We start from the raw sequence: 51,576 nt of genomic DNA on the forward strand, positions 1-51,576 counted from the left end.
CCTGGATATTTTTCCTGTGGAAATAAGGCAGGTGCCTTATGTATCGAATAAAAGAATAAATGAATTTGCTTGAATATGCACATTTTTATATAATATATTTTTCTGCAAGTCCAAAAAGCAGCATCTGTTAGTGTTTAGAGCTTCTTTATGTTAAAACTTTATGCCAAAATTTCGGCTTAGTTGATCAATTGGTACAGTTAAACTGTGGACGTCTCATGAAAATGACAAGCTATATTGACCATTTTACAGTAATTGTGATACTGCTCTTTTGCAGGGCAAGATGATATAGTATGGTGAAATATGAGGTAAATGTAATTGTTCAAGATATGTCATTTAATTATCTATTAACTAACATTTTGCCAAATGTTATTATTTTGCCCTGCAGAAGAGTAGTACTGCAGTTATCGTGAAGGTATTTGAAGTGAAAGTTGCGGGTCCATCGGATGAGACCTTAAAAACAGAGTCCCTGTGTCACGGCAGGCGTTAACACGATAGAGATCCCATACTGATCAAAAGCCCCGAGCCCCAATCTTTTTCGTGCCAGTACCTACTGCGACATGGGACCTCAGTTGATACGGTATCATCCGAAGGACATGTCTCCACGTCCCACACTGGGATTCGAACCCGTGATGTAAGGATCCTAGCTTATTCCGCGACTCCATGACCAGATCAGACGCTCTAACCACTGCACGACGACGGCTGTATAAACACGATGAGCCAAGTGCTTATTCTAACAATGAATTTCATGGCCCATGGGTCAAAGGACCTAGTCTTAGGACGGTTCACGATTGTATACTGATAGTTAAAATACATAAAGTATTTGAAAAGATTCTTCTCTACTTCAAGGTGCATATAATCAGCAAATGAATTCGGTGTGAAAATGATCATTATTCAATAGATCCAAGGGCCATAATACTAACTTCAGTCAATAAACTCCTTCATTCGCAGATTTTCCCTTTATGCAATACTATGATCCCTCAGTTGTGATCCATTCCTTTTTCTTTTGTGATCACCAGGTTTGTAGCGTTCGTCTGTTCATCTGTTTGTCTGCCCCTCCCCATGTAAACTTAGGGCGTGCTCTGCATATGAGCAGTTTCTTAAACGATGTAAATTGTTGACAAGCAGGTTGATGGGACGAGAGTATTGGCGGTCTCGTTTGGGGTTATCGTTTCGTGGGTTCCATGGTCGATGCAGTGACCTTGTCGGCGGATGCAATTTATCGTTGGGTCGGGTGCTGACTGGCGTTTTTTGTACCGATTGTTAGTCCATTTTTTATACGCTGAATTGACAACGGATATTTTCCGTTATTTCCTGATCATGACAACGTGCACACGGCGGGTGTGACCGTTAGGCAGGGGATGCTCACTCCTCCATGGCACCTGATCCCACCTCTGATGTTTTGGAGGTTCGTGTTTGCTCTGCTCTGATTTTGTATATTGTTTGTTGGACGTTGAGATTGAATATTGTTCGTTATCTCCATATCCTTCTTCTCTTCAAGAACCATTGGACAAATTTTGGCCAATGGGCGTCTTTTTATAGATATAGAACAACCCTTTCCTTGTATTCATATTTGAATCCAACTTAAATCTGCATAACCTGTAGATACTTTTGTATCAACATGATTTAACATGACTTTGATGACTTTGCATTTCTTGAAGAATATTTTTACGATTTTTTTCCTGTACATAATTCTTTGAAAATGTCATTAATTTATAAATACAACAAATAGGAGAAGGAACCTACCATAAACTTACTGATATATCATTTGCAACTTTAGTTCCTACGAATAAGTATTATTAAAGGTGAATCAAATTATATGGTTCTTAAAAAATAAAAATTAAATTCCTAAATCAACAAAAACATATCAGTTTAAACCACTTGTACGTTGTTTTATGGTTACACTGCAAAGAACTGTAACAATTTATCCCATTTAAAAAAATGTTATTGGCATTGCAAGGATGTACATGTGCCAGTATTGGATTTTCATTTTTCCTCAAGTTGAAATATATTTGACTAGATAACGAGAAGTATTCAAGCTAAGAAAAGTCCACAAAACAATGCAAATTGAGGAGTAGAGCAAACACGGACCTACAATACATCAGAAGTACCTGTAGGTTTAGGTGCTTTGACAGACTAGGTATCCTCTGGCACACCCGCCGTATGCTCCTTATCATTATTGGGAAATAAAGGAAAATTCCTTGAACAAATAAGTGTGTAATTTCTTCACTTTTACGTTTGATGATCCCAAATTATCCTATAGCAGCAGCGACATTGGAAGAGCTGATCATTGGAAGATAACAATTGCTATGAAAAACGTCAGTCAGCATGTGACTTAATGATAGATTGTATTGACTAACAAGGTTATTGTATCAGTCGTGAAACTTAAAAGGAATGATGGCTTTAAACGAGACTGTTGAAATTCTTTTTTCATCGACTTGTTTGTCAATAACTTAACTCGTTTTAGAAAATGTTCATTTATAGAGCATGCTCTACCTTATCGAATCAACTTAGAGACATAAAATCCGTATGCAGAAGATGAAGGTACATTGATGCATAAATTAAAAGGGAAAGTGTCTTGACGATTGAAAATTTAAAGTCATCACGTTTCTTTTAAATCTTTGTACTTAGCTTACCATCAACGTCCTTCTCTAGTAAAATATCCAAATATGAAACAGATGTGCCAGACTCTGTGGTGTCTTTTACTTCAAGCTCACCGGGATATATCGTATCGACATTTAATGTTTAGAATTTTGAACAAATTTTGCTTCATATGAATACAAAACGGTCTGTAAATAGCGATGCGCATTATTGGTATTCATAGAAATTCCAATAGACTGTTGGAAGACTTAGTCTCCAAAAACAAGATATATATTGTCAACATGGTCAATCAGAAACTGTCTTTTTAATATCATCTTCAGAGTACTTGAATGTACAATCACATTTAAAAAAAATTGCAAATGACCAATGACAAGTTAAGGAGGCTAGGGGGTCAACAAATTAATCACAAATTAAGCACCAGATTTAACTTATTTTTTTAGATATGATATCTTAAGCTGTCAACTGTCATTTGGCAAAGAAATATTTAAAAAAAATATTTTTAAAATTTGATCATTTTTTATATCTTTATATGGAGCTCTTCTTTTAAAGGAGATAGAAATAATTTGAAAATGGCTGCCACCCCCCAGCCTCGTTAAGAAGATTTACGAATTCCGTTCTTATTGGAAAAATAACTGTCAATGATACAAAAAAAATCTGGACATTAATTTATTGTGGGAATTGTCATAAATACATAAAGTGGACAAGTCGTACACATTTTCATGTTGATTTTGGTAAATTTTGTGATTTCAAAATTTCCAAGCGTTCCTTAGAATTTTTAAGAATCCACATCTGATTAACTCGTTCTCAAATATATTTTTGCACAGTACTCCTGAAGTTTCTCCTTCACTACTGTTTTAGTGATTAGTATAGAAAAAGGCATAAAACAATTACTGGAAAAGCTATGTACGAGGGTTGTCTCGATCTGGTACCCATTTTTTGGTGCCAATAATATAATTTTTTTTATCATTGAAATCCACCTGCTCATTTGTATATAAAATAGGCATTGGTTGATGTAAATTTCACATATTTCAGTGAATATTTCTTTGGAATTTTTAACAAGTTTTACAGCAGCTTTAATGTAGCCTTTATTTTCACTCTAGTTTACTGATTCTTTTACATTCATTTATGATGCAGTGTCTCGAATAGCCCTTGTTTCCAAGCTTCTCACGATGAAACTATGTGATGAAAAGTGGTCACATAAACAGTTATAAATTCAGTAAAGATTCAATAATGAGAGAAATTCAAGTTTAATGTCATATGATATCTGTATTGTAAGTCTTACAGTTCAGGACATTATTTATTGAACAACCCTCGTAATTTTTAATGACAGGTTAATGCTACATATAAAAAATGTATAGAATTAAAACGGTGACTGTGTTGAAAAAAGTAACATGTATTAAGCTTTGACGTCAGATGACGTCGAGGACTTCCGTTTAAATGCTTTGGAAATGAGTGTGTGTCTTCTTCGTATCTGATAAAGGTATATTAATTTGTGCTTTGCTTATTAAAAAATAAAACATGAATTAAATAGAAATAATAGTTTCATAAAATTTATCAATTTTTGTTAGTGATTATCAATGTTGTTCAAAGTTTACGGACAACTCTCGTATCTCTGTAAGGGTTTTTATGAATTTTTTAAATCCAATATAGATATGGTACATGTATATGTAACGGAAATTCTTTTTGGTTGTTGGGAATAAACAAAATATTCAAAACTGACATATGATTTTGGAGAATTTTTCCCTTAGAAAGCCCAATCTCTGTAATGTAATTTGCCTTAGACAAATATTCTGACCGAAATTAAATTTACACTTTACTAATAGATTTCACCTACATTTAGTAATTTTAAAGCAGTTGATCTTAAAAAAAGATTTTTGAATAGATAAAGAAATGTAAAGTACATGTATATATGTAGTATGTTTAAAGTCATTGAAAATGGCCGAGTATGACATCTATAAACATGTGATACTTTCTCTGAAATTAAAGTTGATGATGTTAAACTAAAAGATTGGAAAAAATGTGATATAAAAATATGCACATTTCATATCTTCTTCAAAGGACAAGCTGGAAGGCTATTTATTCCCTGTGTACAACACAACGTCATGTCCCAGGAACCAATCAGAATGGAGAAGTAGGTCATATGACCTCAACTGTGCAGTGAGTAATGGATACATGTGTATACCTAACGAGAACATTACACAGCTGGTGGAGTTTTGCTACAGATATCCAAGGATTCCAATTGAAAAGGGTTAAAAAACATTACTGGCAATTTAATCTTAAGCTTATTTTAGAAGAATTTAACAAAAAACTTTGTAAGCCTTAAATTAAATCATTGATAATTATGTTCAGTATACTTATTGAATCCTTGTAATTTGATGTAAAGCCACCTTTGTATGTGAAAACATAAGTTTTTTATCTCTACTAGTCATAGGCCCAAAGAGATGATGTGTGGCCGTCGTCCGTCTCTCTGTTTGTGTGTTAAAATTTTTTCGAAATGCATCTCTTCTTGCAGTTTTGGTATGATTTCTAAATAACTTGGCACACACGTTTACTTTAAGAAGATTTTTAATTATATTAATCGGTTTTTATTTCAATTAACAGTGTTGCCATGGTTACTTACAATAGTAGTTTCTGTGAAATTCTTGCAAATTGCTACTAGAGAAACAGTATAATGTAATGTGGCATGCAAGTAGTCTACACTGTGATGTTCTGTGTGATTCACCGAGATGAGCTTATGCTATACCCCCAGCGTTGGCGTCGGTGTCGGCGTCCCGGTTAAAGTTTTTGGAGTAGGTTTATTCCTAAGTAACTATAAGCCCTACCCATACCAAACTTGCATGGATGATGCATCTAAGGATGAACACTTCCAGACTTGTTCACATGCAGAAGCTGACCTATATTTTCCAGATGAGTGACCAGGTTAAAGTTTTTGGAGCAGGTCCATTGATAAGTAACTATAAGCCATACCCGGACTTAACTTGCATGGATGATGTATCTAGGGATGGTCAATACCTGACTTGCTTTAGATGCTGGATCTGACCTACGTTTTCCAGATGATTGACCAGGTTAAAATTTTAGGAGCAGGTCCATTCCTAAGTAACTGTAAGTCCTACCCAGACCAAACTTACAAAGATGATGCATCTAGGGATGGATACTACCAAACTTGCTGCGAATGCTGGATCTGACCTACATTTTCCAGATAAGTGACCAGGTTAAAGGTTTTGGAGTAGGTATATTCCTAAGTAACTATAAGCCCTACCCGGACCAAACGTGCATGGATGATGTTTCTAGGGATGGACACTATATCAGACATGCTTCGGATGAAGGATCTGACTTGCATTTACACATTAGTGACTAGGTTATTCCTAAGTAATTATAAGTCCTACTTGGACCAAACTTGCATAGATGATGCATCTAAGGATGAACAATCGAAATTTACTTCGGATACCGGATCTGACCTACATTTTGCAAATGAGTTACCAAGTTTAAGTTTTTGGAACAGATCAATCCCAATGAACTTTAGGATCTATTTAAACAGAACTTGCAATAGAACTTACTTTAATATTGCTGTCAGAATAAATACTTACTGTCAAGAAAATATGATATGAGATTTGCATTACTTAAACTGATACATGTAACATTCGTCGAGGTGAGCTTTGTAATCTTTGAATACCTATGTTTTTATCTTGATGTAGATGCTGCCATGACAACTTAAATTGAAATTTTTAAAAATGTTATTATGAGCGACTCTTACAGTTGTAGTCTTTTTGCAATCTTGCCACAAAAAGTGATTTAAACAAGGATCATTATTCTATTTATTGCTGCTACTTTTCTCTTCCTTTGTTATAAGTTCAAATCAGTAGAGCTACAGTCTCGACAGAGAATTCTATTTTTTTAAAAAGTGTCTCGATCATGACATTTCTTCATTTATAATTTATTAATATAATACATCTAAAACGTCATAGATAAAATCATTTTCTATTAGATATCTGTCTGATCCTGAAGAAATCAACGTCTCTTGTTGAAGCCTACAGCTGTAAACAATTTAGTAATGGATGTCCAGATCAGATGTACTGGAGCGATGAAATCTTCAACTGTACGTATATCATGTAGATAAAAATTATGTTTTTCTCAAGTTAAAGTCAATCAAATTAAAAAGATTTAAACTATTTCCAGTAAATATTGACCATTAGTCTAGCTTTAAGGATACACCAAAGGTTTCCAAAGGGCAAAATTTAATTTGCTTGTAATTCTTTCATTAACAAAGATAACATATTAAAAGTATATATCATTTGAAAGCTTATTAAATTCACTATTTAATGATCTTAATTTAAATTTTCATTTTTATCTTATTAAAAAATTATTCATATTTTAATGTAAATATTAGTGCATTTATATTTCATAAATCAACTTTTTTGTATTCCACCTCTCAAAGTCAAAATTTTGCCTCAATGTAGATTAAAGATTGAACTTTAAAACTGTATCTCAGATTTTTGATAAATCTTCTCATTCAAAATTTACATCCATTTGTCTTTCAATGTTTCTAATTTATTAGCCTAATTCTACATTTCCCCCAATAGCTTGAGAACTGAGCAAGATATCAAAAATTTGAGATACGGTTTTGTGAACACACATTTGAGACGTATTCTGACCAGTTTTCAGAGAAATTGGTCAATAAATAAGGGAGCTGAATCCTTTCAAATAATACCACCAACTGTTTGAGCTTACTTTACAGTAGAGGGCAAAAACCCATTACACAACAATGTCTGCCAAAGCTGGAAATATATGACACCTTGGAGATTCAGCTTTGGATACCTGTCACGTATCCATATTTCCTATGCATATTCACAAGAATGGAAGGTTCTATTCTTTATTTAGGTGCTTTTAATGAAGTAAACTAGATTCAATTCTGAATCAGAAAGATTTCCCGGCAAAATGGCAAGAGCTAAGCCCCACCTCCTATTTCATGGTCATTAGTGACCTGTTAGATCTCCTTCCCTAAATCTAGAGTCCCTGCAGTTTAATTACTGATAACCTCTGTGTGGCTAGTGAAGAATTCCCCAAGTGGTCACAGTGATTTATTGCTCCTTTCAGAGGCAGGCAGTTACAGACCAAATCAGATGCTTCAATAACGGCACATTCACATGTGTTAGTGTTTATGTTTGATTATTGTTAAATAATTAGAAAACCATTTAATAATCAGCAATAATTTTTCATGCATTATAAAGCAGTGATTAGCATCCTTTTCTTAGCCAAAAATCTCAAAATTGACAAAATTCTTGAAAAAAGCCTTTGGTGTATCCTTAATATCATTGATTTTCATAAACAATAACACTATGAAAAGTTATTTTAAAAAACACACCGTAACATGTGTAATCGATTACAATAAATAATGTGTTATTAAACTTAAAATTTAAAAATATTTTAACAAACATGATCGACTTTGAATACGTTTACTTATGATCTAATGCCTATCATAATTATGATTTCAAGATCCAAGTTGCCTATCTATTGGAAGTAGATGTTTTCTTGCTGAGCCTCTCTGTAAAGATGAAAGGTATGTGATTAGCATTTTATTCTGCCAGGAAAAATAATATCAAAATAATAAATCAGAGTAAAAGAAATTATAATTTCATAATAACTCATAGTTAATTTAACTACACTTGATAAAATCAGTTCTAGTTCATGTTGAAAAGTGTCAAAGGTAAAGATACTCTCCCTATTTCTAACATTTATATGTAGAAAAAATTGTTCAGATGTAAGTGACAGATTCCTTACATACATTCTCTTTCTCTTTCTCTCTTTCTCTCTCTCTGAGTGTGAGGGTGTGAGGGAGAGGGTGTTTGTGTGTATCTGAGAGAGATAGAGAGAGAGGAGGTGTGTGTGTTCTTTTAAGCTAGAGTCCAGTACTGCAGGTATGTCCAAGGAAAAATTGTTTTTTAAAGCTCAAATATCACATATATAATCGTAAGAAAGTCCTGTCATCTAATGGTTCTTAGACATTTACAAAATATGCAGGATAGACTTATTTACAATTCATGCAGATTTAATTAGAAAACTGATTTTGCTATTGAATAGAATTGCTACCACTGGACCTTCAAAAACAAACGTCTACTTCGGTTCGACAATCATAAATACAAGTTTAGGAAGTACCCCAGTCCCAGATATCGATGGAAATAATGCATTCGTCTGGACCCTACTTATAGGAGTATTTTCTATCGTATTCACACTAGTATGTACGCTTATATTCATCTTCAGAAGAGGAAAACAGAAGACTTTGGACGGTAAAGAATTCTGTATGAACACATTTTAATTTATATATTTTTCTAAAATGATTAAATATTAAATAAACTAAATTTAAATGGTCATTAATAAGAATTATTAATACTTTATAATACCTCAGATATTTATTTTGTTCAAGACAAATAAAGAAATTTGAACACCATTAGCTGAAGTTGAAACAATTTCATTTGCACATGCTGAGTGTGTTTCAACATATCAGTAATATAGAATAATAGAGTAGCTAACTTTAAAACAAAGGCATGAAGACGTATTTGTTTCTTTTATTAACACATTCGTCTAATGAAACTGATTATTATTGATACGTCTTAAGTTCAAACTTATACTTGTATTGATAACATATTTAAGGAATCACTTTCTAGTTAGTATAGTATGCCAGTGCATCAACAGAAGTGGGAAACATGGGATAATTTGCATAACGGGCGAATTATCCCATGTTTCCCACTATTGTTGATGTCACTGGCATATTATACTAACTAGACAGCAAGTCCTTATATTTCCATTTCATTTATGAAATAAAATTGTAGATTTAGACTTTAAAAATTAGACTTTCTTTTATTAACACATTCGTCTAATGAAACTGATTATTATTGATACGTCTTAAGTTCAAACTTATACTTGTATTGATAACATATTTAAGGAATCACTTTCTAGTTAGTATAGTATGCCAGTGCATCAACAGAAGTGGGAAACATGGGATAATTTGCATAACGGGCGAATTATCCCATGTTTCCCACTATTGTTGATGTCACTGGCATATTATACTAACTAGACAGCAAGTCCTTATATTTCCATTTCATTTATGAAATAAAATTGTAGATTTAGACTTTAAAAATTAGACATAAATTTAAATTACCGGTACACGAGAACTACCATGCCAATTACAATAGTTAGGCCTTTCAACTGCCGCTAGGGGTCGGTCTTATGAACGATAACTCACTGCTGAAACTTGTTTAGAGCAGGCTCGGGGTATCTAACTGTTTACATGCAAGGTAGTTTTTAGCATTTCCCAAGTGTTTCTTTCCTCTCAGTAGAATCCAGTGGTTTTAAGATTTAGCATCAATGTTAAACTTATTTACTGTATAGTTGCGGACACCGGTTTACTGCATATAATTAAAATTTTAAATTAAAATAAAAAGTGAAATCTACCCTCATTCTCAGTTCTAACCTATTTAAATTTTATACTCGGTCGTTCCCCTTCTTGCTTAGTAACACAATTAAGATGATCAATTGTTGCATTTACTTGTAAAAATATATATATTTACACAGGAAGCGAAAAAGCGCGAACACAAAAAACATGACATTAAATTTTCTTCTTCATAATAATCGTCAAAGAGAGTTAAACTTTTGAATATAGTCTGTTCCCCATTCATTTGACCCTGTTATTTCAGGTAGAGTGACTGAAGACATTCTCTTTCAAAACTTTTTGTGTACAAAACAATGTAAGGAACCCTTTTGTGTATATAACAATACCAATGCTGAAGCAGCCTATATGTCATTCTTATAAACGATAACTCATAAATCGACACTACGTTAACTGTCCTAAAAACAACATCGGAAAAGTCAATTATAAATGATTAAACTTTTTAATGATGTAATTAAAAGTATGCATAAGTTATTATCTTTTTTGATAATTTCATGTACCTATAAATCTATCTCTACAATTTTTTTTACCATAAGTGCAACTTGAAAAATTAGTTGAAACGCCTACAATAGTCCTCACCCACTGACATCAAACAGAAATGCAGCCGCACGAGATTTACATACATAGCTGGCCTCCTTGGCGTCAGACACAGAGACAGATGCGCACGAGATTTGCATGCGTAACAGGCCTCCTTAGCTCCTGACCTATCGACCTGCCTAATTTACATTCATCAAAGAGTTATCATAGAGAAAAAAAAAGCAATGAAAATATTTGTCAATAAAGGAACAATCTAATTAAAATTAGATGTTAGATTCGCTCGCATACTCGCTACAGTAACATCTAACAACATCCCATTGAGGGTCACGTCAGAGTTCAAATTCGGAACGGCTCTAGACTTATTTGTTTCAACAATATAAGATGATTTTGCCAGCGACGTTTTGATTGGTTAATAGAATTTGACCTCTGACGTGACCCTCAATGGGATGTTGTTAGATGTTAGTGTAGCGAGTATGCGAGCGGATCTTATCATCTTATTTTAATCAGATTGATAAAGGAAATAACAAAAGGAATATAAATGAAAAAAAAGTTTAAATTAAGAATAAAATGATTCTGTACATTCATTCCATTATTTTTCTTTTGAAATGTAGTGGAACACAAGGAGGAGGAGACAATTCCCCGTATAAAACAAAACAACACTCAAATCAATTTCATTATTATACCTCCGCTCCGAAGGAGAGGGGGGTATACTGTTTTACCCTTGTCTGTCTGTGTGTCTGTGTGTCCGTGTGTCCGTGTGTCCGTCCGAAACAAATTTTTGTCACAGTTTTCTCAGCAACTACTCATCGTATATGCTTGAAATTTGAAAACAATCTTCTCTGAGGCATGCCATATGGTGGGATACATATTTGCTCAAATCCGAAGTCAACTTCCTGTTTGTCTTTGCGTCTGTCCGTATCATACATAACAATTTTTCGTCGCAGTTTTCTCAGCAACTACTTATCGTAGATGCTTGAAATTTTAACACAATCTTTTCTGAGGCATGCCATATGGTGGGATACATTTTTGTTAAAATCCGATGTCACCTTCCTGTTTGTCTGTGTGTCTGTCCGTTTCATATATAACAAATTTTCGTCGCAGTTTTCTCAGCAACTACTCAACGTAGATGATTGAAATTTTAACACAATCTTCTCTAGGGTATGCCATATGGTGGGATACATTTTTGTTCAAATCAGATACCAACTTCCTGTTTATCTGTGCGTCTGTCCGTTTCATACATAACAAACTTTTGTTTCAGTTTTCTCAGCAACTACTCATCGCAGGTGCTTTAAATTTTAACACAATCTACGTTTAGGCATGCCATCATTGGGATACATTTTAATTCAAATCCGATGTCAACTTCCTGTTTCTCTTTGTGTCTGTTCGTTTCATACATAAAAAATTTCGTCACAGTTTTCTCATTAGCTATTCATAGCAGATGCTTGAAATTTTATTACACTCTTTGTTGAGGCATGCCATATGGTGGGGTTAATTTTTATATGAATCTGATGTCAACTTCTAATTTTTCTGTGCATCTGCCTGTAATTGAACAAGTGTATATAAACATGATAGTGCTTATTTATATCAGAGCGGGGGTATTACTAGTTAGCATTGGCTCACAGATTTCTTGTTGGTTAAGTAGACAAACACAGCACATGTAAATGTTGATTTTTCAGAAACAATGTGCTTTAATTTCTACTGCACTTTGTCCTGTTTTATTTATGGTTAAAATTAATGTCAGAGAGGTTTCTCATTTCGCAGTGATCTCTTAATTACTCTATATGTTCTCAGATATAGGAATGCTCTGCCTTTCTGTGCCTTTTTGGAAAGACATCTAAATTAAACATAAACAAATACGTAAACTAAATAATTAATTTTATTTGTAGAAGAAATTCAACTCAGCGAGTATAAAGATGAAATAAAGGAAAGTGAAGAGAACCAAGATCTAGATGAAGAATCTTTACTTTTGCCGGCAAATACAAAAACCTTGGACAAAAATAATTTTTTTGGAGACAGATCTACAAGTTTGTTACTTTCTTATTCATGAAAAAATCTTAGATATATTATATTATGAGTGTAAGATTATTTAGAATGAGGAAAGTTTGAAGAAGAAAAAACATGTCTGACGGAATAAAATTTTTGGTTTGTGAATGTGTAATAGAAATATTTCTTACAACGTTTATCATTACGCAATTCTTTAATAAACAATCGATTATTTTACAAATGTTCACAAGACAAAGTTTAAAGAAAAATTGAGAGGAATCTATTTTCCCTTTTTAATTAAAAAAATCATATTTAGAAAATTATACTACTTTCTCGGCTTATGGCCAATAGAATTGAAAATGTATTTCTTTTTCTTAAAACTTATGAATACGGTTTATTCAGAATGAGTACCGTATAAATGGAAATTTTAGCAAGATGCAATCTTAAGCAATTTATCCTTAAAAGTTAGTATTTTATTAAAGCGAGATGTATTTTAACATTTTAAAGTTCACTGTAAAAACCATTATAATAAAGCGCAATTATTTTAAGCGATATTCAATTTTAGCGATCTTGGCACCCTCGCTTATAATGCCAAAATTAAATCCTCACTAAAAATTCTGCTTATACTGTATATAGAAAAAAATTAATATATATATATGTTTCATCCCAAATTTCATATCATTATAACTGGATACTTACATGTATATCATATATTCGGAAAGTTAATAGATGTGTGTATGTAAGTCAAATAACAAATGTAACATCTGAATCTGTGCGGGACTATGTTTCTTAAAAAAACTGAATCTATCAATATGTCAATAGCTTCTATTATATACATGTATATTATAATCCGATATAAAAAATGCATTAACTAAATAATTAATTTTATTTGTAGAAGAGATTCCACTCATAGAGGAAATACAGGAAAGTAATGGGAACCAAGATCTAGATGAGGAATCTTTACTTTTGCCGTCAAATACAAAAACATTGGAAAAAGACAGTATTTTTGGAGACAGATCTACAAGTTTGTTATTTTCTATAATTCATAAAAAAGTCCTACATATATTATGAGTGTAAGATTATATATAATAAGGAACGTTTGAGAAAAAATATGGCTGACGGAATAAAATTTTGGTTTGTGAAGGTGTAATAGAAATATTAGTTGCAACGTTTAACATTACAAGATTCATAAAAAACAATCGATTATTTTACAAATGTTCACAAGAACTCAAGTTTTTTTAAAAAAAAAATAAAATGAGATGAATTTATTTTTCCCTTTTTAATTAAAAAAATCATAATAGAATTGATAGCAATATTTACAAAATTATACTTCTTTCTCAGTTTATGGCCAATTAAATTGGAAATGTATTTCTTTTTTTATTTATGAATACGGTTTATTCAGAATGAGTATACATGTACAGGGTTCTCCATGAGCTGTTTTACTGTGTTGCTCCCAACACAGTAAAATTTTCTCCGACACAGTAACGATTCAAATTTTATGCATGCAACACAGTAAAAATTTTGCCGACACAGTAAGAGTTCTTATAATTAGAAAGTCTAAAAACACAAATTCTCTCTAACTGAGATTTTAATTAAACAATCATATCGTCTTTCAATTACAAAAGTTAGAGCACTACATGCTTAAACACTAGGGCTTCACCTTGCATAATCAATTATCTCCTAGACCCTCAGTCACCGGACTTTACGCATGACAGAACAAAGACAAATAATTTGTTTTCACACTTCCATGTAAGGGTTAATTGGTAGTTGCAATAAGATACATTGTATTATCTTTTTTTTTTTAAATATTTAAAAATGTCTTTTCTATAGAGCCACGGCTCTAGAATTATTTTAGCACTATAAGTCAGACATAACCAATAACATCGTATCGATCAAAGTCATTTAAATTGCTTAAAAATTTTGAAAATGAACTGTTCAAGGAACTCTGAAAATATTTTACTGTTCTGAAGTTTCTCTTTTTTTGTAATGTGATAACTCGATCAAGAAAACTGATAAATAATCACGGCAAATTACTTTCAAAAATGTTAAGTAGTACTACTGTATTGGTCAGAATTTCCTCTGCTTTTCTGAACGTGTTTTTACTTTTATCAATAGACCATACCATTTGTGTAACTAATAAGCGATTTTTAAATAAGTGTGTGCATGTATTCTTTTGTAATATTCATAAATAGTGATTTAGTTGCGAATTTGATCGCGAAAATACCGCAAAATTTTAGTTCTTCGCTTTAATTCTGCAACACAGTAACATTTCAAATGATGGAGAACCCTGATGTATAATGACTTTGAAAAAAAATCTGACACGCAAAAGAAACGCAGTACTCCAATTTTCTTGGGGAAAATTATACACGGGTTATACCCATGTACACAAAAATTTAGGGCATCTTTAACTTTGCCAAATCAGTTATTTAACGGTTTAATGATTTTCATTCCATTACCGGAAGTTGATTTTTAGCAGAACAGAAATCAAAAATTGCATTTAATAAAATATTTGACAATGTACACGTTTTCTATTAATTCATTTTGGTCTTTTGTTCACTTTTTGTTTCCAGACGTCTTCTTTAAACTATAAGTTGTGGAATTGAAATGCAAGATTGCAAATCAATTTTAAGATTATGAACTTAAAATGCTGTTTAAATGAGGTTTCATAGTAAGTGCCCCCATTTAGTCGCCTTTTACGACAAACAAGGGGGTACTGAGGACCTATTCTAACCCGGGTCCTTCGGATGAGACCGTATAAACCGAGGCCCCGTGTCACAGCAGGTCTGGCACGATAAAGATCCCTCCCAGCTCATAGGCCGTAAGTGCCGAGCATAGGCCTAAATTTGCAGCCCTTCACCGGGAATGGTGACGTCTCCATATCAATGAAATATTCTGGAGAGGGACGTTAAACAGTATACAATCAATCAATCAATCAATCATAGTAAGTGCCCTTAGTGCTGAGTGAAGATCTTATGGAATGTTGTCTCAATATAAATAAAAATTCTGGCAGCAAACTGAGAGGTAAAAATAAAAAAAATAAGAAAAACAAAATAAAAAACAAAACAAAATTAGATATACATGTATATTAAAAATAAAGAAATACAACAAAAAATGAAATAATACACAAATAAATAAATATAAAAACTAAAAAAATAATTAAATAATATTATGAAAAAAGTCAAACTGGACTAAATATACAGATTTTTGATTGATATTTCAAAGTGAGAAAATGTATTTGCATGTATTTTAAAGCTATGATTTTTTGACAACTGCTTACATGCAGCATAAAAAATAAATGTGAGCAGCCATTAAAAAAGTATATGCATTAGTGCTATTGTCTCCTTATAGTATAGCGTGCAATCATTTTGTTCAATGAATGATTCTGGAGTAAAAATACATACGGAATATTTTGCAGACGATAATTAAAAAAACCCTTAATATTATCACAAGTAAAACTATTTATACACATTTGCATGAAGTCAGTGAAACATGCAAACACATTTTGGGTATTTTCCCGAATTTCTATTAGATATATTTCGTCTTTACATACAATGAATTAGAATTTAAGCCCTGATATGGTGCTTTTGTATTGTTTGTATATTTGTTTTCTTAAACAAATTTCATACATTCTTTTCTCAGACATTGACTCATTGCTTCCAAAATCTAAGAAATGGTTTTTGTTCTCAATCACATAACATACATTTATGTCTTTTTAGCTCACCTGAGCCGAAGGCTCAAGTGAGCTTTTCTGATCACATTTTGTCCGTCGTCCGTCCGTCTGTCTGTCCGTCTGTAAACTTTTCACATTTTCGACTTCTTCTCAAGAACCACTGAGCCAATTTTGACCAAACTTGGTACAAAGCATCCTTTCGTGAAGGGGAATCTAAATTGTTAAAATGAAGGGACATATCCCCTCGCAAGGGGAGATAATAAAGAAAAGACAAAAATAGGGTTGGGTCATCAAAAAATCTTCTTCTCAAGAACCACTGGGCCAGTAAAGCTGAAACTTATGTGAAAGCATCCTGGGGTAGTGTAGATTATAAATTGTTCAAATCATGACCCCTGGGGGATGGGCGGGGCCACAATGGGGAATCAAAGTTTTATATAGAAATATAAAGGAAAAATCTTTGAAAATCTTCTTCTTAAGAACCACTGGGCCAGAAAAGCTGAAACTTATGTGGAAGCATCCTGGTATAGTGTAAATTCTAAATTGTTCAAATCATGAACCCCGGGGGAAGGGCGGGGCCACAATGGGGAATCAAAGTTTTACATAGAAATATAAAGGAAAAATCTTTGAAAATCTTCTTCTCAAGAACACTGGGCCAGAAAAGCTGAAACTTATTTGGAAGCATCCTGGTATAATGTAGATTCTATATTGTTCACATCATGACCCCCGGGGTAAGGGCGGGGCCACAATGGGGAATCAAAGTTTTACATAGAAATATTTAGGAAAAATCTTTGAAAATCTTCTTCTCAAGAACCACTGGGCCAGAAAAGCTGAAACTTATGTGGAAGCATCCTGGTATAATGTAGATTTTAAATTTTTTTAAAGCATGACTCCCGGGGGAAGGGCGGGGCCACAATGGGGAATCAAAGATTTATATAGAAATATAAAGGAAAAATCTTTGAAAATCTTCTTCTCAAGAACCACTGGGCCAGAAAAAGTGAAGCTTATGTGGAAGCATTCTGGGGTAGTGTAAATTCTAAATTGTAGGAATCATGACCCCCGGGGGAAGGGCGGGGCCATTATAGGGGAATCAAAGTTTTACATAGAAATATAAAGGAAAAATCTTTGAAAATCTTCTTCTCAGGAACCACTGGGCCAAAAAAGCTGAAACATATGTGCCCATGGAAGGATCATGGGGTAGTGTAGATTTCAAAATGTCTAAAGTATGATCAGTGGGGTAGGGTGGGGATGCATTATGTATAACAAGGGGGAAATCTGGTAAAGAACAGAATGGTCAAAGCTTCTCAGGTGAGCGATGTGGCCCATGGGCCTCTTGTTTAATAGATGGAATCTATCTCTTTTCAGCTGGTATATATCTTGATGGCTACGAAGTGTGGAAAACAGAGATGTCAGGTGAATACATGTAAATATATCGACAACTATTTTCTCGCTGAAAGACGATTTGATACGAACATATGAGAGTAAACACCATTAGACACAAGTGTTAATTAACGCTTTGTTGCGAATGATAACGCTATATTACGAGTACTTAAGCTCGCAAAAATAACGGGAAAATTGAACGTGTTTCTTTCCCTGATTGAAAAAAAAGTTGGAATTTTGGAAAAATATTTTAAAGATGACACCTAAAACAGGTACGAAAAAGGAAAGGGGGAGATCCTATCTTCTTCTTAACCTGAACCCATTCGATCAGATCTAGAGGCAACATCATTGAAAAAAAAATAAAAAGATAAGAACACAGTTATACTGCTGCTTTTGCTCTACTTTGACAGCAATAACATATGACCATTTTTAAACTACAAACACCACATTCATGACGTTGTCATCAATCTCCACTTAGGCCATTATTATTGAATCTATGTTTATTTTTTATTTACTTTTTAATAGATATAATATAATGGACCCAATATAGCCAGATTTTTATATATCAGTCGAGGAACAATCGTAGCTCAAAACGTGTTCTATTTTGATCCTGATCGTGAAAGACATTGCAATGAACGTGTTATTCTATCGCATTAGCGCAAGAGTGCGCGATGAACGTATTATATCGCAAAAGTACGTATTAAAACGTAGAAGATTTTTTCTAATCGAGAACTCGGATCGTGATATTCGTGACAGATCGATGTCCTTTTTCGACTAAATCTTGATAATCCTATTGGAATGTAATTCATCTTATCTGAACGGTAGTCAGATCGTCAGAGATCGCATCCCATGAAATTTATCCATCGTGGCCATAGCGCATAAAAGCGTAACGAAACGTATGAAAACGCACCTTTACGCATTTCGTCGTATCTTTGGCTTAAAAATCAATAAAAATTCTGTGATCAAGTACGATTGATCTATCGTGACGTGCGTAACTGACCGTGGGAACGTAGCATTACTGGGGATAAAACAATTTTTATTATTAAAGTAAGGTCTAGTATAGCTTTCATTTTGTTATTTTAGCTTTAAAGCTTTCATAAATGAACACTTTAATATCATAAGGCTTATTGATTTTACCTGTATGCATTCGCCTAACAAGAGTGTTCCTTCCAAAACGAATGTTTTTGCATCAAAAATGACAAGGGGACATTATTTTATGGGTTCATTTTTCTACAGTGCTCATGGAGAAAAACGACCCCAAGGCCATAATTTCTACAAATAGTGGGTAATTTTTCTACGTAGAATATTGACCAGGGGGTCAAATTTAATTTTATAAGTAGGTAAAATGAAGCCGGTCAATATTCTGCGGGGGTCACTTTTCGTCGTTACACCGGATATCTAGTGAAGGAACAGGTCAATCGCATAATCTCTGGTTTTCCTGTCAGAGGTAGGAAAAAACAAACTCAAATATATAAATATTGCCGATTATGAAAATTTATACATTTCCTGTTTATTTGAAAATAGGATTGAAGGGATTAAAAGTACCCTTTCTTGTATATTTTAGGTAATGTCATTACATTCAATAAAGTTAAACTCCATACTCCACAGATAAGAGGTCTTCCAACATTTATTTCAAAGTTTGTGAACAGAGGGTTGTCATGGCGTCTATATAGTAATTCGAAGTTGTTTTTCGCTAGTCGGAAAGGCCCGAGAAGTTGCGATTTGGAAGAGGTTTGACGGAAGCGATAATCAAAGCTTGTACCTCCGAATAACAAGGACAACACTGAGTGTAACTTAATTTGACCGGTCGCCGTAGTCTATTGGAAGTGCCTGTACGAAAATTTATGCCCTGACTCTAGGCGGAATTCAGAAGACGGAATCCGCCTATCATCTATAAGGAACTTATCCAACAGCAGATTTTAGTAGAACTAGAGGAAAACCTATGTAGTCTCCACATGGAAACACATTCAATAAAAGAATTTTTCTAAAATAGTGTGAACTCTTTGAGGAACGGTTGTCTTGATGTGAATTCGTTTGAATAGAGGATAATGCAGTATTTAACGTTGTGAATTTTTAAATCTAGGTTGCCTTACGTTTTTGCATATTGTGTTAAAGTGCTTTAATAAAATAAATTAAGTGAGAAAAATTATTTTGCTTCTTTTTTTATCCTGTATATTTATTAAATCATACCGTTTAAAGAATTCAATAAAAGAGCAGTGTAAAGCAAAAACTTGCCTGTGAATTTAGACTAGTATATATATATACGTATTTGATGAGTACACAAGGAACAGAATCTAGATCTTGTTTTTGTAAGTGTAAGTCAGAAGGCTTGGCAATATAATATATAATATATTTCTGCATAAATGAAATCATAAGGCATGAGTCATTTGTTCATTTTTGTAGAAAAATACAAGGAGCTTCCAAATGAGGAACGTACTGCTTTATTTCACTTACTCTGCAGCAATGAAAATACATTTATTCTGGAAAACACAGAAAGCACAGAAACATTATCAAAAAGAGTATCAGAAATGTTTGGGGCTCCTGAGGTTTCAAAGACCATAAGTGATAGTATTCAAGCACTGCAATCGAAAGGATTCGTATCCATTGAGAATGAAAAGGTGACATTTGCTTCAGATGACGTCCAAGACGAAACAATGTTTGATTACGTACACACATGTAGGGAGAGGAGCACAGTTTATGGTCCAAATGAACACGTGTTTAAATCCTTAATGACTAACATTCAATATAATTCCTTTATTAAAAGACAATTACTTAAAGTGTCGCTAGAGAGTTCTGTGAGATATTTTAGATCGCGTAATTTCGAGGGAAAAGGGAAATTTGTTCGCTGCTTTGTCAAAGACCATAGAAAAGAGACGTCTTATGAAGAGATATTTACAATGATTATTTCTAAGCTTGGAAAAGATATACTCATTCATGGCATCTTGGATGATAAAGCATTGCATCCTTCTATTTCAATCCAGTGTAAGTATCGTGTCTTTTCTTTACATGCTATCACTCTCTCTTTCTTGAAATATACCGGGATATATCTTTAAAGTTCATCTTATCAAGAATAACTGCATCAGCAAGAATAAAAGGAATAAAAATTATTTCCTATTCTAAAAAAAAAAGACTCTACATTGTCAGGGTTGGGGTCAATTACTTTCAAAAGTACTCGATTAAATTACAATTACTTTGGATTTTAAAAGTAATTAATTACAAGCTGATTACTGCTATTTTTAAAAGTAATCGATTACATTAGATTACTTTTCCCTCTTGTAATCATGATTACTTGTTATTACTTTCGATTACATTATATTTTTTGTATTATTATATTTTTATAGTTAATATGGTTAAGTAAGACACTAGAATGTATTTTTGGCAGCAATCTTTATTCTGATTCCAATTCATTGTACTTATTTACAAGCTTTTTCATTGCACTTTATCATCATCAGAGTTTGAAATGTTGAGTCATTAAGTCTGCATCTATCTGGTCTAAAGATTTCCCAGCAATACTAAAAAGCCGTTCGACTGGTGCAGAAGTTGCAAGTACATTGAGGTATTTTTTGGCAAGTTGTGCAAGAATAGGAAATCTGTCTGCATTTTCCTTCCAGTATTGAAGTGGATTTGTTTCTTCATACGGCCCAAGCAGGTACTGTGATACTTCCATTTTCACATTATCACCAGAAACATGTCGTTTCTTCCCCTGCTTTGTGGGTGTCATAAAGCTGAAAAGTCCGTTATCAATCTTACTAACTTTCCTTGGAGGAGATCCATCATCACTAGAGGTTTCAATAGCTAAATCATGCCTCCTTGCATATGACAGAATTTTTTCTTCTATGTCAACAAGGGATTTTGACCAACGAAGTTTAAATCATCTTGGATCCAGTGCCGCAGAAAGTTGATAAATATCATCTTTTTTGTATACTGCGAGTCTTTTTGTCATTGAAGATATCAACGTGGACACCATCTTATTGCTATGAGTAGTTGAGAGTTCTCCAAGCTTGTGCTCAAGGCCGAGAATAACTGGGATGGCTAAACTTCCAGAAACATTTTTTCCTGCTGCACCATCAATGTTGCATCTTCAAATGGTTTAAGAACCAAACAAAGTTCCTGCAATAATTTCGTTCATATCCAGTTAAGTGAATTGTGTCCAGTTTTTTTAAGTTTTGCCTCAGGCATCTCATGTATGGAACGGATAATTGTTAGTTGTGAATTCCACCGAGTTGCATTATCAGCTTGAAGTCTTTTTTCATCTTCCAAGATTTCAGTAGCTTTAAATTGATTTCCCTACATATTTCACAATGTTTGAATGACTGTTTTTAAATGCGGGCTAACTTTCTTCATCCCATCTTTGACAACTAGCTGTAAAGTGTGTGCAAAACATCTTCCATGCTTGGGGATATCATCAATAGCATAGTTGAATTCTACTGGCTCCAAACTAGAATCATCATTTTTATCTTCATCTTCTGACTCACATGTGTCTTCTTTCGAGGTTGTATCTTTCTCACATTCGAATCCGGGCAGAACAAACTGAAAGGCTTTAGCCATATTTGAAGCATTGTCTGTCACAATGTTGGTTATCTTTTCTGCTATATTATAGCAGGCCACTGCTTCCTCATATTCTTGACGTATGTTTTCTTCACAATGTTGGCCTTTTAGTTTAAATTGTTTAGATGACACCATGATTGATTCCATGCACCAATCCAGTATAAAGTGACCTGTTATACCGAGAAAGCCCTTCATTTGTCGATTCGACCAGAGGTCAATATTCACGCACACACTCTCCACAGATTGTAACTTGTTCTTTATTTTACTTTGAATATTGGCTGACCTATCCAGGAGAAGTTTTGTAGAAAATGTTTACGAGAAGGTAGCTGATATTTGGGATTCAATGATTCAATTAACAGCCGGATTTCCGGATTTTCAACAATTGAAAGTGGTGTCAAACTGCCTGCTATGAAGGAAATCAAAGCCTCAGTAATCTGCTTCTGGTTTGAATCATTTGAATTGTACTTGTTTTTTGAAGAAGCTTGGGTAAATATTTCCATAGACATTTGAGATTTTTGGTTGATCATCTTTTTTTCTCATGTAAATATCTCTATGTTTCCTCTGAAAAGAATAAACCTTAAATTAATCAACAAAATAAGGCATAATTATAGCTTGAAATATAGTTTAGAGACAGAAACTGTTTTACATGTAATTGGCAGTGTTGACATGAGGGAAGTAATTTAGACAACAATTGGAAGATGTTTTTACAAGGATTAGCACAATGGTTAACTCAGGTCAGGCTTGATATAACACTGTTAAATTATAATTACCCATGCCAAGCCAACCTTTATAGCACATCATTCATCATTTGGAATTTTTATAAGTAAATCTGCTGTTTTTTTTTTAAATGAAGGTTCACATGCAGAAAATTTTATAGTTTAATACATTTATGTACCAAAGCTGGTATAACTGCCATAGTTATAGTGAAAGTTATAATTCATTATAAGTCACTAAAATTTGAAACTCTATAGCTCATACATGTTATTCTGAGACATATACTAAGCAAATTATTTATTTAAAAAGACAAACTTACCTTTAGATGTGTAACAAAATTTGAAGTTTTTGCATTCCCTGATATCTGTGCAGAGCAGTATCTACACTTGGCTTTTACAATACACTCTGGTGGTTGGTTTTCAGGAAACTCAAAATGTTGGACAGCAGACATGTTGATACTAACAAAGTCAAACTCAAATTGCCCCTAAGATAATATTTCTTAGGTATAAAGCAAGTAGGTGAACTGTTTTCTAATATGCCCCAAAGCAATGACTGTTATATAGGTACATTTGTAGAATTAGCAGGATTCTCTCACTGTATTTGCCTTTGGGCAATAAAGGAATATAAGCTCTAGCAATTTTAAAGACCGTTCAACCTTAGTCATTGAATATCTTTAATGAATTATGATTCCAAGCACTTAATTTTACCATTTTAATCATAAAAGTAATAAAAAAGTAATCATGATTACAGGACTTTTTTTTCAGAGGAATCGATTAAATTACGATTACTTGTAATCATAAAAATGAACGATTACTGATTACTTATGATTACTCAGCAATCTGTAATCGATTACAGCTGATTACGATTACTGATTACGATTATCCCATCCTATATATTGTTCAACTCCCTTGTTAAGGTAGAGCTTCAGGGACCAAAGTTAAGATGGTGCTCTTTACCATTTTTTCAGCAATATACCGATCCTGGGTTACAGTTGGAATAGGTTAGATTAAGATTTATTTTAACATAACATACATATGCGTATATGAAAATAATTTCCTCTCCAAAACTGACTTCGAAAACCATGTAAGTCAGATTGAAAAATTCCCCCTTTGTGTAGATTGACACTAGTCAGTTGTTCCCCTGGGCAGTTGTGATCCTGTTGTAAGTGATAATTATCTTGAGAAGAAAGAAAACTTTTTCAGGTAAAATCATTTATAAATATGTGGTTATTTCTTTATTTACCAGAATTTAATTGAAATAACCATTGTTAAATAATTGACAATACGTCGTCGATGTAGTCCACTGCAAGTGTTTTTTTCACGCATAAGATTTTGCACAAATTCTGCTAAAAATACAAAAATAGGTCTGCTTATAACGGGGCGATATTGGTACCTAAGGGAATTCCAATATATTGTAAGAAGACCGGTCTCTAAAGTCAAATGACATAGAAATTGTCAATGAGAAACTCAAGCATCTTTTTGAGGTTGACTTTAAAGTACTTGTGTTTACAATCATAAATTCTTTAAAACAATTTAACAATTTAGCAAATGACAAGGTAAGTAGATTTAGGCTTTTCTTGTGTAATTTTTTGTGTGATGTCACAGTTGCAATTCTCGTACTTGGAAAAAATAAACATAAAGCATTTTTTCTCTGCTTATGTATTTTCAAATATGTCTGTTAGCTTCACCTTACGATATGGCTACAGTTGATTGTTACGAAATAGAACTTCGGTTTAATCGTAAATCTAACGATTTGGCCTCAGTTGATTGCTACGAAATAGAAAATCAGTTTAATAGTAAATTTTCAAAGAGGTATTGACAGAATTTTTTGAAAATTTCTTAAAAAGGGAATAAATTTTCCAATCCGTTTACATTTTTAAGTAGAATTTTGTTTAATGAATTTTAAAATTCTGTTTATATTTTGAATATTTCAAGAGATATGTCCTTAGAATATTTATAGTTCCATCAGAGACTCAGTAAAGGATCCCTATACGCAAAGAATCAAAACTTTATACATGTGCAGATACTGTGCGGAGCAATTTTTGTTTGGCAGTTTTTCTTAAATAAGTCTAGATATCTGATGAAAGAACTGCTTTGAAAAGTTAGACATACTAAATAAAATATTTACACAATATAAAAATAAATTATTGACTAGAATCTTTTTCCGCTCCAGACCGACCCCGTTCTTACTTTACGAATTTTCTTAATACTATTCAGAAAGATGTGCAACACGGAAAAATTAATGGCATTTGTAAAAATTGATTGACAGCCAGTAACTTGAAGTAAATTTCCTTAGACACTTTATTTCTTTTCAGTGAAAATCCCTGAAGAGGTGTTGCGATGGGATATAGAAACCCGACATCGATACTTAGAGTACTTGAAAAAAGGAAAAGCACCCATATATAGAGCGCGGGGAATGATATTAGGCTGTGCTGGTGCTGGAAAAACAACTTTATTAGAAAGACTACAGAAGAAATCACTGGAGGACATACAAAAAATCAAGTCTACTGTGGGACTAGATGTCCACAATGATATTTTTGAAGTACTGGAAAAGGAAGGAGAATTAGAAGGTAAAAGTATGTGCATGGCAAATTAGTTGTCTTTGTTGGTAGATCACCAGAGAGAGTAGGAGGGAGAGAGAGAGTCAATATAAAAAATCTTTTTATATATATTTAACTTTCCCCTTTATCCAAGTATCTACATTTACAATGTACATTTAAAAAAAATTATATCAACATGAATCACTGTATATTGCAACTGATATTCAAATAAACTGTTACATATTCCATTTTTAAGTTGCTGTACGTAAATGCGAGCCTGCAATCCACATTAAAGAAAATGTCCCAGTTGATGATGCAGAAAAAATAGAGGAAAAGAAGCTTCTAAGTATCTTGGATTTCGGAGGACAGTGCATGTATTACGCCTGTCATCAGATCTACCTCAGTAAACGAGCGTTCTACATCTTGGTAGTTGACATGTCTAAAAACTTGGAAGATGTCATAGATGAGGAGCTCTGCGATCAGAAGGATACAATGTTCTCAAACTGGAGCCACAGGGGTAAGGGGAATCTCCAAAAATATATCGCTTGATAACGACAGCCCTTATTGGCCAACCTGAGTGTGAATTCTTAGGTTTAATTTGCTTTGAATAAATACAAAATGACCATATTTATCCAATTTTTCACTCCTCATCATCATACTTTTCTTGCATTGTAGTTAAAATTCCTGAAGTGGCAGTAGAATATACAATTGTTAAGTTATATTTTTCCTTATTTTTTATTTCTGCTGTAGCGATTTCTATTTTTGTTTTCTTTTTTGGACACATACATGAAAGAATGGATGGGCTTTACTGGCCAGTAAAAATGCCTTTAATTGAAGTTTCACATTATCTTAATTAACCGTACATTCATGGTACAGATGTGAATTTAAAAAGCTCTTTTCGAAGTTAACTAAATACATAAATAAAACATGGTGCCTGAAGATTTCTTGAATATCAATAGAGAGCATTTTTGTTGGATGTTCTTGGGTCATTAAGAAATCTTCTTCTCAAGGACAACCCGACCAGGAAAGCTTAAACTTACGTGAAAGTATTCTTGGGTAGTGTAGATTTTATATTATAAAAATCATGACTCCCGGGACAAGGGCGGGGCCACAATAGGAAATCCAAATTTTTCATAGAAATACGAGGGTTGTCCCGTTAAATCGTGGACAAGTTGTCTAGTCTGAAAAATAATCATCACTGCGTTCTGAAAGTTTCACTACTTTTTAGTACGTATATTATAAATATACATAGCAAATTTCAAATAGATATATGCATAAATAAGCAAATTGTGATATATTATGTTATGTACTGTAGCGCCCTACGGCGCACGGATGATAACGTTGACGTGTCTGAAACAGCGTCACGCTTCATGTTTGCTAAAATAAAGTTGGATAAGCCCCACTTAAATTTAGAAATTTTATTGATTCACATACGTGAGTGTTTATTACCAGTTAAGGAACCAATGCGGCACACTCATGCAATTTTCTGAATATTTATGAGCAAGTTACGGACAGTATTCTCACCATCAGTCAACTAAATGAGAATCTCATATCGACGGTCGACAGTGACAGCGTCTTTTACTATTACAATGGCATTCTGCCCGGATGTTTTGTACTATCTGGGGACTCAATCAAGAAGACTTCGCTAAGAAAACGTCCATTTTATTTGTATACTAAAATCTGGTGATATTTTTCATATTTTCGTTCTTCCGTATTCATTTAAAGTCTTTTAAAGTGTCATTAAAACATCCTAATCTAACTGAACTGCTCTCCGGTGCGCCGTAACGTCATGAAACGTCGCCATTTTTCGTGTATTGTGTATACAACTTTTCCATTTCGAATGCTCGGGAAACAGCCAAAATTTAACCAAATGCCTTGAAATTTTCAAAAAGACGATAGAATTGATTAAGGAATCGAATTAGGATAGTTTTCATCCTAATCTTATGTATTGAAAACTTTTATTACGAATTAATACTTGTATATTCTCTAATACAACCTTGTTATTTTTACCGTGCGCCGTAGGACCGTACCTTGTGCACATTCAAGCATAATAAAATCTTTATTTTTGTATATATATTATCAAAAACATTATGATACACTTAAATATGATGAATAAACATTTACTGAAAATTTCAGCTTAGTGCACCCATTACTTTTCGAGAAAAACGCTTTGTCCACGATTTTACGGGACAACCCTCGTATATAGAAAAAATGTTTAAAATCTTCTTCTCAAGAACCACTTGGGCAGGAAAGCTGAAACTTATTTGGCCACATCCTTGGTTAGTGTAAAATCTAAATTTATAAATTTATGACCGCCGCGGGTAGAGCGGGGCCATAATTGTGAATCAAATTTTTGCATAGAATTATATAGGATATCTCTATATCCTTCAGTCCCGTGGGGATCCGGGTTAGAATAGGTTCTCAGTACCCCCTTGCTTGTCGTAAAAGGCGACTAAAAGGGGTGGTCATTCGGATGAGACCGTATAAACCGAGACCCCGTGTCACAGCAGGTGTGGCACGATAAAGATCTCTCCCTGCTCAAAGGCCGTAAGTGCCGAGCATAGGCCTAAATTTGCAGCCCTTCACCGGCAGTGGTGACGTCTCCATATCAGTGAAATATTCTGGAGAGGGACGTTAAACAGTATACAATCAATCAATCATTCCATATCCTTCATATTTGAAAAAATCTTTAAAATTCTTCTTCTCAAGAATCACTGGGCCAGTGGGATGAAACTTATGTGGAAGCATCCTTGGGGTAGTGTTAATTATAAATTGATAAAATCATGACCCATGGGTTGGTTGGGGCCACAATAGGAAATCCAAGTTTTACATAGAAATGTATAGGAAAAAATCTTCATTTCAAGAACTAAAGCCCCAGGAAAGCTTAAGCTTATGTGGATGCATTCTGGGGTAGTGTAGCTTCTAAAGTATTAAAATCATGATTTGGTGGGGTAAGGGGCCACAGTAGGTATAATAAGAGTTGAAATCCGGTAAAGAACTGCATTTCCCCATTTACTCACGTGAACGATGGGGCCTAGGCCATAAACCTCTTCTTGTACAAGTGTTCTACTTAAAATAACCTTGTATTCGTTGCACTTTCTATTGAATGTAGTATATTTGGATTCACTTTATTTCAAGCATGGTAGAGGAGCAAAAAGATCCAATATAGGGCGTGAAGTCCTCTCATTCTTTCAAAAATGTCGACCATCTGGTTGTCTAAGGAATAATTACAAAGTGTTTTATTTCAATGCCCTATACTTCTAAAACTGCCATATTGATGTATATATACACGAAAATAAATTAATCCTATTAAAATAACACATAGATTACATTTACTTCTTGTCTTTTTATGTTTTTAGATTTTGTTTAGTTGCAAATATCATAAGAATACCTAGAAAACAACTTTCCTTTAGACAAAATACAGACTGACGCTGCAAATCACACTTAAAAGAGCAGACACAGACAACAAATTAAAATAAATAGTTTGAAAGGAAACATTTTAATGGACGGGTGTATGATACTGAACATCTGTATTGCAATGTTTTATTATCGCTCGGTGAATAAAATTTCATTGTTCTTATATCTTCCCCAAAAACTGTCATTAAAAGGAAACAGAACAAAATTAAATATTCGTTATGTAATGATCAGAATTATGCTTTGTCTACAAACAATTAATAATTATAAGAGTATACCCTGAATTTGGTAAATTACACATTCAGTTTTGGGTAAATCATTTTGCAGATTTTCTTCTATTTTGGTTGAAATCTGTCCATTGTTACTGTGGAAATGAGGCCCCCGTTATTCTTGTTGCTACTCACGCAGAGGGAAAATCGGAACAGGTATGTCCCTAGCCGTTTCTTAGTCGCAATTATAAATCATTCATGACGCACAACCATAGGTTAAGGACGCCAATAGGAAACGCGCCTTGAAATTTTTGTCACATTCAAGGTCACAAGTTCGATCATTGACTTTGGTGTCATTTGAAAGAACTTAATTAGTGGACTATGCACACTAAATATGAAGTCTCATTTTTTTGTTGTTCAAAAGTTATGGCGATAATTCGAAAAAGATATTTTCAGCATATAGATCACAGTCAAGGTCACAAGGTAATTGACCTTGATGTCATTTGAACTAAATTTGTGAAATATGCATACCAAATATATAGTCTCTATCTCTCATGGTTCAAAAGTTATGGCGAAGGTTAAAGTTGACAACAGACAGACAAACAGCTACACAGATAAACAGACAAACAAAATGGACAAAAACATTATACGCCTCGGAAGCTACATAGATCGTAAAAATTTAATGATAAACTCATCAAAAAAAAAAAGAAAGAAAAAAAGAAACGCATAGAAGAAGCAATGCCCTGAAAAATGTATGATAGTTTTGCCATACCTTTTGTTTAGATAGATATGATACATTCAAGTGAAATGCGTGATTCTTGTAATGCAGTTATTAACTTTACAACTATTTTACAAGTCTCACAGACAAAAAGACCTGATTTTGCAAAATTCCCCCTAAAATTTTAATTTCAATGTGTTGATTTCTGATGCAATTCCCTCAGGTACATAGGGGCTATCAAAAGCGGGGGTGTGAATCTGGTTTATTTGAACATTGACGCTTTCTAAAAATGCTGCATCTGAATAGTGCATAGCACAAAAAGGAAAATGAGCAACTGGACTCAGGGCTACCGCAGTCTACAAGTGCAAAAGGTTTTATTGTTACGCACAGCTCCATATCTAACCTAAAAAACATAAGCCATTAACATCAAACACCCAATGTTCGTAAAAACACGGTAGACTACGTGTGACATCAGCAGCACAGCACCACTTCAGAGTATTACGTAAATTGAATGAATGTAACATAATGACGTCATCTGAAGCACCCCTAAACTGCACAGATCATCTAACAAGACCGTTTTAGTTGACTACGAATTATTGCAAGAAGATTATCAATGCTATTGTTCCGACCCCACAACACCCCCAAAATCGACTTCAAAGATCTCAGATCAATAGAGTATGACCACAGAATCACCGCTGAACATTTTGGTTTAGCTACTAGTCCAGAATGTTTATCGGAAAGCCTCTTATAAGTTTAAGAACGCTAATGCTTTGTAATGAACGTTAGACAGTTAACTGCCTCCAGGACCTTAAAGAAGTTGGTGGTGGTACTGTAATGATGTGGAAAACGGTATTATATTTAAGTAAAATTAATTTGGTTCGAATTCAAAGGACTTTGATGGAAAAAGTTACTCTTACCATTTAAAATCATAATTTATAGGTAACTTGATATCGTTGAACTTCGAGGAGCTGTGGCAGAGAGTGTAGTACATTTATATATAAATGTACATTACTTCGACTTTATTTTAGGTCTATTCGCTTTAATTTTAATAAGTATGTAAATATTTATGTTTTCAAAAATATACCTGAATTTTAATCAAATCGTGCTACTTTAATTTTTATTTTCATATTTACAAGCTTTAATAATAGCTTGATCTACATCCCAAGTACCAAGAAACTGCGTGTCAAAGTAGTGTATGGCGTCATCTCCAGTCAGTGCAGAGGTACCAAACTGACTTTGATTATACATACAATTAATATTATAATGGAAAAAAGTTACACATTGATTAATGTGTACAATATTTATGAGAAACGATTGTATGTGAGAGTGTGATAAAATGAAAACTAGTATTTTCTTAACCGACATTTATTTGTATAGTTTGACTGTGACATCATAATCGATTTTCCAAACCTATGCATAGGCTGATCAACCTTTGGAAGTCCTTAACCTAGTTGCGCGATTTTTTTAATATTTAAATTCATTTGTAGCTTATAATTACGAACAGGACAGCAATTCATGTATTCATTCATATTTTCAAGGAAATGACTGGATATTACCAAGAACTTATGACGGCGTTTCCTGGGTCCTCAACGATTAAAACACACTTGTCCAGCGAAAGATATTTTTCATCAAGTCTCAAAAAGCCTTATGGAGCATATATTGAAAGTGTTGATGAATTAGAAAGAAAAATTGTCGAAGTTATTACGTCACAAAAACATTGGGGAGAAGAAATTCCCCTGGATTGGGCTTTATTTGAGAAATTCATCTCAGAGAAAAAAGAAACAAAGGTTCAGAAACTGGACAAATTAAAGGAATGATTTGATGAATTGCTTCCTTTAAGCAGACGGGAATTCAAAGACTTATTACGCTTTTATCATGATATGGGTGTGATTCTGTATTTTGCATTTAAAGAAAAAAATGGAAATGATCAACTTTATTTTGGTCCTGAAATTGTAATTCTTGACATCCAGTGGTTTGTCAATTCATTTAAATACGTAATGACTGATTCAAAACAAGCCAGTTTCAACAAAGTCATAGATGCAGCTCCCACTAGAGAGGCGCTAGATACATTTACAACTACAGGAGAGATCTCAGGCACATTCTTGAAAGCAATCTGGACAGTTACGAAAAATCAAACTGCAGTTGAATACAAGGATGATATGATGAAATGCATGGAACGATTGGGTCTCATGGCGATAGAGGAAAAGTCTGATATTTGTTTTATTCCAAGTATGAATATAATGAAAGTTCCAGAGCACGTTAAATCAAAGTTTAATTCACATCCAAATAAAACACCGACTCTGTACATCAGATTCCCTGTTCTGCCCGTCTTTCTCTTCTACAGACTGATTGTGCTTTGTTTGAAGAGAGGGTTGAAACCATTGAAGGAAGAAAAAAGAAGAAAGTGTATTTATATTGACACTGCTATGTTTTATTTTCAAGAACACGTTTTAGTTTTAGGAGCAAGTGAGAGTTATTTACAGTTGATGCTGTATGATGATGACGATCAGACGCAAGAAATATCAATACAGATGAACTTTAGTAACGTTAAAAGAGAAGTGCTGGAGATACTGTCTTCTCTTACAAAAACATTTAACAGCGACCTTTATTATCAAGTTGGGTATAGCTGCACACCAACAGAGTTTGGTAAAGAGTTAAGCAACACTTTTATTACAGAGGAGACTTTGTATAGACACCAAGGGAAAAAATGTCCCCTCCACCCATTCGCTGAAGACCATGATATTAGATCCTTAAGCATGTTCCTGGTAAGAAATTCTTGTTATTTTCATATATGTGGAATAAAATTGAACTTTTGTGCACTCATCATCAATATTTGTATTTTTTAATCACATCTGAGACACAATTGTAAATAAAAGCGATTACTTCAATTCTACACTTTTATATATCATTCGGCATAATTATTATGAAGTTTATCTGAGTTATATAACAACGATAATGCTTATTTGCTGGCACATGAAATATCCTTAATAAAAAAGTTTAACACGTGGTCGATTACTTTCGTTTTCGATAGTACAAAGTTTTCGTTTAAATTAGGATATCTTTCTAAATCTAAATAAAAGCAAAAGCACTTGGAATATTCAAAAAAACAAATTCGCTCGTAAATCTTACATACAAATTACATAATAAGGGCAAAACAGTGTATCACAAGAGAATAAGTACAATAAATAGCATCAACATCTTTGAATCTGAAAAAAAGTTATTTAATGGATAGATCTTATGTCATTCACTAGCTGACATGATTTTCTGTTTCTGAGTAATTTGCACTCCTTATATGTAATTTATTCATCACCTACACAGAAATTTATGAAAAGAAAATACATTGAAACCAAAAAAATGTTCATGCCGATTTTGGGATCAAGGGTACAGTTCAAAATACATGGAGTATACTACATTGTAATGGAAGTTCACATCTTAAAGACGCTAATGAGTATAATGCTAATATATATAGTATATTCTCAGGCATTAATTATAATGGAGATTAGCAATCGACTGAGATAATTAGGACACGACAACGTATGAAAAAGTATGAAAAATTTCAGTTTATTCAACTATATTGTACAATGTATGGAAGTGTTGAAAATTTATTTAAACATGAAGAACAAATAAATTGAACGAGTTCTGAAATAAAACAAATGAGTCGACTATTGTTAAGAAAAAATAATACGAAAATAATACAATGTTATAACTTGGGATTTAATTCAAAACAGGGGAAAAAAGCCCACTGAATATGATAAATGTTCATAAAAAATGTATATTCTATTTAAAAGGCTTCAAAGATAAAAATTGTTTTTAGGATTATTTACATGGAAATAAAGTAGATTTACACTTCCACTTAAGTAAGTTCTTTTTTCTTATTATTTCAGGAGGTGGAACGCAAACAATGGGTAAGTCTTTTTTTAAATACAATAAATATAAAATACATTGCTTTTATTCTTATTTTTGTAACTCATTTAGGTCACATGTGTTACTAACTTAAGGTCTTATATATATTTTTTAAACTCTCAATTCCCATTAAAAATTTAAAAAATTCAGTCATGAATATGGGATTTTTCTCCATATTAGACCACGAAAATGTACTCAGATTGCCTACAGTCTCTCAGAAAACGATAATCTGTATGTCCATGATCTTTTCTTTAAAATAATGTCAAATTTGATATAGGTATCGAAACTACTTTTCATTTGATTTCAAATTGAATTCCCTGAAAATACTTTATTTTCTACATAATTCTTTAAATTAGTGCCGTAAAGTATGGGAGAAAAGACAGTTGAAAGTGATCATGAAGTCATAATGGATCTAGCAACAGAAAAATATTCTTAAGACATTTACTAGACCTGAATTGACCTTTTATTGAGTTTTATTATTTTTTGTCTGTCATCATCCGTCGTGTGACAAGCCTCAGGCATCATGCGTTGTATTTAACATTTTCACCTCTTCACTAGTAGTATTGAACAAATAAGAAAGCTGGTATTAACATTAATTGCAATTATTCATGTATGAAGTTTTTATCTTCTTTGTATCAGTTATTGATGTAGTGAAATGAACTAAGTAAGTTGCAAAAAAAGTTTAACGAACACAAAAATCATGTATATTGTATATATTCAGTACGACATCACTAATTTGCAAAAAAAGAGAAAATATTCTTTACAATTGCTAAATAGCAATAATAGTAATAAATGAGTTATTAGATACTTTCACATCCAACAATTACCTTTATACTCAGCATATAAGTTAATTTGTACATATCTAATTTATACTTAAATAGTGTTGGTTGTCAAAAGTGACTAATATAATACAATGTATATGCAAGAGTTCAATATGAAAGAAAAAAAGATATTTACCGACGTATTTTTCCTAGTATTGATAGTAATGACACGGAGTAAGATTATTTTCCTTTTATTTAAAGTCCTATCAGTGGACAAAGAAAACTTTAAATACCTGTGTTTAAATATGAATACAAATTATTTTGAAAATACCGAATAAATTGTAGATAACGATTTTGATTGTACTTATGCCGTTTGTTGCCCGTCGCCTGTGGTTTGAACAACAGTAGTAAAATATCGCCCCGATTCATATCACAGAAGAGGCACAATGACATTTATATCTTTTTAAAGAATGCTTTAAAATTCTGTATTATCCCAGTATCTGTATTATATTTAATGTCCGTGTCTTGAAACTTCCGTTTCTCAATATATGTATATGTCTTAAAAGGGACTTCGAATTAAGCTGCAGAACTTGTATCTCTCCGAAGAAATATTTATTTACAGACCGTAGAAATACAGTGCCTTCCACTGAACAAATTGTATATTTATTATGCACAAAAAGTGTGTTAGGTTGTTCTGTATTAGGTCTTTCGAATTCTTACTTCCGTTCTCCTCTATCGAGATCTGGCTTAGATAACATCTGAACATAGTGCAATCGACCATATTGTCTTGCAAACCAAAATGGCAGAGTGAAAAGGCAAAATTTTCGATGATCTCAATTTCAGGGCCAGGATGGCTATTAACCACAATTGTTTCAGGATTTCTCCCGTTATTTCCTGATCATGACAAGGAACACACGGCGGGTGTGACCGGTCGGCAAGGGATGCTACTCCTCCATGGCACCTGATCCCACCTCTGATGTTTCAGGGGTCCGTGTTTGCTCTGCTCTTATTTTGTATTGTTTTATGGACTTTGAGATTGAATACTGCTCGTTATCTCTATATCCTTCTTGTAAATGTTTAAAATGTGACAAGAGAAATAAATAAATTTCGATGCAAATTAAAAAGAAATTCGTATTTATTATACAGATCAAGAGGAGAAAAAGATTCAACTAAATGCTGTCATGAGACAGTAATACCCTATTTTAATTAACATTTTACCCAAATTTTTCAGTATCAATGTGACTTACTGATTTAAAGTAACAAAAAGGTTATCGTTATGAAAAGTATCACACAAATTCGCAATAGATTAATAGAAAATTATAAAATAAGGCTCATTCTGAAGTCGAATGTCTGATTTCACAATCTTCTTACAGGGGTCTGATAGGCCATATTTCATACTATGTGGGCAAAAAATGAGCAGTTGAATTACTTTCATATCATATATAAAGAGAGATTTTGTATCCAAGAAAAAAATATCAAAGGTTTAGAAAAATTGAATTTGAGGAAAAATTTGACCTATCTATTTGGTCCTACCTTAAACTTGAAAAGCAGTTGAACAGATGAAAAATAAATCTTTTATCTTGCGCCTTAGTGTCATATTAGTGTACAGAAAAATACAGAAGTTACATGAACTGCAGTGTTTGTGTATTAAAGCATGGCAAAAGTATGCTTTAAAATGAACGGATACAAAGACGGTTCTATTTGAGGAGAAACCATGAAAAATTCATTTGGAAACTCTCATAATATATCATCCAAGAGCATATGAAAATCCTACTAATGTTTATGTGTGCATAATGTTTAAAGTATTGAAATATGATCAAAATTAAGTTATGAATTATTTTTCAAATATATTTTGTTGTCACCTTACACAATTTTACATTATAACAATGAGACCTTAATTTGTGCAAAAAACCAAGCTGTAATAATTTCTTAATACTCAATAATCATATATTGAAACTTATCAAACACATGACTTGTATCAAAGTTAATATACATCATTCATTTGGCAGAAGAAAATATCATTTTCCTTTTCAGCATGCATGGATAAGTTGTACATTTTTGAAAAATATAATGGTACCTGTTAGCAGGGTACATGTCTCAACTACTTAATTCAAAGTTTCCCTTCGACCGTTAAACTTAGCGGCCCCGCTAGAGCTATTTTCCTTAGCATCACGGTTACTGTGAAATCATGTATTTTCGTGGGGGTTTAATTTTCGTTGTTTTCAAAGTATGAAGAGTCCCACAAATTTATGTCCACCACAAAATGCAGTTTTAAACTATTTATACACTGAACAATTCTTCAAAATTAAAAAAAAATTAACGTAAGATGCATGTTTATGAAAAATGAAATTACAAAGTTTTGTAAACCTCCAAAAGTAATGGTAATGGTCATGCATAACTTAACTAAAGTAATGGTAAAGTGGTGAATGCATTACCTTAAGAAAATAGAGTAATGGTACTGATAATTTAATGCCCGAATTGTTGAAGTAATGGTAATGTAATGCATTTCTTTACAATGAAATTTGCCCCTAACCTGCCTCCAACTTTTCAAGTAGAAGTAAAATTAGCATCATAGTCTCATCACAGCTCATTAACAGCTCCATAGTAAGGTCATCATTGATCAGGAACATAAATGTAGAATATTTTATTCTCAAAATGAAACTATTATTATAATTATATTCTGTTATGTTTTTTTCTACATGTTTTAAAGCTTAACCGTTAATTAATCTAAAGATGACCCAATGTTTGGCATTGAAAATAAATTATATTATTGATTCTCACTGAAGTTGACGCATTAATGATTATACACCTATCATAATTGCAATTAATACATTGAACATATATTGTATATTGCTCTGACGTCATGCTTTTGTTCTTGTAGTATAAAAATGTTCATGTAGTAGTCCGATAACATATTATGGGAACGGTATTTATAAAGCAAAAAAGAAGAGATAAATAAAAAAGGTTCAGCTATAAAAAAAAATTAGGGGAAAAATTCAGGGTAGGCAAACGCAAGGGAATGAAGTAATTTCCAAATACCAAATCTATGCAAAAAATTCGAATTTAAATCTTTTTCATATTCAATACTTTCCAATTTTGGAAAGTTTTTCTGATACAGAACTTTGAATAAGCGAAGTTAAATCGATTTCTGAGAAAGACTGCAAATTCCTTTCATAAGATACAATGTATGTCCGATGGCCGCACTTTAAAAACATTTAAATTTTCATTATATTAATTTAAACTTATCCATAAATATCCACTTTATTTTACTTTTTATAGTGATGTTAATAATATAACCCAAAAATGTGTCTATATTAATTTCAATTTATGCACATAATAAATTTTTAAAAAAATTCCAAAATAAAAAAAAAAATCCTTCACTACCAAACACCTGTCCTGTTAAAGTGAACGACTGCCATTGAATGAATAAAATGAAACAAGGGTTCACACACTATTTTACTGTCTCATTTCTTTTATCTACTTATCAGACGGGTAGAAAACAATGCCTGCCTATAAACTCCCATTGTGTAATTATCGGACTCCTGCAGGTAACTTTTGGACATTTGAATGACAATGTTTTAAGTAAGATGTCTGCCTCATACTATTCTGTATGTAAAAGTTAAAGAACAGTATTCGGCATATATCCTTTACTTAAATTCTTGAAATCAGTTAATACTCACCTTAAATATAGATAAGAATGTATCTAAAATTGCACTTCCAATGTGAGCAAAACATCGTAATAAAGCATTAAGTACATGTACCGGGTAGATTGTATTTTAATTCACCTTGATATATTTATTATTAGGATACAAGAGTAAATGCGATGCCGACAAGTATAGGACCTACTTATCCTTTCTCTAAAGGAGCCATTCAAAGAGAAGTGATGGCCAGTGAAATCAAAGTTGAAGTCAGCAGAAGTATTGGACTTATCTATATTGATGGACATCCTTCAGGAACAGGTTTCCGTGTGGGAAACGACCTTATCATAACATGTCTACATGTAATTCAGGGTGCTTTTTCAGGTCAGTAATAAGAATAACAATATGTTATTATTTCTGAATTTCAATTTAATAGCTGCTCAGGTACATACATGGTCTATCAAAATTTACCACTTTTTAGCTCACCTGAGCCGAAGGTTCAAGTGAGCTTTTCTGATCACATTTTGTCCGTCGTCCGTCCGTCTGTCTGTCTGTCCGTCTGTAAACTTTTCACATTTTCGACTTCTTCTCAAGAACCACTGGGCCAATTTTGACCAAACTAGGTACAAAGCATCCTTGGGTTAAGGGAAATTTAAATTGTCAAAAAGTAAGGACATATCTCCTCGCAAGGGGAGATAATCAAGAAAAGACAAAAATAGGGTGGGGGTCATTAAAAAATCTTCTTCTCAAGAACCACTGCGCCAGAAAGCTAAAACTTATGTGAAAGCATCCTAGGGTAGTGTAGATATTAAATTGTTCTAATCATGACCCCCGGGGGAAGGGCCGGGCCACAATGGGGAATCAAAGTTTTACATAGAAATATATAGGAAAAATCTTCTTCTCAAGAACTACTGGGCCAGAAAGCTGAAACAAATGTGAAAGCATCCTAGGGTAGTGTAGATATTAAATTGTTCAAATCATGACCCCCGGGGGAAGGGCCGGGCCACAATGGGGAATCAAAGTTTTACATAGAAATATATAGGAAAAATCTTTGAAAATCTTCTTCTCAAGAGCTACTGGGCCAGAAAAGCTGAAACTTATGTGAAAGCATCCTAGGTTAGTGTAGATTCTAAATTGTTCAAATCATGACCCCCGGGGGAAGGGCAGGACCACAATTGGGAATCAAAGTTTTACATAGAAATATATAGGAAAAATCTTTGAAAATCTTCTTCTCAAGAACCACTGGGCCAGAAAAGCTGAAACTTATTTGCACATGGTAGGATCCTGGGGTAGTTGATTTCAAAATGTCTTAATTATGATCAGTGGGGTAGGGTGGGGATACATAATTTATTACAAGGGGGAAATCTGGTAAAGAACAGAATTGTCAAAGCTTCTCAGGTGAGCGATGTGGCCCATGGGCCTCTTGTTTATGTTGGGGAGCAAAACATCAAATTTTGCACTCATGATAGAACTGAATGATTAGAAATACTTTATTTTTATTAGTACTGGTGGCGATAATTATAGTATTTTAAACTTTGAATGGTATATCAGTTCTAGTTTAACACTTATAATTTATTTTGATTTTATTGTCAAATAGATTTTCAAAATCGATGTCTTTTTTTTTTTTCGAAAACACTACCGGTTCAATTTCTTTCAGTTGCACTCCAGATGTGGTTAAACCCTTGTAAAGGTTTAAAGATAAAAACACACAATCTCATAGATAAAAATATTATTCAGCTACAATCCATGGGGGATTCTATAACTTTTTTTGAAATTGTGTCTAGTTGTGTCTGAATTCTAATTGAACATATGTTATTTTTATGGATATCTGACTTTAAAACTTGAAATGAGAAAAGATCTAAAATTTTGTCAAAATTAAGTTACAAACTTACTACAAGAAAGCTAAGGTTATCTCGGTATGTCTTTTAGAACAATTTCAAAAAAAGTTATTGAATCTCCCGTGGTTTGTAGCTGAATTATATTTTTATCCACTCTCTCATGTATATTAGTCGAATCTGATTCTAGGGGAACCGTTTCTTAATAATCACTGCTATTACCCACAAGGAAATTAAGCCACGCCCTATAGCGTAGTGACAGTTCATATTGTTTGACGACGGGTAACATTTTCTTTTAAATTAAACTAGGGTATGCCCTTGTGGTATTTAATTTTGTGAATAGCCTCCATGTAGTACACATTACGTGGTTTTCAAAATAAAGTGACCCATCACGGCCGCCTAGTGATAGAGCGTTCGCTTCGTTATTCGGGAGCCTGGGTACGATCTCGTTCCCCGCGCCGCGTCATACTTAAGACGTTAACATAGATAGTGACGGTTCCTTCACCGAAGCACGCAGCATTAGAAGTGAAAGTCACGAGTCTTTCGGATATGACCTTAGAAACGTAATTACCGTATCACGGTAAATGTTGGCACAATAAGGAACCCTTACTTATCTCTGGCCCTGAGTGCCGAGTATATATACTGAAAGGAAAAAGAAAGGCAGGGTAGCATAATTGTCGATAAAAATTTGACTACATGACCGAAAATTACGAAAATTGGTCAGATGGGAAATTTCGTTACTGTGCATCAAAATCAGTAATCAGAATTACTCAACCGTAAAATTTATGACGTCACGTAGGGAAAACGCTAAAAATCCCAAAACATGTGTAATTTGATAACGACGTGTTTGTCCACAAATCTTGTTGCATTATTTGATGCATATGAGGTATGCACATCGTTTTTCAATATTAAGAGACATTATGAATTTATTGCAATCTTGGCACAGTTTACGGAAGTTCAATGGGGTCTTGTTTTTGAATTACCTAATTAATGAAAAAGTCAACAACGGTTTACTAAGCAGTCTCTTGTAAATTTTCCCCCATAAAACTTTTTAGCCATTGTCAGTGAGGGTCTGGAGTGGATTTCAATCAACCGTGACAATGACGTTAATGCGAAACAGAGCCATGTTACGAGCGGGTTATTCGTCCTGCCATCTCTTAAATCGCCACCCTACTACCACAAAAACAGCCATTTATAGTGTACACGATTATAATCATTACATTCATACGAAATTTGAAAGAAAACAATTCCGCAATTTAGTTTTTTGAGCCAGTCAACTAACTGTTGTATTCCTCTCACTGGCGCATGCGCGCGCCGTTTGACTTATTTTTGGCGTGGTTACCCATGCTAAATATAGCCAGGGTTTGAAAGATAAACACTCTGATGAAATTCCATGCAAAGGAGAAATAAGACTCTGAGAGATGCACGAGATGGACATTGAAAATAATGAGAGTTTTCGATTTTCTCCTTTGAGGGTATCGTCATTTGAGCTTCAATTACTCAAGAATAATTACACAAAATCATATGAGAATTTGGTGATATCTTTTAGACAGATGATTTTAAAAGTTTGATTGGAAAACTAAAAAGTATTTTAAGACAAACAAATTTAATTCACCTCAAAAGGTTACCCTGCGTTTCTTTTTCCTTTCAGTATATATAAATTAAATTTGAAGCCCTTTACTGCATGGCATACGGTGACGTCTCTATATGAGTGAAAAATTCTCGAATTGGATTTTAAATATAAAACTTGCTTTTGTGGTTAAATAACGTTAGCGCACATTTATCTTCTCTTCTCCTTGTAAAATGACATAATTTCGATATTATTATGACACTATTTTGTTTAATATACACTACAGTTTTCAGAAGAACAGCCCACAAACATCTGCTGACTTAAGAAATGAATGCAATATTTTTTTTCCTTTGATCGAAGTATCAAAGAAAAAAAAGAGGACGGAAAAAGTCATCAATGCGCTTAGATGAAAACGTTTTCCGTTCAAATTTTTTTTTTGATATCTCGATCAAAGGGGAAAATATTACATTTGTTTCTTATCATTCAATTCGAAATTCAGGAAAAACTATTTTAAAGTATAACAATTTAATTATTCCGTAATAAGTAATCCGGAAGCGGGAACTATAAATGTAAAGACAGCCGAAGTATCCTGGTATTTCTGGCTGCTTAGTGCAAACGAACTCTAGATTTTATTAATGCAGTTATCAAAACAATTTTTTATTGAATCAGAATCAAATACTTTATAGAAATTAAATGATATGTAGGAATACACGGTTAAGATATCAGGAAAGAAATAAATATTTTATAAATCTATGATTGACGGTATTTTTTCTGGCAAATTAAGTCCATCCATTCTTTTCATGTTGCATTACTAATATACCCACGACGGACTTTCATGTCCTGTGGACATATTTTTAGTTTAATCTTTTTAATATTTAAATTTTATGCAGCACCTGTCATAATGTTTAGAAAATAAAAAAGAATGAAATCAAATTCTTTATATTCAGAGAATTAAAAATTATTTTGCAAGTTATCTTTTTTCTTACATCATTCAAATAAAAAGTACATTTCGTTTTTTTTTTTTTCGAAATCATCTTTAAAAAGAAAATAAATTATTTTCACTTCATAATGCATAAAAGGCAATAATCGTTGAAAAGAAGGTTTTAATTAGTGTATGAAAAATATAATTTTCTTATCAAATATGACATGTAGGTAGAATAATATGACTAGAAAATGAATTAAAACATCCCACTATTTTAATATATGATGTAATGCTTTAATCAAAATAATAAAATTACCTTTAATCTTATAGAATGGAAATTGCCAATAAAAAAATGAAAATTAAAATAAAATCATTCTAGCACATTGAAGATATAAAATATTTTTGATGTTTTGAAATATCTCTCCTCATTTTATTTTACAGCTAGACCACATTTCATTGATTCCATCCGAGTATATATACAATTTGAGAGAAAACAACACCTACAAAACATTGATCCAAGAAAGATATTCAAATTTGAAGCATCAGTTAGATTCACACATCAGGAGTTTGATTTTGCTGTTTTGGAGTTGTCGAGGCATGAAATACCTGATGTTCATTTCCCCCCACCTTTGACCTCATTTTGCCAAATGCAGATTCCGTCGGAAGTTCACCTTATTGGGCATCCTGGTGGTGTACAGATGATGGAAGACAGTGAAGTCTTTCCGAGAGTTATTGAACAGAACAATGATGTTGATACATACATTAGTGAATTAAGTAACTGGAGCGTTCAGTATTTCCCAGATAGATTAGATCACTACGCTGAACTCCGTCTTCCACCCAGAAAAATACTATTTCACACTACATTTGACAAGGGATCGTCTGGCTCTCCAGGCGTTATCATAAAGAATCACAAACCCTGTGTTGTTTTGATGGTGAGGGGTGGTGCTCCAGGGTGTTTCTACGAAAAAAAATTTCCTGGTCATCCTGTCGAAGATCGTAAGAGAGTGGAGTACGGATACGCCATGGAAGATATTTACAAGGAAATGGTGTGTTCAACAAATCAGAACATTAGACAACTATCCTCAGAAATTTTTAGGGAATGGTTTTAATGCAAATTAATTGAAAGGGGTTGAAAGTGGTTTTTTTTTTCATTTTGCTTTACTGGTTCAAGAGCAGAGGATATTGCGCAGTGATAAGGGTCTGTCTTCCACTATATTTTACTGCTCCTTTTCTTAAAACTTCTCGTTAAAATGTGCTTGTTTTGGTTACTAAAAGGAGCTTTAAGGTATCTTATGGTTACAAATTTCAACTTCTTGGGTTGGGTTTTTTTTAAATACAATTCGATGAAATGTGTAAATTATTTTTCGAATGCTGCCTCTGAACCTGTTTTAGATTACATGTACTTCTAATTATAATTCAGATACAAGCATATAAATTAGAATAAGTTCAAATTTATGATTTATGTTTACAAATACATGTATCTTAATAGCTCCAAAAACAATAAACAGGGGATATCTATATTGTGTGATTTGATATTGGTTTTATCCAACGAGTTGAAATGGTGTATATATTCGCAGGGCTTGCCGTGCAAATATACACCATTTCAACGAGCTGGAAAAAGCCAGTATCAAATCACACAATTATAGATGTTCTTATCTCATGCGACTTTCGTTTAAACAAAACTTTGAGACTTCCTCTGCTAAACTACATGAATGATTGCTAAATTCAAAGTGATGACGTATAACTTGATGACGTAGCACCATTGATGTTGACATGCCTCGAAGGAAAGTAAATCGTGTTCAAAATTTAGAATTTTTGCTGTCCGTGTCTTTGAAAACATTATGTGACAATTGCTGGAGCTTTGCATCAAACAAACTTCAGACTGAAAGATGTAAGGACCATGGGATCGTAAAAATTAACACTTTGTACGAATTCAATACAAAATGTGTCAGGCAAGGCTAACGTTAGGGGCCTACTTGTATATACATTGTTGATCCATGGTAAGTTACACCTTCATTACTAGGTAGACATACGTAGTATAATATAAGAGAGCGTTATTGAAGATGTTAACGACGTTCGATCCTGATATTTTAAGTCTTAAACTTTTTTTGCCAAGTATATTTTTAGTTTCTACATACATAGCTTAATTAAAATTCAAATCAAAAAATGGGGGTCAATTTACTTCTTTTGGTGCTACAGTACATTTAATGTGAATTTTTCGCACTGAAATTTGTGTCTTAATTACAATTGCATTTTCGACGTTTTCCCTGAAATATTTTTTTAACCATTTAAAGCATGAAACAAAATGAACTCTAAGTCTGTTTAAAAGAAGACACTTTAAAATTGTGACTAAGAAAATGTTTCAAATTTCTACGCATAATCAATTATTTGACCTTTCTGCACTAATAAAATATGATTTTTCCGGCATTTAAAATTAAATAAGAAAAAAAAAATTATTTTAAAGTCTTAATTTTTTTCTGAATTTAAGCAGATAAGTCAAAGTTATCTTGAATATTTATAAAAGAATATAAAAAGTGGGGGTACATGATGTAAATTTTCAGATATTGCTAAAATAGTGTCAATTTTAAGTTTAAATTGGCTCAATTTTTTCCCGGATTTTCACAATATATTACTATATTTGTCACACTTTGTTGATAGAATTCATAACAAATAATTTATTAGATATTTCAGAACCAGCATAACACATTTCACTGCTAAAATCAGCTTTGTGCGCTAGGAAAAATAGGAATAAAAAATTAACAGTACTGTTATAGTTCAAAAGGGAAAAACTGATCATTTTCGTTAAAAAACCTTCCGCCACAAAATATAGTCCCTAGTTAAATTCTACTTGAATGGAATTTAATGGCGGTTTTTCCATTGAATATAGTTCAATTTGCATTGTAGAATTCAGATTTAATGTTAGAACTTAAAAATGTTGCAGAATTTTATAAATAAACGGCATGACCAAAATTTAGTCAAAAACTCAGGATCAAACGTCCTTAAAGGAATCATTAACACAACAACTTAACTGCTAGGCTTTACTTTCTCCGAAGACGCTTTAAAGGGGGGGGGGGGGTAACATTTTGTTTTCTAGCCAATACAGGTTCCTTGATAAAGTAAGACGCTTCTTTGACATATATGAGTCTTTTTCTTGCTTTTAACGGTATTATTGCTCTTATCATTGATTTTATTATGTCCATGAATTTCACAAATAAAAGTTTCAATAAGATAAAATCTTGAAGCGAGGGATCGTGTCAAAACCGGAAGTGCTATTAATAAATCATCTACCCGTTGATAAAGCACAAGTTTATCTAATAGGCTGTATCCCCAACACGAATGAGAAAAATATGTTTAAATTAAATAAAGTGGTCAGTGAAAATGACGGAAAACCGCAAATATGATTGTTTTTGCCATTTCCATTTCTTCTTTTCGAATTACCGGTAATATAGAATATATCTTAAATTATTCTAACCTTGCAAGATGTTTCTATAATCAATTAATGCCATTTTCAATCAAATTAATGGCATTCTCTAACAATATTGAGAGTATGAATTTCACATTTTATTTGTAACTCTGATAAAGATATAACAGAAACTACTCATTGACAATTTGACTTTTTTAAGTTCAGGAATTTTTTCGTGTACAAGTCAACATTCTGTGTTGCTGAAGTTCATTAATAATTTGAACTTAGTTAAACTATTCTTTTTATCAATGGACAATGGAGGTTGAGTTTTTACAGTCATAATTCATTTTTATATATATAATGTGATACAATTAATTTTTGCTTTTTTAAATGAAATTATTGTATAAATTGTATATCATGTAGGTTAAACAAGAATTTTTACAAAACAGAGTTTTAAATTATTTTCTTTTAATAAAAATAAACACTTCGAAAAAACAAGTATATTCCTATAATATATTCATTGATATTTGAAGGAAAAATCATGGACTTTTACATGGGTTTGCCATATTTTGTTTTAGAAAAAGTGACATTCCATATATTGTTCAATCGAAGTAAAATAGTTAAAAACTATAAGATTAAGTTATATTTAAATTCAGACTGAGTTTGTATCAATAACATTTGAATAAATAGTTTTTTTTAAAGTGCGTGCTTAATAACTTTTGATTACTTCATCTAATACACTACAACCCCGTGGGGATCCGGGTCAGAATAGGTCCTCAGTACCCCCTTGTTTGTCGTAAAAGGCGACTAAATGGGGCGGTCTTTCGGATGAGACCGCATAAACCGACGCCCCGTGTCACAGCAGGGGTGGCATGATAAAGATCCCTCCCTGCTCAAAGGCCGTAAGTGCCGAGCATAGGCTTAAATTTGCAGCCCTTCACCGGTGTAACGTTGAATTTTGACCCGGGTTGAAAATTGACCCGGGGGTCATTTTTCAACGTTGAATGGTGAGACCAAAGGTGTTGAATTTATACCCTAGTCCGTTGAAAACTGAGCCGGGTCGTGGAATTTTGATCATGAAACCGGTTCTAAATTTAACAGCATAAAAACACATATTTATGACTTGGTTTTCACAACTGTGATTTACTAGTAATCCATAGGCGTCGGAAACAGGAGAGCGGCTAGGGATGCTTAACACCCCCCCCCCCCCCCCCCCCCCCCCCACACACACACACATTTTTGCAAAGACATAATATATGCATTAAACAATGTGAAAATGGTTTAGCATCCCCCTTTTCAAGTTAAAAGGGGAGACAAAACCAATCTCACAGGGTTTCAACAGGCACGTTACAGTGTAGTCAAAGAAAGAATAGTAGGTGGTAGTGCTTGAAAAAAAAAGGTTGGATCCTCCACCCACCCCCCACCAAAAAATAGAATTTTCGGGTTTTAACTACTAGTTTGGACAATGGACATTTCTGGGTTTTTTTTGTAAGTTGTAAATTTTTTTCAGATATGATTTTTTTTTCAATCCCCCGCACTTTCAGTTTGCTTCCGACACCAATGTAATCAACTCAGGCTTAAGGTAAGTCACTGGTCAGCTTTTTAGAAAAGTTCACGCAGAAGATTTTACTTCAAAACTACCTTTTAAAATTCAATTTCTATAACATATTTAAATTCAACAATGTAAATTTTTTAACATTCAATGAAAAAACTGCTCAAAAATCTACATAGAAGCAAGATTTATGAGGGACTATTTCTTTTGGTGGAAGGATATTTAGCAGAAAGTTCTGCAAATCTGCACATTTATAAAATTTAATGTAATGGAAATTAAGCCTCACATACTTTTACTCGGAGAATATTTTCCGTTTTGATATTGCTAAAAATATTTAATATAGGTCTTAATTTATATTCTTAGATTAAGTTTTACACCTTCCCTTAACAAACTTTTCCAAAAAATGAAAATATATTAAAGAAGTCAAGGTCAAATTTACACCATTTTTTGCCTGAAAATCACATATTTTGACAAATATTTCAAAATTAACATCACTGACCCCACCTTTTTCTTTCATTATTTTAAACTACTCGATACTTGTGACTGATCAGCACTCAAGTCGTAAAAAGTTTGATATAAGAAAATTTTTTATTGCCTATTAAGTTTTTTAATACCCCAAATATGCTATTTTATAGTGCAAAAAGGTCACACAATAATTTACGCGCATTAATTTGCAAGATTTGTTTAATGATAAATATTATTCAAACTATTTTACGTAAAATTAGATTAAATTTATTGCATGCTAACATCTAATCAAATATAATCAGGATTAAAGTAATTAACCAAAGAGATGAAATTTAAGTGCAAAAAGGTCAACTTAAATGTACCGTAGATCAGTAGGATGCACACTGACCACCTATTTTCTTTGCGATATTGAGTTACACTTTATGAGTACTTATCCAAAATATAATTCTCAAAAAAATCCTTGATTTAACAAATTTCAGGAGTGACTTACCTTAATTCAACTCAGATTTCAATGCTTATTTAGTTATGCACAACATTAATAACTTATAATGTGTAACTTGAAAAACGGATTTTTGTTTTCAAAATTAAAGAGTGATATTTTTCGCATAGTTAATCAAACAGTTCAAGAACGAACCTCACAATACATCTGTATTTTTGTTATGTAGAGAATGGAAAAAAAAGGGGGGGGGGGTAATCTCCCCTTTTTGGGTTAGTACCAATAGAAGATTTTTTTTTTTGCATTTTTGTCTGGGCTGTTTTCTTCATTTTTGTATTTTTTTCTAATCCAAAAATGTTTGCCTTAGATACACAACCATGACTTTCAGCATTATTTAATTTTTATAATAAAGTAGCTAAAATATAACAATGACCCCCCCCCCCCCCCCAAACCGCGGAAACACAGGATAGTTTGTGAAGAATTTCTGAAGCGGCCCATCCAATTAAAAAAAAAAAAACAAGGTTTGGTTTTCAACATTGGCTAGTTTCAATTCTCCCTTTTAGTTTGCTTATTTGTTTGTTTCGTTTCTTTTATTTATTTTGTTGATCATTTTTTGTCACAATATTTCAGTGGGTTTTGACACCATTCCTCCGCCTCCGCATACCCCCCCCGCCGAGAAAAACTTTAGGGTTCGGTTTCTCTCTCTCTCTGTCTCTCTTTCTCTCTGTTTCTTTGAAGAGGAATGCGCTTTCTAGTTGGTTAGAACAAAAGTAGTTGCAGGGACGGCGTTTAATTTGAATTGTTGATAAGATGGTGGGAAGTGTAGCTTCTAGTCCATCCCAGACTCGAACTCTAGTTCTCATTCCAAAGGTTGTCCTCCGAAAACGATCGATTTTCAGGCCGAGGCAGGCTACTGACAGATAAGTTTGTTACAGGGATTTCACCAACCTTGTTTAAAGTCAGTATTACTTACATGTTATGGTCACTATTATGATCTTTTCACAAATATAACATATCATTGGATTCATATTGTCCGATGTGTTTTACATACATACAAGGGATGTTAGATTTTTTCTCTTATTCTTGAAAAGGGAAAAAATGAAATGGAAATATAAATATAGAGATACTGATAAATCCCGTTTAACAACTTTCCAATTCAAAAAAAAAAAATGTTCATACTCTGAGGTGGCACTGTTGTCGTATTTCTCATGTCACAGGGTGAACTATAATTAATTAATTAATGTAACTAATTATCATTCCTATCATTCGGCTGTGATTTGTCGGTGCAAGCCGCCGGTACATTTTGTTTTCACAAGAGAGATAGCTTAAATAAGAATTATTGACGGGGTTATCCTTCTTTGTTTTAATGTTGGAGGGAAAAAATCGAAATGGAACTTGTTACCAACGAAATTACGTCCCCACAAACCAGAAAATGTTTGGTTACCCACGAACATTGACCCCTACGAATAAAAATGATTCCACAATATTCTTGGGAGGGACGTTAAACAGTATACAATCAATCAATCAATCTAATACACTACTTATGTAAACATACATGTATGTATAAAGAACCACCATCCTTATGCAAAATAAAAAGAAAAGTCAAACTTAGATCCAGAGGTCAAGAATATTTCTTTTTTTTTTTTAATTTCTTTTTGGAAATTTTGTATTATACATTTTGAAGAGATCCTAAAGTGTAAAATTTGCACATCTGAATTTTCACTTTTAGCGCAATGTACATGTATGTGTATTCTAACATCACATTGTAGATGTAATCAAATATGTTGTGTTCATAATATTTGTACAATCTAATGGTTCATAACATTTGTACAATTTAATTGTATTCTTTTTGACAATACATATTCTTTACTCTCTATTGAGAAGCTGATGGCTCGTTTTAATACACCCATGAACACGTCTACGATAGGACTAATAAAGGCAGTTCAGGAATCGACTAAATGTAATACAGACCGGGTCCCACTTCGATCGATGTTTAAAGCCTGATGCATAATAATCGATATATTTTGGATGCAGAAATGCTGTTTTGCAATGAAAATGCAATAAAAACTAGATGCTGTCATGAGACAGTAATACCCTCACTAACAGTCTGGTCCTGATTTTTAAATGAAGGCTAGAAATAATTTCTAACGGCAAATAATTATTATTTGGTCAAGCATAGTTTTTTTTAAACCTAAACCGAGTATGCTGAATCCGAAAAAATATGCTGGCCTTCATGAAAATGGCGATAAAGAGGTCAAATGGCGATTCAAAATGGCGGACATCCAATTTCTCTAATTTTCTCTTAATGTCGTTCAAAATGGAGAAGTAATGAGTGAATATCTAACTGAGTGTAATAAAAATATAAAAAGGACTAGATAAGATCTCGTTGCGAGCAACGAGAAGTCTTCCGTCCGATTCAGGAAATAACCAAGTAAAATGAAAAGCTGATAAGTAAATCAAAATTTTGGTCACAAGGGGGATTGAACCCAGGTCGCCAACGTGAATGCGCTTTTTTTTGCTTTTATCCTCAACGCGCAAATCATTAAGCTATTGGAAGTACTGCTCTAAATATACTTGTTTATACTTTTGCAACAGTACACCTGTCTAATAATTATAAAAGGCGGGCCACTTTTCATAATACTGCGCCTAACGCCACAAGTAAATTATTGCACATTTTCTTTGGACTGAACTATTAAATAGGTATGAAAGTTTCAATGAAATTAAATACATAAAACGTTCTTATCGTCTTTATTTTATTTCGTTAAGAACGTATATTTAACACATTGTACATATCACATATTGTATCTAGTCTAGTTACACTAAAACAGTGAAACGGAAATTCAGTTTTAAATTTGACACTGAATTGCAACATATTACTACGTGAAAGTCCAAGTAGTTTTTTTTTACATTTCATGTATCCCTATATCAGAATCGTTTAATCAATGCTCAGCTGCCTCCATAAACCCCTACTCGTGAAATGGCGGAGTCAACAGAGACAGCCGCCATCTTGGTCCCGCTTCAGATTTTCAAATATTAATATCTAGCGTTCAGATTAACCAATATTCAAACAACTTATATAGTAAGCACATATAAAAGGGTCTCTATTAATATTCCAAAAATCAAAAATAATTAGTGGAAAACAAAAATTTAGAAAATAAGCTTTTTTCAATTTGCATCTCATAACAACAGGAGGTATTGACGACGAACAAAAGGTCGCGTCCTGGATAGTATCTATCACGATCTATAATCCCTGAAAGATTCACATTGATATCTTTCACCGTTCTTGAGATTGCATTTTAAAATCAGAAAATTGTCCGTTACTTGGCACCAGAGAAAAATT

At 33.1% G+C, this 51,576-nt stretch overlaps 2 protein-coding genes and 1 pseudogene across 2 annotated transcripts; 2 read left to right on the forward strand and 1 right to left on the reverse strand.

Annotated features, from left to right (window-relative positions):
• Nucleotides 1–20,476: 20,476 nt before the first annotated feature.
• Nucleotides 20,477–32,139, forward strand: LOC134234519 (probable serine/threonine-protein kinase roco5). The gene is made up of 5 exons (XM_062716599.1): nt 20,477–20,591; nt 25,186–25,440; nt 25,667–25,927; nt 29,152–29,249; nt 31,290–32,139. Exons 1-5 carry the CDS (start codon nt 20,507–20,509, stop codon nt 31,566–31,568), a joined length of 978 nt encoding a protein of 325 aa, XP_062572583.1. The 5' UTR covers nt 20,477–20,506; the 3' UTR covers nt 31,569–32,139.
• On the reverse strand, nt 21,058–23,322 carry LOC134234518 (E3 SUMO-protein ligase ZBED1-like; annotated as a pseudogene).
• A 6,035-nt stretch (nt 32,140–38,174) lies between the features above and the next one.
• LOC134234520 (uncharacterized) lies at nt 38,175–43,503 on the forward strand. The gene is made up of 2 exons (XM_062716600.1): nt 38,175–38,437; nt 42,822–43,503. Exons 1-2 carry the CDS (start codon nt 38,239–38,241, stop codon nt 43,487–43,489), a joined length of 867 nt encoding a protein of 288 aa, XP_062572584.1. The 5' UTR covers nt 38,175–38,238; the 3' UTR covers nt 43,490–43,503.
• The last annotated feature ends 8,073 nt before the right edge of the window (nt 43,504–51,576 follow it).

The sequence above is a fragment of the Saccostrea cucullata genome, unplaced genomic scaffold (assembly GCF_032062105.1).
Source record: "Saccostrea cucullata isolate Sc308-1 unplaced genomic scaffold, CSIRO_AGI_Scuc_v1 ctg3842, whole genome shotgun sequence".
NCBI lineage: Eukaryota > Metazoa > Mollusca > Bivalvia > Ostreida > Ostreidae > Saccostrea > Saccostrea cuccullata.

What these genes read in the sequence shown, in the direction of transcription:
- LOC134234519 (XM_062716599.1), top strand. Translation starts at nt 20,507, where the DNA reads ATGATTATTTCTAAGCTTGGAAAAGATATACTCATTCATGGCATCTTG. An exon ending in TCCTTCTATTTCAATCCAGT is followed by an intron (nt 20,592 to 25,185) that starts GTAAGTATCGTG and finishes ATTTCTTTTCAG; the next exon opens with TGAAAATCCCTGAAGAGGTG. An exon ending in CAGAGGGAAAATCGGAACAG is followed by an intron (nt 29,250 to 31,289) that starts GTATGTCCCTAG and finishes CATATTTTCAAG; the next exon opens with GAAATGACTGGATATTACCA.
- LOC134234520 (XM_062716600.1), top strand. Translation starts at nt 38,239, where the DNA reads ATGCCGACAAGTATAGGACCTACTTATCCTTTCTCTAAAGGAGCCATT. An exon ending in AATTCAGGGTGCTTTTTCAG is followed by an intron (nt 38,438 to 42,821) that starts GTCAGTAATAAG and finishes TTTATTTTACAG; the next exon opens with CTAGACCACATTTCATTGAT.